Source organism: Microtus oregoni, unplaced genomic scaffold (genome assembly GCF_018167655.1).
Source record: "Microtus oregoni isolate MIOR12 unplaced genomic scaffold, Mior012 000024F_ref0000369, whole genome shotgun sequence".
NCBI lineage: Eukaryota > Metazoa > Chordata > Mammalia > Rodentia > Cricetidae > Microtus > Microtus oregoni.
The window spans coordinates 792,281-864,369 of NW_024543083.1; the positions used below are offsets into that span (position 1 = coordinate 792,281).

Below are 72,089 nucleotides of genomic sequence, written 5' to 3' on the forward strand. Positions count from 1 at the left end.
CAGACTCTTTCTCAGTGAGCTAAGTCAACCAGGAGAGAGAGAGAGAGAAGAGAGAGAGAGAGAGAGAGAGAGACAGAGAGAGACACAGAGAGAGAGAGACAGAGAGAGAGACAGAGAGAGAGAGACAGGGAGAGAGACAGAGAGAGAGAGACAGAGAGACAGAGAGAGAGAAAGAGAGAGAGAGAGAAGAGAGAGAGAACTAGAGAGGGCGTGCACAGAAAGAGAGGAGAGACGGAGAGAACACACAGAGAACAGAGAGAGAAGAGGGAGGAGGCAGCAGAGACAGACAGCGACCGAAAGAGAACAGAGCTTGGAGCACATTGCTTTATCCTCTAGGTGAGCTGAAATCAGATCCTGTACAATCTCATTTAGGTCCACACGACAAGAGATGCAAGCCTCTGCAAGAAGGCTGCATGCAATGACACCCTCTTCCAAGATGGAGCCCCCTTCTTCCTTCCCTATCTCCTGGTACCTGGGAACACCTGCAGTCAGGTCCACAAGGCAGAGCTTGCTCCCTGGAGAAAAGATCACTCCTAAACCGCATTGAAGCGGCTGTTAGATGAACTGACTGTGCTGAAGTTGGGGCTCTTAGGGGTGCAACTCGGGAGATTTCAAAGCAGAAATTGCTGGTAGGAATTTCTTGCCATAAATTCACAAGTCGAATCTGCTGTGAGCTATCTTAAGGATGGCAGTGGAGAAAGGACCCAGCAGAGAGGGAGAGGGGAGGAGGGAGATGGGGTGTGTTTGCAAGCTCCCAGGAAAGAGGGGAGAGGTGACATTGCAGGAGACAGAGAACATACAGAGAGGAAAAGACTGCTACTCACTTGTGGGAAAAGGTGTCCACGGCCATAGCCCCACTTCATGGGCTGCTACAGAAGGAGTGCTTGGGCCAGGCCCATCACCCACAGATACACAACTCTGACTTCCCGAAGCTGCCCACTAACCTGCTCTCTAGAAGTGTCAGCCATGTTCCTGTCAGCTGCCGATGAGGGCTAGAAATGACACTTGTTCTCTGCCCTTGGCCCTGTGATCCGAGGGTCACACTCAGGGCATCAGGACTTCGAGTGAGCACACAGTGTCCGACCGAGTTCACTACAAAACAGTCTTGGCCAGTGTTCACCTGACTGCACAGGACTGTTGGCAGGGGCCGTGCAGGATGTTGACAATCCCATTGTGCCAATCTCTCTGGGTTTCTGGTTTCTGCTGCAGACCATACCACACAAGGGGCCTAAAGAGTGTTGTTCTCACAGCACAGCTGAGAACACGGACGGTGAGGGGCGTGTCTATGAAGAATGGGGTTTGCTAGAAGTGAGCTCCAGGTGGGGCTTCTGACACTAAGTGGTTTGTGGATAGAACCAGATTTTCAGGGTTCTTGTGGCTTGGGGTCTGTGGGAAGGTGTCAGAGAAGTGGAAAAACTAGATCACTAAGCGGTGTTGAGTGGGGCTGTGGCAAGCTTGTAGAAAGTTTTATCCAAAACACGGGCTTTTATCTCTTCTGCCTGGGGGTGAGATACATGATACTGTATTAGACAGATGATCAAAGTCTGCCTTTCCCTCGGAATTAGCCAATAAAGTCTAGAAGCACTGAGCTGAGAGGCAAAGTTTTAGCTTGTGTTTTTAAGTCATACCCCAAGTCCAATGTATCTGTTCACGAACATATGCTGTTCATTATTGCACAATCGGTGTAAGACAATACAACGCGCGCCTCGGGTGTGGACTTGGTTGCTTTTGTCCTCCGCTTTCTGTAGTGCTGGCTCCCCGAGAAGACGAGCAGAGCCGTGTGTGGAACCTGGGTCTCTTTGACACGCTCTTTATGATAATGGGAGCAGTTATGTGCCAGGCTGGGGCACACAGCAGGAACAAAAGTCCTTGCCTTGAGGAATTCTGAGGCTAGCAGGGAACACGTTCAAGAAACGACACCCAATGCACAAGGTCGGGGCGTAGAAGGTCCTCTGGGAAGTACACCGTGGTGTGGACACCAAAGGAGCCCTCTGCTATAACCTGGCTGCCACCCTCCTGTAGCCAGCATAGAGTCTCTCAGAGCATGGAGTGTGTGTATCTCAAATCCTTCCTGTATCGGAAATGCCATCAATTCTACCCACCTTTGCTTCTTTCCCCTGCTTATTCTTTTAAAGATTTATTTATCTTATGTGTATATATGTGTATGCTGGAATATATGTATGTACGCTACACACATGTGGGTGCCCATAGAGGCCACAAGAGGGCGTTGGATTCTCTAGAATTGCAGTTGTACATGGCTGTGAGCTGTGTGATATGGGTGCTGGGAACTGAACTAGAGTCCTCTGTAAGTGGAGTCACTGCTTTTAACTGCCAGACCATTCACCACCCCCACATCCACCCCACCCCTTCCCACCCCTGACTCCACACGGCTGCTTTTCTGTTTATCTGCATATTGTTATTGATTCAGACCTCAACTCATCCTGCATCTGATTCTGATTTGGGCTGAAATTGCAGCCCTTTGGTTGCAGGTTTGTGAAAAGTGGCATCCCCTCTCGGTCTCGGTCTGGGTCTATTTTTATTTTATTGTGCTGCAGAAAAGGATGTTCCCAAAGGATGCTGCTTGCATCCCGAGGACTTGCAGTACTCTGAACTGAAGGACCCTGCAAGAGCCTCTTTCTGACTTTCTTCTGTTTCCCTTCTCTCCTAAGACGGCAACAGCAGCTCATTTCCCCCTTTTCCCAAGGTGGACAGGAGACACTAGAACTCAAAAGCAGCTGGGAAACCAAGAAGCATTGCTCTAACCTTCTCCTGCCTTTCTGCATAGTGACTAGCTAGAAACAAAACGAACAAACAAAAAAACCCCACCACAATAAAAAAAAAAAAAACAATCATTACCCTGCCTTGTCTAAGACTGGATCATAAAATAATCATTCCACAAATGTTCCTGCCATAGCTGGGGGAGAGCCAACGCCCTGTAGAGAGACCTGCATGGAGAGAGAAGCTGGACCCACAGTCTTGCTGTATCCCTTCTGTCCTCAACTGTTAGCTCACACCTTTTTGTCAAACGCATTTCTACAGGGCTGCCTGTTTTCCCAGCGGCTTTGGGTCTACATTTCTGAGGTTTCTCATGTCACATAAAACCTTAGAGAAATCCACTGTGCTGTTTGTTAGTTCAGTAACCTATCCCTTCTTTCCCCGGTGTTTGCCCTGACTTTTACAAAGTGCACCAGTGAGATTTTACCCCTTCGTGCTCCTGCAAAGTTATCCCTACCTTTGTTTAGTGGTTCAGCCCTGGATAGAATCTAGATGAAAATCATTTCCCGCTCAGTGCTTGGAAATATCCCATTGTCTTGCAGTGTTTTTGCTGAGCTAGAGCAGCTTTTTGTAATTGTTTTACGTGTGATTTATCTTTTGTTCCCCTCTCTGCTTCCTTTCTGCTGCCCTGTCTTCTGCTTTTTCTTTCTTTTTCTCCTTTGACTGCTTACATTTTTTTTACAATACTCTGTGTGTGTGTGTTGTGTTTGTGTGTTGTATGTTTGTGTGTTGTAGCTCAATAGGGGTATCTTAGCACCACTTAGGTTTTTACTCTCTCCTTCTGGGACCACTGTCTTCAAGTCTTTAAATATGGATTCTTATTCACACTCCCTAATCTCAAATTCCAATTGAACACTGACTTTGCTAGCTTCCATTTCTCTTAATACTGTTTAATTTTTTCTATCTCTTTATCTCTCTGGCTGGATAATGGGTAATCTGTGCATACATGTTCAGATACAGACCATAGCAGCTCATTGTGCAGTTCTCACAGCCACTCTGGGTTTCACTGATCTGTAGTCAAAGTGTGCGTCGCATTCTAATATCAATAATACCTTTGCTTTGGGGAATTAAATTCAAATCTTTTCTCCCAGCCACATAATGACTTGATCTTGTCTCATGATTCTTGCCGTTTTTCTCTTTTGGAGTGTGGCCTTAACTATTTATGTATTTAACCATGGGTTTAGTATTTTCAAATATATTTGCTCTTTTGCTCCTTCAGATTGCCATCTTGTCCTTTCAAGTCTAGCCCTGAAGATTCTGTCTGCTCATTCTTGGCAATAGTGAATTGTTCCTTAGATATGCGTAAGTGTTAATTGTTCTCTAACTGAGATTGTGAGTGTGTGTATGTATGCATATATATGTGTTATGTATGCACAAGTGTATGTGTGTAAGCATATGCATATATGTATAAGTATGTGTATGTGTGCATATGTGTGCTTCTGTGTGTATTGTGTTTGTATGTGTGCATATGTATGTGTTATGGATGCACAAGTGTATGTGTGTAAGCATGTATGTATATGTGTGTGTTGTATAAGTGAGTATATGTGTGTATGTATGCATATGTATGTTGTGTATTGTGTGTGTGCATATGCACAGCCTGTGAGAAAAGCTGCCTGCAGTGTAGATTGTCCAAAGTATTCTTCCAATGTTGCCACTGATTCTACCAAAGACTCCATGAGTATATTAGCTGAAAAGGCCAATTTTTAAAATACTAATTGTCAAATTAAGGGCTCCTAGACCACACAGGTAAAACTGAACCACCGTCTGTGCAAGACAGAGGCACAACATTAGACCTTATTCCTTCACCTCGAGTCTAACCCAAACTGGGAACTCTCTCGGTTTAGCACGGTCTGGTTGGGCAGACACCTGTAGCTTATTTACTGAACTGTAGAGACAGCTAATTGAGGGTCACGGCTGAGTCAGGGATCCTGCCTCCAGTTTGCCTCTCAGTCAGGCTCCAAGCCTTGTTCAGATCCACCTGCAATGTCTGGATACCAGGATCCTACAGGAAGCCCAGAGACTGGTCCCAGAATCAGCTGCTGAGTCTTGGGATTGTGGAGATACAGGTTCTCTTTTCCCGTCTCTCTCCAGACCTACAGAATCCACAGATGTGAACCCACTGAAGTTTCAGGAGCGTATATATGCTTATTCTTCCAGTTCCCACCGCCATCCCCCAACGCCGAGGAATTGATTTTTTTTTTCCTAGATGTTTTTGTCTTGTTTGGGTGTTTTGTTTTCTCTGTGTGTTTTAGGAGGATTTAAGAATGCAATTTTCATTCTTGGCAACTAATCTATGCGTTTAAAAACAGTTTGGTGTTTGTTGAGACTTTCTTTGTTGGCGTATTGCCAGGCTTGGAAGACCAGTCCTGCTCATTTTTCAAGCTGAGCTTTAAGCATTTAACCGTGTGCTCTGCCAGCCCCAGTTCCATGCTCTGCATATGTGGACGCTCATTAACTATTTCCAGCTCTCGCGATTAAAGGATGGAGTAGAAATGTTCCTTTGAAAGGTGCAGGGTTAAACAGAGCCATTTTTGCTCAGCTCATCCCCTTCTATGATGCCCTGTGATTGTTACCCCACAGCAGGCTGTGCTAATGCTACGTGCATTTCGTGGAAGACACCAGGACTGGCTCAAGGCTGGGCTTCCTCTCTTGCACCCTGTCATGAGATAGGGGAAATCAGCTGTATGCTCAGAATTACAGAGACCGCGCAACACAGCACGGCTCAGTTTATCAGGGCAGCCTCTTGTGGAGTTCCTGTCAAGAAGTTGGTTATCTCCACCCACGTCATGCTGCTACACATGGGGGCGGGGGTTGGAAGAGCTGCTGTGGGTTTGGCTCCCTCCAGATTCCATCAGCAGGCACTAACACGCACACCCGCCCCCTCGGTACATTGAAGTATCCTGACCTCGAGGGGCACCTGAAAGGGAAGAAGCAGCGCTCGACTTTAGGGAGCTTCTGATCTTGTAGTAACGAGGCACCATATCAACCCGAGTAAGAAGAAAACCCCCAAGGTCCTGGAAAGTCAGTGTAGGATGGAGAGGAAGAGACACCGTGAGAATGTCAAGGGAGCATCGGGCACAGAGCAAGGTGTCTTCAGAGAGGGGTGGCACCATCCTGAGAATACCAGTCTCTGTGCCCCGCCTGTCTCGGCGCTGAAGAGAAACAGCGTCTACATTCCAGAGAGAAGCAAAGCTCCTCTGCTCACCCCTGCCAAGGAAATCAATCCCGCAGCCCCAGAGAGTTCAGTTTTATACCATGATGCTCTGCTGGGTCTAGAAAACCTGTGTTTCCTGCGTGAAGTTCAGACGGGGCTTGTGCTTCCCTCCACCTCCTGTAGGGTAATCTGGCCCACAGTCCGGCCTCACTGTTTGCAAAGCTTGCACTCAGCGCGTCCTTTATATTTTGGATGGCGAAGGACAGGCCAACAAAAATTTCGGAGACTACTCTGCTCCACTCAGCTGGAGGGCAGGGTTAGTATCTGAAACTAGCCCCCACTCCTCACCCCTCAACCTCTCCAGCCAGCACGTTCTGGTTTTTGTTTCCTGGGAAGCCAACCTTTGCTCTCAACACACCCACTCCTGGAATCTTTCTCTTACCCAAATCCCTTTCAAATGTTTCTTTTCTTCCCTGCCCCTTTTCTTTTAAAATCATGATTACTATTATTATTTGTTTTTTGTTATTTTATAGGTATGACGTTTGGCCTGCATGTATGTATGTGTGTGCGCAATAATTGCAGGGCACCTGATGAGGTCGGAAGAGGGTATTAGAACCCCTGCAACTGCAGTTCCAGATGGTACTGAGCTGCTGTGTGGGTGCCCGCTTCTCAGCAAGTGCTCCTAACAGCTGAGCCAACTTTCCAGCCCCATCCTACCTGTCCTTAAATGCCTACTTTCCTTGGTGACGTATCTGCAGTAACTATTTGAAGCTCAGGTGTGTCCTGTTTTGGTCAAAATTGCTTCTTATGTCTTTCTGACTTAGCTTTCCAAATACATTTGAAACTTTGATGACAGAGCGCTTATGAGCCTCAGCACACAGATGGGCACATGGCCAGCTTTCATGGGTCTCAGAAAAGTCTGTTGAAACTGAATTCATATTATTCATGTAATATCTATCATCTACCTATCAATTATAATATATATGTTTGCATATGTATTTTTTCACCTGTTGCCATGAAGTAGTCTGTATGATATCTAGGATGTTACAGAAATCATATCAAAGAGTATCTAAGACAGCCGGGCAGTGATGGCACACACCTTGAATCCCAGCACTCGGGAGGTGAATCTGTGAGTTCAAGGCCAGCCTGGTCTACAGAGCGAGTGAGTTCCTGGACAACCAGGGCTACATAGAGAAACCCTGTCTCAAAAACAAAAGCAAAACAAAATGAAACAATCAATCAAATAAACAAAAAGCCAAACAAGAACAAATATACCCCCAAACCTAAAAACATTAGGACCTCTTGCCCATAAAGCTTATATACAATGAACCAAGCACCAAGCTTTCCCCTGTGTGGGGAAGCAACTTGTCTCTCATTTCCGCAGACAAAGTGCCCCTGTCCCCAACACCAACACTCTCTCCTACAGCATAATAAAATGACAAGACTACTTTACCTTTGTGCCTTTGGAAGCTCTGTGATTTGGTGTACACCGTGTGTGCTAGCTATGTTTTTCCAATGAGACATCGTTTCTCTGATTATGAAATGGCCCTTTTTCTTTTTAATAACACTTCCGGTCTTCAAGTCATTTTTATATTGAGTGAATTCATATAGATAAAGAGGATATGTTTTTGACTGGGATGTTGGCACATGCTTGTGCTCCTAAGCAATTGGGACATTGAGTCAGGAGAATTTTGGAAGTCCTTCATGCACTGTTCTTAGATCCCTGACTCCACCTCAGGTCCCCCACTTCTTGCCTTGAATCCACTATGTTTTGCTGAGTGCTACGGGGACATTGGTCATGCCTCAAGCGCCTCTCGTTCCTGGCTGGCTTGCTTTCTTTTTCTTGTAACACATCGATTTTCAGAAAATTCAAGAGTGTCGTTGCCATTCATCCTGGTGACCGATGACCTCAGGTTGGTAGCTGACAGAAAGAAATTTCCTCCCTTCTCTGCCACCAGGGTCAGTCACATAGTTGTTCCTTTTGGCTTCCTACAGAACCTAGCTTCACTTTCTGTGCTCAGCTGTCGGCCAAAAGCATGGCCGACTGGACACAAGGCCTTTGCTCTGAGGAACTCACCCATCTACAAGTTTTCATTAGGTAAATTAAATAATTAAAATTCTGACTAATGTCTTCCCTCATTTTAGAATCTTGTCATTTATGGAAACTCCAAAGTTTCCTGCTTGTCTCTTTTTCTGTCTTTCTTTTATTTGTTTAAAAAAAATTTTTTTTTTTTTAAAAAAACTATTTGTACTGAAAAAGTCATCCTGCATGAGTCAAAGAGAAAGTGGAACAGAGGAAGCATGGTGCTGATGTCTTACAGCAATCTTGTGGAGAATGACAGCTTGGGTCTCAGCCAGGTGAAGATTTCAGCCTCCCCATCTTCCCAGAAATAGCTTCAATATGAGGTTATGGGCATCAACCATACTCCCTTCTTGATGCCCAGTGTATCTCTGGGAAATGAATTTAACCTTTCAGCAATCCAAGTATGAATGATGATAGATGCCCAGGGGTTGCCCCCCATAATTCTGTGACAATGAGAACTGTTGAACTATTAAGGGAGTTTGGAAAAATAAAATGACCTTACAGAGGAGAGACTTCCAGCAACTGCTAAAACTATAAAGGTATTTGAAATGAAACTCCTGGGTCCCTTGTAAATTTATACCCTCAATTTCCTGAGATTGTACTCCTCAGTTTGTTCTGGAGAGTTCTAAATCAGACATTGGCATCTGACAGCCCATTTGTCAGTGGTGGTAGGTGGGGACCAGGCAGAGACTACTCGGTGGTACTCCTTCGCTTAAAACTCAAATTTCCTTCTCTCTCCCAGTGGTCCATTGTGCATAAGAACAGAACCACAGTTGCTTACATGAACCTTATAGGAGTCACCAAACAAGAAGAGGAGGCCTTTCGCTTGGCAAAATATTGGGAGATTTCCAAACATCTCGTCTAAAAGGGGAAAGTGTCCATGCTCTGAAATGAGGGCTCAAGTTTTCCCAGAATCACAAAAGTATCCAACGAACAGACAATAACATGTTGTCATAGTCTCAGAGTTTTCCTGAGGAGCAACAGTTCAGAGGAAGCCATTTAGCTTCGTGACCTGAGTCTTGGTTTTTCTCACCGGTAAAATGAGGCAGTAGGTATCACGGGTGGTCCAGGAAGACTTCCCCTTTCAACAATCTAATCATCTGTCTTGTCACTGCACCAAGTTATGACCCAGTGTTGCCTAGTGTTGTTTCTTTTATTGCTATTTTCCAAATAAAATAACCTCTGGGCCCCACTCCCCATCACCTTTCCAGGGCACCAGGCTTAGTAAAGTCCCGTGACTTTCTCCTGTGCCAATCAGACTCAGGCTTTTGTGCTCCTCCGTGGATGTAGTTGGGATATCATCAGAACATGAGTTTTTCATTAGCTGTAGATAGTCTCTGGGAAGGAATTTTATTCTCAACTAATATTATCTCCTCTGTGCTAAAGATTCCCTTGTATGTTTTACTTTTAATTTCTCAGCAAAATTCTGTTCTTCTCTTTTCAGCTAGGTCTGATTTTCACTTGGGAACAGACTCCTCACAGGCTAAGCAACAGATATTTCTAAACAGTCATTGATATCCCCATATCACGGGTAATCTAGAAGAAAAATGTATCGGGCACTGAGGGCCTCAAGTTGAAACCAGAGAGAAACAAAACTAACGGACATGAGCAAGCAAGCACTTGTTGAAGGGTATTTGTGAGAGATGGCTGGAAGCATAGTGGAAAATGTGACCATCCACACACCAAGTTTCTAGCAACTCATTCTGTTTGTATCTGTTATGTCAATCTAATTATTAGTATCACTCCCCAGGCTTTCCAAAATGTCCTATTTTGGATGATGGGTTATAAAGTTGCCTTAACGATGGCTCATCTATAGAAATGAATTCAACAGAGACTATAACCATAGCAACTAAGAACCACGATGATGGGCGCTTTGTTAGCACAGACAACATCACACCCTTGGTGTATTTCGGTTTGAATGAGGCAATTCTTTCTATTGCTGGTGAGATTTGTACAGGCTGCACCAGTCTTGTCGGTTAATCTAATGCAAAGGCTCTTAGCGTCCAGATTCTGGTCTCTGGCATAGACTGAGAGTATTGCTGAGACATGTCAGGTCTTCATCTATGGGAAACAGATCAAGTTCAGCTCGAAAGAGCTGGCCAAAAGTGAACGGCAGAGAACTGTGTGGTTCACGTAAAGGAAGGGGTCTGCTTGACAGCCTGGCCAGAGGAGCCACTCCATGCTGGATGCTGGGCCTTTTCTCAGCGACAAGAGAAGCATGGAATAGCATGGGGTGTGGGGCAATTTGGCATACGTGGAAGGGTACACTGCATCCGTTGGAGGCAAGGGCCATGGATGTTGGCAAAGGCTAGATGATGGAGAACCTATATCAGCATCCATCATGGGCTTCCTTTGAAACTGAAATGGTACGTCAGATGTCACCCCATCCCAAGGCCTCTACTTGTACTGACAGTTAAATTTGCCACAAGATGACCTGGCTTTCAGGTCTTGATGATCTCTGAGAACTCTCTGCTCCCATTAGGGCCCTGTCCTTGTGTTGAGCATATCATGGGATGGAGCAGATCTGGTGACACTGTTTCTGGGGATCCAGGACAAAGAGTGCTGGCTGGCACTGCCAGCCTTGGGCACGCGTCCTCATGTTTGTGGCCACCTCCAGATGTTCCAGAAGTAGTGCAGCCAGAACAATCGATTTACGGGGATTTCTGCAGCAATTGCTGACAGTGCTTGGCTGACAGAAGATGCTGCCCGCTCCTGTGGTTGACCTGGATGGGGTCAAAGGTCATGGAACCTGGTGTGGAGTTTTAGCCTAGAGCTGTGAATCTTGAACTCTCTGCAGCTCTGAAGGACAGACCATAAAGCATGTGATCCTGTTTACCATGGTAGCTTGCACTCTTGGCTGCAGCAGCAGAACAGGTTGGAATGAGCAAATAAAATCACCCCAAAAGGCAAACTGCAAAAACTCTGCAATCACACGAGGAGGGCATGCTAACCGAGATTCTTTTCAAAGAAGAGAGTTATGGGGAAAAAAAAAAGAGAGACGACTAAGAACTTTTAAAATGAAGTGCAGATGTTTGTTTTCCACTTTGCTAGACATGAGGGCTAAACATGATAGCTATAAGAAATGTCTCTTTTTAGGCCCGAGGGAGATTTTCATTAGTGTTGTGCAAAACGCTTCCCCTTCAATAACTCGCTAAAGCACAGTTCCTGAGTAGGGACTTTCCCCTTTCTTCCAACAATCAGCAGTGTAGATTTGCTGACAAGTCAGTGGTGCTCTGAGGGAGTGTGGCAAGCCCTTCTTCTCCCCTGGGGACTCTGGAGATGCCAACAGATGGAAGTCACTTTGACTAAAGTGATGGCCATGAGGTTAGTGGGCCGTTTGGTCCACCCTGGACCATGCGGATGCTCGGTCCATCTTGTCCATCCAATATGCTTTAGTGAGTGCTTGGTGATGCTCTTTTAATGGTGACTCTCTTTTAAGAGAACCCTCCTACTTAAAAGCCTTTGTTATGATGTGTCCATTCGTGTTTCATTGCCGTTTACCCCAGCACCACTCGAGTTGCTGTAGCCCGAATTCTAATTAGTCTTAATAATATAAACCCAGAGTCAGATATGGGGGTTGATGCTGAAGATCAGAGAAGCAGAATGACCAGCCACTAGAAAGTTCTTCCCTTTACCAATGACCAGACCAAAGGGGCGAGCTAGTCCTTAGACTACTCCTCAGACTGCCTGCTTCCTCAGAACTGCTTCAGGCTGACTGCACTGAGCTCCTGTCTCCTCCCGCCTTATGTTCCTCTCTCTGCCCAGTCACATCACTCCGGTCTCCACCTCCCTAGTCCTGGGATTAAAAGTGTGTGATCCCTAGTGCTGGGATCACCTTTGGGTGAGCACTGTTTCTCTTTTAGACTGGATCAATTTTGTGTAGCTCAGGGCGGCCTTGAACTAGCAGAGATCCATCTGCCTCTGTCTCCTGAGTGCTGGGATTAAAGGTGTGTACCACCACTGCCTGGCCTCTTTGGCTAACTAGTGTGGCTAGCTCTGCATTCTGATCCTCAGACAAGCTTTGTTTGTTAGATCATAAACAAAATATCCCCACAATTTGCCTCTGAGGCTTGGTCCAGAATATAAATCAAGAATCTATTCTCTTCATAGAGAAAGTCAGGCTCTGAGAAATCTATCATCCAAAAAAAAAAAAAAACCAATGTTCTTTTTTGTTTTGTTTTGTTTTTAAAGACAGGATTTCTCTGGAATTGGCTCTGTACAGCAGACTGGCCTCAAACTCAGAGATCCGCTTGCCTCTGCCTCCTGAGTGCTGGGATTAAAGGCGCGCACCACCACCACCAGTGACAATGTTCTTGACAGAGAGGCTGACACACACTGTGGTGTGAAACTCCCCTAGCTGACAGTTTGGTAGTCATTGCAATCCACCGTCCCTCTGCAGAACGCCCTTTGAGAAGCACTGATGTACCCACGACTGCCATCTATTCCATCTTCACAGTTCCGAAACAACCTCCGTTAGCAGTCTGTCTTAACATTCAGAAAGAACAGTTTGTTTGAAACAATTTGGGTCTGTGAAAAGATACAATGGTACAAAGAACTCTGTGTGTCTTCCATCTTGGTCCCTTTCGAGTTCTGCCTATGGTGTACTTGCTACTAACGGGTTGATTCATGACCGTATGACCTGGATCCCCCTCTGCTCCTTTCTCAGAGCACTGTGTCCCCAACCCTCACGAGGATCATCTCAGGATTTTCCCTGTGCTGCCTCATAATTTAACCTGAGTCATGCATTTTTTTTTTTTGGCAAAAAATGTCACAGAAGTGATGCTGTGATCTCCTTACTGCCCATTTACTACGTGACCCTTGATGTGCATTTGTCCCATTGCTTGTGGTAGTGACTTGACTGCACAGCGTTTGTCCCCGTTTTTAAAAGTTACTTAAAAAAATGTAATTAGTATTATGAAAATATTCCATTACACAGTCTGCACTCCCCTAGTGTGTGTGTGTGTGCATGTGTGCACATGCGTGTGTGTGCGCACGTATGTGTGAAAGCTGGAATTCCATGTTAAGAGTCTTTCTCAGTTACTGTCCCCTTTATTTCTTGAGACAGGGTCTCTCACTGAAGCTGGAACTTGCCAATGCAGCTAGACTGGTCTGTCAGTAAGCCCCTGGGGTCCTCTCATCTATACCCCCAGCTGTGGGATCAGAGGTGTCCACTGCCCCACTTGGCCTTTGATGCCGGTGCTGGGGCTCAGACTCAGGCCCTCGTGTTTTCACGGTGAGCACTTTGTTGACAGAGTCGTGCCCTCCAGTCCTCGTGTGTTTGTTTAACACCAGTGTGAGCTTCTTGATGGATTTTTTTGCTGAGATGTTTACCGAGCGGTAATTTTCTAATTGTATCACGACACTCCCTGCATATTTAGCAGTCAGCATTGCCATGGAAGGATGAACTGTCTCATCTCCCATCTTAAAACTCGTTTATAAGTCATTCATTATTCAATGGATTATAGTCCTTTATTGTCATTCATTATTTTGGTAGTCAAGTTGACCTAGATTTTGACAGAGTCCCAAGCATGTGACTGTGGTGCTCCTTTGATATGTGACTCTGTACGTGTGTGTAGTCTTTTGACATGTGACTGTGTGCGTGTGTGCACATACGCGCATGTGTGCTTGCATGAGGTGGTGTTAGGAATTGAGCCCAGGGCCTTTATGTAAACCAGTCAAGTATCATTCTACTGAACTGCCTTCTCAGCCCTTTCAGCGACTTCTCCACAGTTGTTTTAAGACACTTGACACCTTCCCTGCCCTAATTCTGGGGCAGCCAGTCTTCTCAGGGCTCTGATTTCTGTTCTTGGTGATAGATGGTTTAGAAGCCATGATCTGAGTGTTGGGATCTTCTTGCTACTAGAGTGTTGCTGCTTCTAGGCTCTCTCGGTGGACAGAGCTAGGAGCTATAGGTGCTTTCATTCTCTCTCTCTCTCTCTCTCTCTCTCACACACACACACACACACACACACACACACACATGCACGCACACACGCATGCACACACACACAAACACATACCCATATGTATATACACATGCCTTTTTAGCTACACGTTTGTCCCCATTTATCTGGGCCCTGTTATACTTTACTTATTTGCTCACTGCCCTGTAAACACCTCTTCTCTCGACTGCACGGTGCTGCCTCTTGCCCCCATCTGATACTGTCCTTAGCAGGGCTCATGGCCGGCTGATGCCTGCTGCCCTGGCTCCTGCTCTCTCTGCTCTGGCCACTCTCACACATGCGCTTGGTCTTCCCAGTGCCTGGGGGGCTGAATTGAGACAGAGAGGAAGTAAGCTAAGGTGCTGTTTCTTAATCTGAAGGAAAAGTAGGCGATGGCTAAACCAGGGTTGCTGGCAAGGCTCCCCTTTGGTTCAAGGCTTCACTTTAGCAGTGAAACTGGAAGGCAGATAGCCTGGCTACCTAGAACACACTAAGGTTGAAACAAAATGGTCTTATGTGCACCAAGTCTACCTCAGAACTGTGATGATGGCCAGGAGGGTGAGAGGAGGTGGGTGTTTATGCATTCTGCAGTGTATTTTGGCCCTGGCTCTAATAGCACGAATGGGGTTGTCAGCACTGGTTTTAACAATGCTAAGTCAGCAGAATGCCTGTCAACTGGTCTAGACACGCACAGGGCCTAATGAAATGAGAACAAGAAACAATTGATTTTTCAGCTGCACCGAGAGATTGCACTCACCCTTACAGGACAGTCTTGCGTGACAGCACTTCATCCCACTCAAATGCCAATGAAAGCCCTCTACCACACGCACACTAAGAAATATAAAGGGTACTCATACATAGGGGTCCGGCTTGGGAGGCATTAGTGTCAGCCTGTTCATCATGTTTATGGGCGACCGTGTTCTGTGAGCACCAATAGATCAGAACAAAATAACCATTAGGAAAAATGGTGGTTATGTGGCTGCTTCTTCATCTTCCAGGCACTCATCTAGAGTATATACATTCTACTTCCAGGCACCCATCTACTGTATATACTCCCATCTAGGGTACATACACCCATATAGGGTATATACACCCATCTACTGTATATATACCCATCTACGGTATATACATCCATCTACTGAATATACACCCATCTAGGGTATATACACCTATCCATGGTATATAGACCTATTTAGGGTATATACATCCATCTACTGTATATACACTCCTCTGCTGTATATACACCCATCTGCTGATATATACACACACATCTATGGCATATACACCCATCTAAGGTATATATACCCTACTGAAACCCACAGCCCAGATCCAAATGCTGGCAGGATGCACAATGCAGAAGAAAATAAGACATCAAGAGATCTGGTTTTGATATCAATGCTGGACAATTAAGTACTTCCCTATTTTTAGGCTTCATTGTTACTCAAAGGAGCTCCCTTTTCCTACCAAACCCTTCTGGATCAAGTGTAAGCTCTTTGAGGGTTAAGGACAGAATGGTGGATCTTTGGAGCCACACACAGCTAGTTACAGGTAGGAGCTGACTCATAGGATGACTCCAGACTTTCCCCGCTAGACTGTGACCTGTGACAGCGAGGAAGGGTTTGCACCTATTTCTCTACAGTGCTTCAGTCACTTTTACTCACTATGCATACGACTCACACTGAGAGCTACCACAGCCCTTCTGCTCATCACCTTTTTTCCTTCCACACTGCTTTGCCTCCTTGCCTAGCTCATAGGTTGATTGATGCTGTTGCAAGAATGATCCTCATCTATATGTGGAAACCATCTCGCTGTTCTTGGAACTGGATTACTTTCATCTCGGCACCTAGAAGCCAGACATTCCAGCTCAGGATACAGTCCGGGCATTCGTTCTGTACTGGCTTCCGCCGTGAATTTTTGGCTGAACTTTCAGCAGCTCTCCTAGCCTCTCTGGGACTTACGCTTTGCACTTGTGAGATGGAAGGTTGGTCTTCCTGATCTCTCAGCATCCACAGATGTTTGTGCATAATCGTGAGATCGTCACATCCTGATAGACAGAGCAAAGATTGACAAGGAAAACTGGAACCATGGCCTATAATACAGGCCATTATCTTCATACTGGAGTTCACCCTTCTTTTCCCCTGTTTTATTGTTTTCTGCTTTTGCAGTTCCCGAGACCGAGAGAACAGCAGAAGGCACCAAGGGCTGCTGCATCCCCAGCTCAGGGAACAGCTAGGAGAAGCCTGGCATCCACTACCTTCTGCTTCCCTTTGAGACCACAGAAGACCACAATCACCCAAGACATCCAGTCCCCAGTGATGGAGGACTGCAGTGGCCGGCAAGCCCAGTGTTCTCAGTGACCTTTTCATATTTTAGAGTTTGGATTTTTTTTTTTAAACAAAATGTCACAGCGCTTGTACCAAAGGATCAATAGCCAGACTCTCTTTCCGCACTTGTCTTTCTTTCCAAAATCATCTCCATTCCTGAAATATGGGCAAAGTAATTTTTCCTATTCTTCTTTGTTTTTCTTCCTCTCTCTGTGAAAATGGCTGCATTGGATATAAATGTAAATGATCTAAAATATAGTTTGGAAATTCATTTCAAAATACCCGGCATGCATGCCTAATAAGCCTTGTGCTGTATTTAAGAAGAAAAGCAATAATAATAGAGCCACAAAATTACATGCTGTCAAAGGTAGAAAAGACCAAAAAAAAAAAAAAGACAATAGGGAACACGAAAATCAATGTTTTCCCAATTGCTGTTGGAATACTTCAGTGGAACTTGAAATGACTGTTAATGTGACAACCGGTATTTTATGAAAGTAATGGAAGTATGCAAACAACAGTGCGTAGCAGACAAGCATATTCATCTATGTAAGCATGATTATTTATGATTGATTATTTTGATTTCCTGTTTAATTTAGAAATAGTCTATGGAAAATGAAAATTGACTAAAAAAACCTATTCAATATTTATTGACCATCTAAATGTGCAACCGTCTGTGCAAAAATAATTCATGGAAATAATGATTATTAGGTGCTGTGACTATTAAAGGTATTCAATTTGTAACTTTAAAGACCTAAGAAAGAAAATGTCTGGGTCCAGAAGATATTAATGGTGTACTCCAGGAAACATTTAAAAAAGAATAGCATTTTTTTTGCATGATTTCCCACCCCCCCCAAAAAAAAGTAAAGACAGAAAGACTTCTAATTTCATTTTACTATTATATACCTGATACCCAAATCAGAGCAATAGGACATTTAATTTTATACACAAAATCCTCAACAAAACATTAGTATTCTGGTTGATGTTTTATAGTCAACTTGACACAAGACAGCTAAGTGAGAAGAGGGAGCTGCAGTTGAGAAAATGCCCTGTGGGGCATCCTCTTACTTAGTGATTGGGATGGGAGGACCCAGCACAGGGTGAATAGCGCTGCCCCTGGACAGTTGGTCCTGGCTTGTATAAGAGATCAGACTGAGCGCACTATAGACAGCAAGCCAACAAGTAGCACTTCACCGTGGGTTCTGCTTCCACCCTTGAGCTTCTGGCTTGGCTTCCCTTTGCACTGACTGTGATCAGGACGTGTGCACTTAAACAGTTCCTTTCCTCCTCTAGTTGTCTTGGTCAGAGTGGGGTTTTGTTTTTGTTGTTGTTGTTTTGTTTCTTGAGACAGGATTTCTCTGTAGCTTTGGAGCCTTTCCTGAAACTCACTCTGTAGATGAGGCTGGTCTCGCACTCACATAGATCCGCCTGCCTCTGCCTCCCGAGTGCTGAGATTAAAGGTGTGTGCCACCACTGTCCGGCTCAGTCACAATGTTTTATCTTAGCAATATTAACTAAGACAATTGGCAATTCAGATCTATCATTATATAAAAATAGCAGGGATGTGGCTCACTGACAGAACACTTATGCCTAGTTAGCATGTGTGAGACCCTTGGCTTTGATTCCTACGGCCACAAAAGAAAAAAAAATTAAAAATGTGAAAATAATTATATGCCATGACCAAATAAGATCAATATTCAAAAATCAGTCTCATAATGTCAATTTGTATAGGATAAATATTTGAGAAAAATCCAATACTTTTATAATTAAAAAAAAACCAAAAACAAAATAACTTTCTCAAACTAGTGCTAAAGGAAACCTTCTTCAGCTCGACATTAAGAGCAGCTATGAAGAGCTTGTGATCAACATGTTTCAGAAACAGGCAAGATTACTTCCTCTCTAAGACCAAGAGCAAGGCAAAAGGAAGAGTGTCATCATTCTCATTCAATAGGGTACCAGACGCTCTAGGAATTGTCAGCAATCACAGCGAAGAAATAAACGTCACGCGGTTTGAAAAGGTAGACATTGAACTTCTGTATTTTCAGATGATATAGCTAGCTACACAGACAATCCAAGCTATCCAAGTGAATAAATTCATAAATAAGTAGATAGAGAAATAAAGTCCCTCCTAGACCTAATAAGTGAGTTCAGTATGTTTGTAGTGTATATAAGATCAGCACACACACACACACACACACACACACACACACCAATTACATTCTGAGTACTATATTTTCTATATATTATGTTTTATGTACATGTTTGTATAACTAACTGTAAACATCTGAAAATTATAATTAAAATGCAATTTAATTTAAAGTCACTAAAAATAAGCGCAAGAGATGAAATACAAAATTTGTATTCTGAAAAGAAAACAGCAAAATGCTGACCACAGAAATTCAGGAAGCCCAGACCAACAAGGAGCACTTTGTGCTTACGGACCAGAAGAATCGCCGTAGTAGATAAGTCACTCTTCCCAAACTGATTGGTAGATGTAGAGCAACTTTTATCAGAATCTCAGCGTGCTTTTGTAAAGATAAAATTATTATAGGGTTTATATTAAAAGGCACAGTAGGTCATAACAGACTACCCATAAATACTATCCTACCGTGTCTATTTTCTCTTTGGGGACATAGAGGCAGACGCAGTTCTATGGAGGAAAGACAGTCTTCTCAATAAACGTTTCTGAGGCACGTGGACATCCACAGTTAAAGAGACAACTATACCTCACAAAATTTCCCCACTAAAAATAAATTATAGATTAACATTTGTTTTAAACGTATTTTATGAACTTTGTGAAAATTTCCTGCATCCATACATGGTATTTTGATCCTAAGCACCATGTTCCCCCTTACTCCTCTCACGTCTCACCTTCCGTTCCCCATTCCCTCCCAACTTTAAGTTCTTTTTTCTTTTGAAACAACTCGCTGAGTCCAATTTGTGCTGTGCATATATTCACGTGTGGGAGGTCACCCACTGGCGTATGGTTGATCTACTCGAGGCCACAACCTTGGATCATATTTTTAAATTTAAAATATAAAAATGAAAACCTTTTTTCTATAAAAAATATTTATGAGTATGAGTGTACTGCCTGCATGAATGTCTGGTGCCCAAAGAGGCCAGGGGTGATCTTGGATCTTTGGCACTGGGGTTACATGTGAGCTGTCACGTGGGTGCTGAGCATTGGACCCACAGTCCACTGGAAGAACAGCCGGTGCTTTTAACTGTTGTGCCATCTCTCTAACTCCTAGAAAACTTTTATAAGAAAACATGGAAGAAAATCTTTAGACTCTAGGTCTAGACAAAGAGTCCTTACGCTAGCACCAAAAGCATGGATCCACAAATGAGAAAACTGGTACTGTAAACCTTCAACTCTCAGAGGGTCCATGGAAAGAGGATGAAGAAAAGGTACGGACTGGGGGAAAATATGCTAAAATATTGTATCTGTTAAAGGACTAGTATCTGCAATGCATAAAGAACTCCCATTGTCAACAATGAAAGGAAAGCAAAATAAAATATCCAATCAAAAATGGGTGAAATATGAAAAGGCTTTTCCTCAAAGATGTACAGATGGCGAAGAAGCCCGTGGCAAGATGCTCAGCATAGTTTTCCAGTCACGACACACGTGTCAGAATTCCTGCCGTAGAAACTGGTCCCAGTACCAGACACCGACAAGGATGCAGAGACAGAGTACATTACTTATAAAAAGATATATCCGCCCCAGAAAAGCTTGGCAGTTTCTTATAAAACTAAATACAGGCTACCATATGACCCAGAAAGTTTACTTTTGAGCGCTTGCCCACAGAAATAAGAAAGGGCATGTTTATAGAGCTAGATATGAAATTTCTATAACCTCTATTTATAATAGCATCAAACTAGAAGCAAATCTAATACTCTCCCACATATTAAAGGGTAAAATGGATATGGTACAGGCAGTGGGATGGTCCTCACCAAGGAGAGAAACCAAGGACTAACACATGGCAAGTGTGGAGAAATCTACAGGGCCACACACAGAGTACAAATCCCATGAGTTATACTCTGTGTAATTGCTATATATATGTATATATTTGAGCTTTATATTTTTCTCCACTCCACTCCCTTCCTCTCCCCTCTCCCTCTACCCTCTCTCAAGGTTCTGATGCACCCAATTTACTCAGGAGATCTTGTCTTTTTCTACTTCCCACGTACATTAGATCCATGTATGTCTCTCTTAGGGTCCTCTTTGTGGTCTAGGTTTTCTGGGATTGTGAATCGTAGGCTGGTTTTTATTTGCTTTATGTCCAAAGGCCACTTATGAGTGAGTATGTATTATATTTGTCTTTCTGGGTCTGGGTTACCTCACTCAGTATGATGTTTTCTAGATCCATCCATTTGCCCACAAATTTCAAAATGTCATTATGTTTTTTACTGCTGTGTAGTTCTCCATTATGTATTGTACCACATTTTCCTTATCCATTCTTCATTCGAGGGGCATTTAGGTTGCTTCCAGGTTCCGGCTATGACAAACAATGCTGCTGTGAACATAGTTGAGCACATGACTGAGCATCCTTTGGGTATATGCCCAAAGTAGTATTGCTGGGTCTTGAGGAAAATTGTTTCCTATTTTTTTTGAGAAATTGCCTTATTGATATCCAAAGTGGCTGTGCCAGTTTGACCCACCAGCAATGGAGGAGTGTTCCCTTTGCCCCACATCCTCTCCTGCATAAGTTATCATCAGTGATTTTGATCTTGGCCATTCTGACAGGTGTAAGATGAAATCTCAGAGTTGTTTTGATTTGCATTTCTCTGAAGGCTAAGGATTGAGCATTTCCTTAAGTGTCTTTCAGCACTCATTAACATCGATGCAAAAATACTCAATAAAATACTGGCAAACTGAATCCAAGAACACATCAGAAAAATCATCCACATGATCAAGTCGGCTTCATCCCAGATATGCAGTGATGGTTCAACATACGAAAATCTGTGAATGTAATCTACCATATAATCAAAACCACATGATCATCTTATCAGATGCTGTAAAAGCCTTCAACAAAATACAACATCCCTTCATGATAAAGGTCTTGGAGAGAGCAGGGATACAAGGAGCATACCTAAACATAATAAAGGCAATATACAGCAAGCCTACAGCCAACATCAAAATAAATGGAGAGAAACTCAAAGTGATCCCACTGAAATCAGGATCAAGACAAGGTTGTCCACTCTCTCCATATCTATGCAATTGCATTTATATTGCATCCTTGGAACGATGAAGAAGCAGTGAGTAGCTTGGTAGCAGCTAGGAATTAAGGACCATGGTTGGAAATGGATGAGAAAGGATAGGAGTGAAGGGGAAAATGTGAGGAGACTGTAGAAGACCAACATGAGAGATTATTTCGTATCTACCTGGATAAATGTCACCAGCTTGGTTATGACTTTACATTACGGTTTTGCCATATGTTGCTGGTGTGGAAAGTAAGGAAGTCATATATAAATGGAATCTTGCTACCTCATTTCCTCCAGATGCATGTGAACCAACAGTGATCTCAAAGTATTGATTTTATTTTTAAATCAGAAACACACTATCTTCAGCTGAATTTCGTACGAAGAAATGGAGTAAAGTATGCATAATTTGGGGTAAAATTAAAGTAACTGTCAGTAAATAGCTTCTTGACGCAATATGACTTTTTCTGTCTATTCTCCCCGGAACTTGTGGTCCTAATCACAACTTGGGTGCATAGAAACACCCAGGACTTTATTTTTATGCAATGTTTTAGTATGAAACAGAAATTGCCTTGCCAAACAATTTAATTTATGAATGTAAATGAAAGGCACGTATGTACGACTCCATGAAATCCAGCTGTGCTTCTGTGAAATGTTTGGGGAAAGGAGATGCTAACTCTCCTTGATGATATAGCCAAAACATAACCAGAGTCTGCTGGCGTGATCTAGATTTAAATCCAGCAGAGGTTTTGTTCAGCTTGCTTTTGCCTGCTTTTCCCGGCCCTTGCTCAGCTGCGTTAGGGAACCCAAGAGGCAGGACTGGTGCAGGTTCTCACACTTGTTTCTAGAGCACTGAAAACTTGGGAAGAGCCTACGGGAGGGAAATGCATATTGTCTCCTGTCTCCTGAAGTGCCCTGCTGGCACTCTTCTCTTTTAGGTGCCAGTGGATTGAATGCCACTGCCATTCCCTTAACCCCAAGTCTGGCAGTTCCTTTGCTATTTTGCCTAGTTTGGGGTGTATATGTGTCTTTGTGTTTCTTATACTTTTTTTTCATCCTAGGGATTTTTGTTATTGTTTGTTTTATTTTGCCTGTTACTTTTCTAAAGGAATAAAAAGGTATAGAGTTGGGGGCGGTGAGAGAATCTGGAAGGAGCTGGAGGAGGGGAAACCATGATCAAAATATATTATATGAAAACAATTATTTTTCAATAAAAAAGAAAATTGGTTTAAGAAAAGATTGTATTGTTCCATAGAGTTGGCGGAGTACCATTTACTCTGGGTTGCATTCCCTGAGGGACAGCATCTCTGCATTCTCTGTCTGGGAAGAAGGGTTGAGGTAGGAGAGGGCTCTGTCAGCAGACAGGAGTAGGAGTGTCTTTGTCACTTTCTCCCACCCCTGTCACAGGCAGCAGAGCGTCACCTTCCATGTTGTCCTCATGAGGACAGAATGCTTCCTGACTAAAGGACCTCTGAAGATATCACACCATCCCAGGGCAAAAAAGTCAACTCGTGCAGGTGTCTTTGCAAGAAAAGACACTTCTGCTGGGCAGTGGTGGCACACACCTTTGATCCCTAGCATTGGGGAGGCAGAGGCAGGTGGATCTCTGTGAGTTCGAGGCCAGACTAGTCTACAAGAGCTAGTTCCAGGATAGGCTTGATAGCTACAGTGAAACCCTGACTCAAAAAAAAAAAAAAACAAAAACAAAAAACAAAACAAAACAAAAAACATTTTCCTTGATTTTCATGTCAAAGTCTCTCTTCCCCTCCTCTCTCCTCCCCTTCTCTTCTCTTCTCTTCTCTTCTCTTCTCTTCTCTTCTCTTCTCTCCTATCCCCCTCCCTCCCTTCTCTTTTCCTCTCCTCTCCTCTCCTCTCTTTTCTCCATCTTCTCCCCATTCCTCTCCTCTCCTCCCCCCCTCTCCTCTCTTCTTCCCTTCCCTTTTCTCCTCCCTTTCCCTCCCTTTCCTCCTCAGCTCTCTTCTCCTCTCCTCTCCTTTCCCCTCCCCTTCTCTCTCTTTCTCTCTCCCCCCCCCACCTCTCTCTCATATAATGCATGAGTGTTATAAGATATGACGGTTCAATGCAGTAAAGTGATTGATCAATAGATAAGTAAAGCCCCTGCAGAATTCACATGAATAGGGGTTTGGTGCATGTGCAAATGTGCAGAGCTGGTTTCTAAAGTTGACACAAAGACACTTGGCTAGGAGTGTCAACACTGGGCTCAATAAATAAGTGACCAATGACGATAATTAGTTGATTTTAAAAATAGGGAAGGATGAGATTTTAAAAATAGTGGAGGAATAGAGTATTGAAAAGCACAGGATAAGCATCCAAAGAGAGCAGGGCTAACCTGAGGAAGGAAGATGTACAGGTTTGGTTTTGTTACCTTGACACAAATGAAAATCACCCAGGAAGAGGGAACTCAGTTGAGGAATTGCCTACATCAAATTGACCCAAGAGCAAATCTATGGGGTAGTTTTCTTATTTAATGAGTGCTGTGAGGGGGCTCTGCCCACTGGACACTGCCACCCTTAGGCAGGTGTCTCTGGATATATAAGAAAGCAAGCTGAGTAAGCCATAGATTTGCTTCCTCCTGGCACCTGGCTCCATTCTTGCTTGAGTTCCCACCTGATTTCTCCCGATTATGGACAGTGACTGGGACAGGTACACCAACCTCCACCGATGCTTCTGACCATGGTGTTTATCACAGCAACAGCAAGAAAAGTCGGAGAGAAGGGAACCAGCTGAAAGTGGGGAGCACAGGAAGGTCAGCAGGGGGGAGAATGAATGAGAACAAAGTCTAACGGCACACATGGATGAAGATGCCACAACATGCCTCTTAATATTTATGTCAACTTAAAATTAAAAGAATAATTTCTTGGCAGGGGCGTCATTGAGATAGAGTTTCTCTGTGTATCCCTGGCTATCCTGGAACTTGTTCTGTAGACCAGACTGCCCTCAAACTCAGAGGTCTACCTGCCTCTGCCTCGCAAATGCTGGGATTAAAGGTGTGTGCCACCACCTCTCAGCAATAAAATAATTTCTAATAAGATGATATACTAATTTTATTAATGGCTTAGTATTATGTCTAAAAAGGCCAGGATTTTTGATAAAGGTGACAGAATCAGGGGCTCTGGGAAGGAGCCCGATGGAGAGGGTGGCTTCTCACCCGCCCCAGCAATGCACTGCAATATCCCTGATGAAGATGGTATTCCTTTTGTTCCAAAGAAGTCTCAACCAGGAGCAGATACTGCAAATGCAAGCCGGCTTTGCTGGTGCACTGACTTTAGGATCTAGAAGGGACTCCTCAAGACCTAGCACTAATAAAGATCCTCCTAGCACGACAGATCACCTTCACGACTTGGTTAGTGGTCAGTACTTCCAGGAGAAGGCATTAGAAAGCAGAAGACAGAACATCCGTTCCCTCACCGCATGGTTGCCACCAGGAAGGAAGAGGGACCTTCAGGGCAATGTTTAGAGGCTTCAGAGATGGGATCACACCTTCCTGGTCTCTTGGGTACATAAGGCCTCTTGAACTTGTCCAGGCATAAGCTGAGCATCCATAGCTGACAAAATTCTCAGCAGCATGTTGGCCTTACTACCTGAGTCTTGGATCTGGAATACTGCAAGGCTCCAGAGTCTGTCCACAGCACTCCCCTGGGAGCTTTGGCATGCCCTTGAGGTTGGGCACAGGAGTGTGGTAGGGTGGGGAAAGGCCATAGTAGGGAATAAGCCCAAACCATTAATAACTCCTTTCTTTCTAAGCACGCTACTGTGAAGAGTAAATTGATTATAATTTCCAGAGGGCTTTTGGCTATCGGTATTACAATTAAGAAACAGAAAACCCAAGCTACAGAAACATACCAAAACCACAGGCTGAACCACAGCTGTTAGAATAATTCCTTGCCTGCCCCAAGCTCAGAAAAGCAGTATCCTGGCAGGACATGTTGCTGCACACTACAGTCACAGGCAGGCTGCCTTCTCCAAAGGCCCAGAAAGAGAACAACCTCCTGACCCATCTCTTCAGCAAGTCACCTCTCCTGTGTCTTCCCAGGATAGACCAGAAATAATAACCCTTTAATACAGTTCCTCATGCTGTGGTGACCCCAGCCATAAAATTATTCCATTGCTACAGCATAACTGTAATTTTGCTGCTGTTATGAACAGGCACGTAAATATCTGATATGCAGGGTATCTTATATACAACCCCCGAGGGCTTGCAACCCACAGGTTGGGAGCCGCTGTCTTAGAGCTTTATGTAGACAACCAACATTGGAGATCATTAATGATATCTAGGGCCCCTAGAAAGTCTGTCCAATCTAAGGTCCATGATGTGGGAGAGTTTTCTGTTTTGTGTTGATTTTATTGGTTAATAAAGAAACTGCCTTGCCCTTTAATAGGACAGAAAATTAGGTAGGCAGAGTAGACAGAACAGAATGCTGGGAGAAAGAAGCCGAGTCAGGCAGTCACCATGATTCTCCCACCCGACACAGATGCAGGTTAAGATCTTTCCTGGTAAGCCGCTACACCTTGTGGTGCTACACAGATTATTAAATATGGGTAAAAGCAAGATGTGAGAATTAGCCAATAAGAGGCTGGAACTAATGGGCCAGGCAGTGTTTAAAAGAATACAATTTGTGTGTTGTTATTTCAGGTATAAAGCTAGCCATGTGGGAGCTGGGTGGTGGGAAGCGGCCCGCTGCTCCTATTTCAACAGGTCCAGCCTGAGAGAGGCATATCGGTATTTGTAGAATGACTTCAACTCAAGCATAGAGCTTGCCAGATGATTCCCTTAGGATAGCCTGAGCTATATGTTGAGCCTCCTTTGCTCTCCTGCTCTGAGGATGGTGACAGAGAAGAATGGAATTTGCCCAAGGCTTTCCTGTCTTATATTAGTGTGGTGGTTTGAATGAAAATGGCCCCCAGGGAGTGGCACTATCAGGAGGTGTGGCCTTGTTGGATTAGGAAGTGTGCCACTGGGGGTGGGCTTTGAGGTCTCAGAAGCCCAAGCCAGGCCCTGAGTCACTTCCTCTTCCTGCCAACCAGATGTAGAATTCTTAGCTCCCTCTCTAGCAATATGTCCTCCTGTACCCTTCCGTGCTTCCTGCTGTGATGACAACAGACTAAACCTCTGAACCGTAAACCAGCCCCAATTAAATGCTTTCCTTTATAAGATTTGCTGTGGCCATGGTGTCTCTTCACAGCTGTAGAAACCTTAACTAAGACAACTTATACAATTTTAACAACAATAACAATTTTAGGGTGGGGAAAAGAAAAGCCAAGACTCTCACTTCTCTCCCACTTCCAACCTTGGTAACCGCAGGTCCAGTGGATGTTTCTGTCCATCAGTCACATCCTGATGTCCCAGAAGATGGTGACAGGCATAGACATTTCCTTGTCCCTCTTATGCTTACTACTCTGTGGTTCTAGCACAAACAGAGGAAGTCCTTGGGAGAGATGACCCTGCTTATTGCCATCTTGGGCAGGGAGCGGTTCTTCTGTGAAAACCTGCTTCCTATCTCCAATTTCCTCTCCGTTCTGCACAATGGACCTGCTCAAGCGGATGGGAGAGAACAAAAACAAACAAACGTGTCTTCTTCCTAATGGACCCTGAGAGGTGAGGGAATGTTATAACAGCCCTCATCTTTATCCGTATAGACCAGGTTCTCAACCTGTGGGTTGCACTCCCTTTGGGGGGACGTCACATATCAGATATCCTGCATATCAGATATTTACATTACAATTCACAACAGCAGCAAACTAGTGTGATGAAGTAGCCAATATGAAATACAATATGAAATATGAAAATAATTCTAGGGTGGGGGCACCACAACATGAGAAACGGATGTATTAAAGGGTCACAGCAGTAGGAAGGTTGAGAACCCCTGCTCTAGACTGTGTTCTCTGCTCTTCTTTGCAGCTTAAACAATGATGATTTTCCTAAATCCAATAATGTCCAAGAGTACTGTGGACCCCAAGATTCACGGTCCTTCTCACAGGACTCCATATTAGAAGTCTTTGAGAAAGACTAATCGGCTAATCTAAAATACTCAGTCCACCACTCTGGCTGCTAATTCCTTTATTCTCATTCAGTTATCTGTATTCACTTCAGTGGGGGCCCTTGACCAGGTCTAAGGAGTCTGGCAGGTCAATTGCTGAAATTAGAATAGAACTCCGAGCTAAGTGTGGTGGCCCACACCTTTAATCACAGTGCTTGGGAGGCAGAGGTGGCAGATCTCTAAATTCCACACCAGCATGGTCTATGTAGCGAGCCCCAGGCCCCCCGGGACCACATAGAGAGACTGTCTAGAAACAAAACAGAAAGCAATAGGACTCAGACTCTGGCTTATAAGGTCCTCTGGATTCACCAGCATACTCTTGAGCACAGCACACACTGAGGAGTGCTGGAAAAAAGTGCTTTGCTTTACATATGGTTGCTGAGCAACCAGTGGCCAGGTGAGGGTTCAGAGTTGGGCATTTGCGATTCTGGAGACATTGTTTCTCTTTTACTTCCTGTTTTTACTCCGGTCATCTTAGAGATGAGGTGACCGATTCTCGACTATGACTATAAAGCTCTATTGAATTTCACATTAGCAAAAAGCAATGTCGCCTTTCTTTCCATCTCTGCACCGGCAACTGTGCGCAGTGTGTAATGGTTTGGGAAAGGGAGCTAGTGTGTCAGTTCACACAGCTGTGGCGAATGTCCTGGAGAGCAACTGGAAAAACAGGAAAGATCTCTTCTGGTTGGTGGTCCCTTTACTAGACTGCCATCCGCGGTCCTTTAGTGAGTCAGAACACCATGGTGGAGAAGTGGTGGGGGTCCCAAGTAGCTCCTTTCACGGCGGCCAGGAGAGGGTGGGGGAAGGAGTGCCCAAAGGCACTCACCGAGTGATTTATTTCCTCCAACCAAGCTCCACCGTTTTCAACTTCCTACCACTTCCCCAGATAGCACCACCTGCTCGGGACCAGTCTGGAAGACATTTCACATTCAAGCCGCGCAGCTGTAGATGGAGCCCGCGGCTGTATCTGCGCATTAGGTGCGGGGCTCAAGGCGGCATCTGCACACTTTTTGTCCGCCCAGTCGTTCGTCCCACAGCTGTGCTGCTGTGAGCTTTCCCAGGGAGGCTGAGGGCTGCAGACACTTCACCCTTCCTCCTTTCTCCCCCATCCTTTCTATAGAACTTCCTGAAAAATCTCACTTAGGGTGCCGGTCTGCTAGCCAATGGGAGAGGGAGGCCACACCAGAAGGTGGCTTATTTCCCTGGACACCGAGGCTGTGCGATCAAAGCGGTTCAAAGTTGTGACAGCCACAGGTAGTTTATCCACGATCGTCCAAACCACACATTTGTCCGCTCTTCCTTCAAGAACTGTGAGAGGGGAGAAAGAACCATGACCTTGGGGGACTAGGATGGGTAGAGGACAACAGTCACCCCTGTTCCTTTTCCCATCTGTGGGTGGCGAAGGCTATCACCTGCCTTCACTGCCAGACAGCCGGAAGCAATGAGCCTCTTCCCCTCTGCAAGCCTTTTGCTTCCCCAAATCCACTGAATACAACCTAAACCTTAAAAAAAAAAAAAAAAAGCAAGATGTGTACAGAAAACAAAACAAAACAAAAAACCCCACTAACTGAAAATGCGGCTCCCCTTCCTCAGACGCTAAAAATAGAAGGATAGTTTCAGGTGTTTTTTTTTTTCAGTATTTATTACATTTTTGTTTTTGAGACATATACAAACAATCCATTCTCTTCCACCACACACACACAAAACAGCCATTCTTGTGATTTTATAAAGTGCATTTCCCCTCTACCATTGTGTACAAAAATATTTCTTAAAACCATGCAGGAGGTTTTGGACAAGGCACTTTTAGGCATAGGGTGAGGAGGACAAGCCATCTGCTGAATATTCACATTTAAGCAAAAGTGCCATATCCTGTCATGGATAGTCTAGAAGTCCTCGTGGCCCGGGGGTCTCTGGGACCGAGCAGCAAAACTGTGGAAACACTCACAGCTTTGTGGGTTGAGCTGGGGGTACCTTACAGCCTGCAGCAGGAGGAACTACTGCTCCTGACTTCCTGTCCTCTGCTTCAGGACCGCTGCAAGACTGTCTCATAGGGAAGATCCCGCTATAGGGAAGATTCCATGATTTCTGGAACAACTTATCTCCAGGTACGCGAAGACCTTCCTGGAACAAACAGCCAGCATGCAGCTTACATCTCAGGGATAAAACAACTCGAACCATTGATTCAAGTTGCTTCCGTTTCTGGAGAGCTACAGACTTCCACTATTTCTTACTAGCTTTCCTATAAAGAGCTCACACAGCACTCAAATGCTTCTTGTAAGAAGCACGGAAAACTTGTTTACCAGATGAAATTTCGTAGCCCAGCTTATTTACTGTAGCCATTCTGCAAAAGCATCCCAGAGGATTTGGGGAAATAAATATGAAACAGAAATAGAGTTGCCCTTCCCTTCCTGGATTATAGTGTCTGGGATGGACACTGGGGTCAGGGTCCATTCATCGCTGTAACCAAGGGTTGCACAAAGGCAGATCTCCAGGCCAAGTTTGCCAAGGGATCTTCAAGCAAGGGGCCTGTCACCCTCTGAGGCGTGTAGGTTTGTCTACGATGATGAGCTAGGAGTAAAGCGTAGTCTCTCAAGGCAGCTCCCGGGGCTATCTCAGAGTCACGGGACAGACTGGGTCAGAAGGAGGAGGGTTGTACAGAGAGTCTTCAGAGTCTCAGTGAGTGGCAGCAATGAGGAGGGAAGTGGAGAAGAGTCTTGGCAAGCAGGTGAAGACATGTCCTCTGGGCTGAGCGCTGGGGTGCCTATCCCAGGTGTGCTGGCTAGGGGCTTTCAATCAGCGCCCCTAGCAAGAAAGCTGGGACAAATCTGGGTAAAAAGGGGCAGGGATTTATATCTGCTTCAGAGGGGATAAATAATGTGGAATTACCATATCTCATGTTATGACATGGAATGTCTGAACACCATTCCACACCACTGAACAGACTTCATGCTGTAGTTAGTGGGGGCCCTTTTCTTCTGAAAATGATCTCTAGTCTGCTACTCTTGAGTAACCGTGCAGCTGGCTGCCTTACTGCACCAGGAAAAGAAAACTTAGCCCAAGATGAACCATATGACCCATAAGAGCTCAGTTTTGCTTGCATCCAATTTAAATCTAGCAGCTCCAATCACCATAACTGGAACATTTAAAGTATATCCATCTAGCAGAGATATGGCATGCTTACACAACACACAACCCCACCCGACTTCAACCCGACTTACGAATGTGATTTTCCCACAGACATCAGCATGCAACCCCAGAGCGCTACCCATCTGGGAGGGCCACAAAGCACATGGTACAGACCAATACCAGATATAGGGATAAGAAAATCAGACAAAATAGCACTTAAAAAGTTAAAACACTTTAAACTTCAAAAGTGGAAAAAAAAAGATAAAAAAATCACACATGCTAAGATCAAAAACATTTGCTACCTGCCTGATGCTAACTTCCAAAGCCAGAGGGCCCAGGATGTCATGTTCAGCGCCTCCCCGCGCACCCCTGAATCCATGATACCCTGCGCCTCTTTCCCTCTAGCCTCAGGGAAACTTTGCTTCAGCAAGAAAAAAATTAAACAGACATTTTACCAATTTTCCAAAACAAAACAACGCCCCTAGAGTTCTACAAATATGCATGTAAAAATAGTTTTCCAACTTCCCTGTAATTTTAATTTGCCCAAGAGAAAATCACAGGTTGTGGGGGTCCATCCGATAGTAACAGTTCCAGGAGTCTCGAAATACCACTTGATAATACACTGCAGTCCAATATGGTTCAGAAAAAAATTCATCTCTGATACCTCAGAGTTGACAAACATTTAAAATAGCATAGAAAAACTCGGTGAGGTTTTTCTTCCCTCCCCTTTACAATACACACCATAAATAAAAGCTCCCAATCAAGGTCCTTGGGGGCTTGTGAAGCATTCCGAATGTAACTATATACTGCGACAAATTGAAGCATTTTCTGGAGGCTTCGAGGATATCCCAAACATGCTGTTTGAAAGTCTCAGATGCAGCATTGAAGTGGACGCTCCAGGAGAGGAGAGCTACAATTCTCCCGTGACCAAAGCAGCTCACGCACCAGCTTGGCAAAGAGCTAGTCACTGAGCCTTCCTGTAATTTGGGGGTGAAACTGAGTGCTTAGAAAGCGCCCCCAAAAGCCAAGGGGAAAAGCTAGAACTTTCGACTGTCCCACCTGGTCACAAAGCTGACTCCAAAAGGAGATCAGTGACTTTCTAGTAACTGGTGTGTGCCCCCTATTGGAATATAAAGGAGGGGTCAGGAAGAGGGGAGAGGAAATGCCTATCCCAGCCACAAGCTACTTATTTGCTTTGATTATCTTGTCTGGATCACTGGCTGGGCTGTGGAGGAGAAGAAAGGAACCGTGGAGCAGGAGCTTGCACAGAACGGGGCAGCCTCCGTCTCTCTTCTGCAGTTGCAGGCTATCAGGCTAGTGTGTCACAGAGCCAACATAAAGGCCACTCTGAGGATGTGTGGAATGAAGGCAACGTGAAGAAACGTAAGGGTGGGCAGGGCCCCCCCCCCCCCCCCAGGTCAATGGTCAGGCTGGAGAAGGCTGGAGACTGGTGGCCTCTGGGTGACTGACTTCGTACGTCCAATGGTAGAGGAGAGGCCAGCTTCCTCCACTCTTGCCCGCTTGGCTCCTCTCCAGACCACCCTGGACCATCCTATGCCTTCCTTTGTGGCCAACCTGGATGCCACAGAGGACCAGCACACTGCTCTCCTCTGAGCAAGGAACCAGCCGTGACGGAAGCGTGCCGGAATTGCTGGTTTACAAAAGATGTGAACAGGATCCTGTCTTTTCAAAGACCCTGCCCAGTGGCAGTTCAGCTTCACTCTTGTCTTGAGGTCTCTACCCCATCTGGGTCAGAGGCAGACTGTCCAGGGCACTCACTAGTAGTAGGGTCCCAACTTTTCATAGCCCAGGTAGCTAGGCCACTCTGGAAACAGGCCGTAGGAACACCGGGGGCTTCCGAACTGGTCAAAGGATATTCCAAAATCTGGTCCATTGTATGGCTCAATCACTCTCTGAGGGGATCGGAGTTCAGCCCGGATGATCCTGTAGTTTTTGCCTTTGTTGCTGTCCCAGTAGGCCTGGCCATTACACTCATAGCACACAGCAAACTCCATCCTTTCGTAAGACTGAATTTTCTCAGGTAAGCTGATGTCAAAGGAGAACGTGTCCCTGTCTGAACCAGCATAAGTGTCCTTCACATACCGACAAGGGAAGTCTGTGAAGCTTTTCCAGGTGTCAAATGTCATTCTGATCTTCACAACCTTCTCGAATGCCAGGTTCTGGACCTTCACGGTGCCCGCAATGGCTTTCTCCTTCAGCACGCAGTTCTCCAGGCAGACATGGTTGGTCTGAAGCCGATTTCTGAAGTCTAAGTAGTCTGCGGAAGGCTGCGGGAAATCCAAGACAAAGCTCTCGCTCTCCGCTGTCGTCAGACTCACGATGTTGTCGAGGAGCTCGGTGATGTTAAACGGAATATCTAGCGGGTCATCGAATTCCGAGAACACTTTGACCATTGTCAGGGCCAGCCCCTGATTGTCAGCAAAGGACACCCGCTTCTTCACCTTCTTCTCCTGCACCGTGGGGGCCACCATGCCGCTGCCTTCGTCCTTACTGCCCAGCTGAATACAGGGTCTCAGGGGCTTGCTCAGCTTTGGGGAGATCTTGAAGGTAAAGCGTTCCCGGCGCAGAGAAGGGGCCATGCTGCTGTAGCTGTATTCTATGTCCACAGCCATCACGGGACTAGATGAGCGGGCTAGAAATCTGGCCAAAGGGAGATGAGAGAAAACAGTAAAGAGGTCAGAGAGGTGTTTAAACCGTCTCTCTGGCAGAGACTGAAACAATGCCGCCTTTCTGCTGGAGTAGCACGCACTCCCCTGAGGTCTCAACAGGACACAGGTTTCAGAGAAGGTGGGGAGGGGAGCAGGCAGCTAGAAAGAGAAGCTAAGATTAAAACCAACAAAGAGAAGAGCACGTAACTCAATAGTTTCAAGGCTAATTCATGAGTTTTCTGCTAGGATATCTTGGGCCCTCCTGTATGCTAATATACCACAGAAGGAAATAAAAAGGGCATTAAGAATTATGGTTTTCTATTGTTTGCAGAATTACTCATTTATTTGACTGAAAGAATCCCCCCCCCCGCCCGTTATGTGGAGTATATGCCCCACAAGGAGCTGATCTGATGATTGTGTTTGGTAAACACTGAAGTCTATTATTATTTGACAAACACAAATTGTTTCTGTTTCAAAGTTGAAGAAATGACCCAGCAAGCAAAGGTGTTTGCCACCAGGCCTCACAGGGTCACTTCAATCCCTGGGACCCACAGAGGATGGAGGGAACCATTCCCACAATTGTCCTTTGACTTTTACACATGCGACAGGCACACACTAAATAAATAAGTACAACAGAAACCGTATGCACACCTTGTGGAGCGGCTGACACACTTAACACACATTGCCTCATATTTGGGAGGTGAGGGGAGTATATTTAAAATCTACTCTAAGCAGTTTTCAAATCTATATTCTCATTGGCTATTGTAGCCACCGTTCTATTACATATTCAATGTCTTGCCTAATTTTTAGAGTCTACTTGACTATGTGTATTTGCCTTTCTGTGATTGGCTTATTGCACTTAACACAGTGACCTCTAGGCTCAATCTCCATGGTTCTACAATGACACCATTCCATTTTTGTCTCTAGGAACAGCACTCCACTGGGCATACATAAGGCATGTTCTTTGTCCATTCACCCACTGAGAGACACTTAGCTAGATTTCATATCTTGGCGTTGTGTGGTGTTACATGAATATGGAAGTATGGATGTCACCTCAATGCACTGATTTCCTGCCCTTTGAATAACCACCCTGTAGCAGAATCGCTGGGTCACATAGTCACTTAATTTTTAATTTTTTTGAGAAAACACCAGTATTTTTGTAGTAGTTGTATTAATTTGCATTTCTACAACTTTCTTCTTTTTGAAAGATAACCATTTTAGCAGGTATAAAGTATGAGCTCCTTATGGCTTTAATAGCAAATCCTGGCTTAATAATACAAAAGCATCATATTTTTAAGACAAATATTGACTTGGTGTTTGCCATGCATCAGGTATTATGCTGTTATACACTGGGATTCAATGATGAGAATGGACACAGATTTATTTTCACTGAACTTTTGGGGAGGTTTTTATGGTCTAGTTATCTTTCTTTAGAAAAAGACTGAGTAGTTTATTCCTTTATACTTGGACATACAAGGAGGTATTTGCTTTGCAGACAGGTGACAACAGTTGCCATAAAAATTAGAACCAGCTGGATGGTGGTGGTGTGGTGGCACATGCCTTTGAGTTCCAGACTTAGGAGGCAGAGGCAGGTGGATCTCTGAGTTCGAGGATAGCCTAGGCTACAGAGTTCCAGGATAGCCAGGGATATGCAAAGAAACTCTCTCTCTCTCTCTCTCTATATATATATATATATAGAGAGAGAGAGAGAGAATATATATATATAGCAAATGTATATATACATATATATATATAGCAAATGCAATCACATTAAATATTAGCTTAGTTAAAACTTTGAAAGAAATGTAAAAGTGGCTCGCAGCCATGCAAACTATCCAGCCGTAAAAGTAATTTAAGAAAGTCAAAAGGAAGTTGAATGTGGTGGTGTAAGCTTGTAACCTCAGCTATTAAGAAGGCTGACTGGGGGGGACTGCAGGTTCAATGATGGCCGGGTTAAATAGTGAAATTTCGTCTATAATTAATTAGCTAAATTAAAAAAAAAAGACATTTTATATCGGAAATGTTTGTTTTACCTGTTGGATTAGGAAAGAACTAGAAAAGACTATATTTTTTCGGGGGGGGGTGGTCAAGACAGGGTTTCTCTTGTGTAGCTTTGGAGCCTGTCCTGGAACGCACTCTGTAGACCAGGTTGGCCTTGAACTTGGAGAGCCACCTGCCTCTACCTCCCGAGTGCTGGGATTAAAGGCATGGACCACTGTGCCTAGCTAAAATGTTATCATGTATTGTTAATGTGAAAAGGAGACAAAACTGTACACAAATAGATAAGAAAGAAAATATTATGTATACAGAGATATAGTATATACCCATTGGTTGTTTCCCATGGTTTCAGCTCTTTGCAGTCCATTGTGTTTCAAAAATATTAAAATAAAAATTCCATAAGTAATTATTTAAATTGTGCACCATTTATTCTAAGCTATTGGAGACCATCCCATCTGGAGGAGACCTGCTTCTTCCAGGAAGCCAATTGTCTCCTGGTCGATAGATCCATGATACATTTGCCACCAGCCCGTTAGGGACTTAGAGCCATCTCGGGTATCAGACAGTTGCAGGATTACAATGTTGTTGTTCAAGGAATCTTTGTTTTCCTTCATAATGACCCAAAAGTAGAAGAGCAGCGATGTAAATGAGGTCCTTGGGCATATAACACGGAAAGACAGACGACCCGTGGGACTGTCGAGCAGGGAGTGTAGAAAATGCAGACAGACCCCCAGGGCTGCCTGGGAACCCTGTTGCGCACCGCCTGTAGATAGCAGGGACCATTTTATGGTTAAAAATGTCAGACTAGGTATGTGACATATTTCCTTAAAGTTGTTTCCTGCTTTGTGTTTCCTTATATCATCTCAAACAATACTGCGTCTATAATCAGAAGAAAAAAAAGAGAGAGAGCTTTAAGACAGTCAAAGCTACCCTGACACATCATTAGAGCCCTTCACCCTTTTACTGTTCTTATAATGGCAGGTTTATAACAATGGTCTGAGCTAAAGAAGCGAGTAAGGAAACCTGGGCTGAAACCTCAAATCTGAGACAGCAGGTTCCAAACATCTGCCTTGTTCTGGCTAAAGTGAAGGGATCAGGTGGGTAAAGGTGTGATGGCAGGGAGGGGCCTTGTGCAGAGGCTACCATGGCTGCCTGAAAAAATATGGCATCTTTTGACAAGCTGCTCATCTTTTGGCAAGTGCTGGAGGACTGGTGCATTTGACTCAATAAATACTCTTCCTTTTAACTTCTGAAGCTGGATAACCCAATGTAGTGAGAAAAAAAAAGTCGGTGCTGGCCTATGCTTTTGGTTCCAGCACTTGGGAGGCAGAGGCAGGCAGATCGCTGAGTTTGGAGCCAGCCTGGTCTACAGAGCTAGTTCCAGGATAGCCCAGGCTACAGAGAGAGAAAGAAAGGGGTGGGGGTAGGGAGAAAGGGAGAGAGGGAGAAAGGGAGAGGGAGAGAGAGAGAGAACAAAGACATATCAGGTTCCCTCTGTACTTTTTTTGTTTTAATAGTTACATTGGTTTTGTGGTACAAGAAGCCTGGTTACCCTGTTTTGCCTCTGAATCTGGGCACTTTCCCAAGTGGCCATGGCTAAGGGCTTCTTGCACCCACAAACCAAGGCCTCACTACTTCCCATCTTGTGAAGGAAGTCCTCCAGGGAAAAGTTTCAGAGTGAATTTGCTAAGTCTGTTCTCATGTCCCTGCACAAGACTGTTGTTCCTGGAAAGCGAAATTGTGACCAAACTGTCTTTACAAATGATCAGAGAGCTGACTAACTTTATTTTACAAGACTCACTACTTAACAAATTGGGTATAATTTCTCCCTGGCCCACTACGAAAATTTGTTAGAGACAGTCCTTCTGGTTCAACTTTAGCGTAGGTATTTTTTTCTACCATTTAAATATGCATGAAAACTGAACACCAGGCATATAACAGCACGGCTCCACATTCCAGTGCCTCCCCACAGCCCACCCTTGAGAAGCTGAGAGTGGGTCGGGTGGGGGAGTCGGAGTTCCTTCTCTGCCAGGCACTTCCTCCTGGTCTGAGTCAGCAGCACAAGGCCAAGTGTCCCCCTCTTCAGTTCCTGCAAACTCTAGGAGCAGCCTCAGCCACGCTTTCCCGAAAATCTTTGAAGCACCCTGTTGGAAAATGGAGCGAAATGGTCCTGCTACTGTGGAGGCGGACGCTAAAGCACAGAGAGCGCTGAAGACTCCCCTCCCTGGAGACCCCGGAAGGACTCCCCGGGTTCTAGTCCCGAGTGGAGCTGACGCCGTTGGTGAGGTTGTAGTGTTGGACCCCAGGATGTAAATGTGTACCAAACTGTAAGAGCAGGAAGAACTGAAGGTGGAGAGACATTTCTAACCAGAGCCAAGGCTAAGAAGACTATCCAAGTAGTATTTTCAAGTATAAAATATGCTTTCTTCGCAAGACTCTTCCATGAAAGGCGAACGTGAGGTTATAATGGGCCAGGAGTTACCACTGGGACTCCTGCCCTGTGAAATTGCATAAGCAGGCCTGGCTCAGAACCCCTTCATTTTTTTTTCTGGGTGTCGCCATCACTACAACTTAAGGACATTTACCCTTGTGGCCCCTATCAAGGGTATGATGTGACGGTCGTCCTCACAGAACATTCCAGCTTTTATTAACCTGACTCTCGTCCAAGAATCGGTATACCAAAGTGCTTGTTTGAATTTAGCTTTCCTGACGTTCTGCCCAGGATGTCACGGCAGACTGTGTCAGGGATAATGGACACTTAGAAGTACTCCCAGCCGCTGAGACAGTCGGGCAGTAGGTAAGTCCCCGAAGGCAGGCAGCTGGACAGGTGCTTCAGGAAACACATCCATACCCACACAAGCTTGGAAGTACCTCAGCCATCTATCCCCCCACTCCTCCCCCCCACTACTCCAGTCTTTTCCTCTACTGAGGAAACAAGCAGAAACAGAGAACATGGATGTTCATTTGAGCCGGTAGAGTGTGACATAGGATCTGGTACAGTAGTTGCAGGACAGGATCCTTGGAGTAGGAGCTGTTTCCCAAGGACAGTCAAACATTTTAACGTGGATGCCTCAGAGGTTGACCTCTGACGAGGGACTGGACCATGTTTGGGACCCTTGTAGAAATACCTTCCCTGTTCTCGGAAAATAATGGGGTCTCTCAAGATACTGGGCAGTCTTAGAAGTCCAGCGATAGTTCTTTTTATTATCTTTGACGAACCTGAACAGAAAATAACCCCATGACCTTCCTAGTTGCAGGCATTTGAGCCACTGCTTTTGGGTTGTGCCTTTCTTTCAGCACCCCTTCCTCTCCGACATGAAAACCAGACTAACAATAACCCACCAGCAACACTACATTACATAAAAATCCACAGCCAGGTTGTACGTGGACACCACCGTCTACTCCTCCCCCCTCCAGCAATCCTCTGTTCTCTCTGCAAATGTTTTGCTGGTAATTTTACATATAAAAAGTTGACATTGCCTCCCTTTTGTGCAAAGACCCTAATTATTACAGCCTTACTGTGTACGTCGCAATCCTTGGAGATGTTTGTGAATAGAACTGAGTAAGGAGGGTTCAGATAATTCGAGACAGTCCTCACCACCTAATAACGTCCAAAGGCACCGTGGGGCGCGGGCCTAAGAAAGCCCCTGTCCAGCCGAGCTTTAATAAACAATCTCCCTGGCCTTGAGGTTTCTCCTCTGAGATCCCTCCCAGCTCTGACCTCCTGGGTAGCTAACAGGGCTCTGAAGGTTCTCTTTCCACTAACTTTCCCCTAAATGGCCCCCATCTACTTCTGTGGTCCTTCAGCTGTTTCCACTTTCTCCCTGGCTCCTGGACGTCTTTGCTGAATGAACCATTTCCTTTCCTGCCTAGGCTGAAGAAACCCTTTTTTCTCCTGGACCCTCGCGCAGCGACAGGGCCCACTCACGTCGTCTTTTTTTTTTTTTTTTAAGTTTTTTCTTCTCTGTTTCGCTCTGGGCCTACCATCCACTGTTCTGAAACTAAGGTTCGGTTCACAGACTTTTCTCCGAGTTTAAAAAGGTGTCTGCGAACAGATCCCTGGGTGCAGGTCAGCGAGTCACTCTCCCACCAGTCACTCTCCGACGGTGATGTGCCTGCACCCCGCCCCCAAATCTCCCCACGTCGCCTCGGTCTGCACCTACCTCTCCCGCGGCGCGGCAGCCCGGGCCCCTGCTCGCTGGCCTCATGGGAGAGCCTGAGAGAAGTGGCAGGGGTGACTGTTGCCCCTGAACTACGTGAGCCTCGTGAGCCTCGGAGTGTCCCGGAGGTAGGGCCTGGGCTTAGTTCCCGGAGACGACTAAGGAGGAGGAGCCCAAGTTATCACCCCAGGGCGGGACCTGGAGACGGGACGGCCCAGGCTGGAGCAACGCCTCGCGAGCACCCCCGCGCGTTCCCGGGTAGAGCTCACCCCTACTCTGTCGCCCTAAAAGACCCAAGACTACCTTGTTCGTGTGCAGCAAAGGTTGACCTGAACCAAAGTAGGGACAAGTCCACTCAACTTGGAGTCAGGGCTTGGACACAGTTTTCTCATACCTATCTCGTAACGGGAAACTGAGGCCCCGCCGACTTGTATTTGGACTCCAGATTCCGCCGCAAAAACCTGGAATTACTCTCCAGAAGTATCAAATCTCAGGTTGGGAATGTGCCATGTTGGGACTTGCCACATTTTTTTGTTGAGGACAATTTCCCTGGCCACGTTCCGCGGGGCTAATCCCGTGCGGGGATCTCGGGGAACCCCTCTAGACTCCATCCCAGCTCGGGTCCCCGAGATGTTTCACCACGTGGAAGCCACAAGCTACCCGAACTCAGTTAGGGTGTCCTGCCACCTGCGTGTCTCTGTAAGTGGGACGACAAATGGCAGGGAACAGAGGGGGGGGGGCTCCCCCGAGCGCCCCTCACCGCAGATTTCCTAGCCCTGCACCTTGAGCTCGAGGCTTGGGGAGGTACGTACCGAGTACAGCTCTTGAGAACCGAGGGCAGACCCTCCAGCCCACCCCACCATCTGCCCCGGGTGACAGTGACAGCGACCACGACGGCAAAAGTGGGGCAGGGGCTCGGCTTGGTCCGTGCGACAGCAGCCCGCTCACCTGCTCCCTGGATTGCAGCACTCTGGACTCCGGCTCCCACAGGCGGAGGCACACTAACTTTCTAGCCACCTTTCCCAACGAAGGGTGCCATCCTAGCCCTTCCCCCTCCTTAACCGTGAATACCGAACGCAGCCAGTGAGCACTCCCAGGACGGACCAATAGCCACACTTGGGACACTCCGCCACGTGATCTGCAGCCGTGCGGTGAGTGACAGGGCTCGATTCCAGGATCTGGGAAGGGGACGGCGGGTCACAGTTTCATCAGGAGCCGGGGACCCAAGCCAAGGGGAGGAAGCGATTTCCTACACTGGAACGTCCAGCTGTAGAAACTGACTGAGGAGCGTGGGCTGCGTGTAAAGTTCCCCCTTGCTACCCAGGTTCTAACCGGTCGTGTCCCAGGTGTAGAAGGCGCTGTTGTCCTTCCATTGGCCCCGCCTTCGCCTTAGAAGGACAATAGCCCCAGGGTTCACAGATGACTGTGACCTTCTCAGAGCGCGGGGCGGGACAGAGTTCTACATTCCCTCCACAACCCGTATCCGATTTTATTGGCATCTTTTGCAATAGCGTCCCTAAGCACTCTCTGAATCTTGCTTTGCGGCCATCGCTCCAGCCTAAGCTTTCCAGTAGCTGTGGTATTGGGCAGAACATGGCTTGCAAACTCACAGTTCTGCAGACGTGGTTGAGGATTAGTAAGGTGGACATATTTAGAAGAATGCCTGGTTTGGATTTGTTTTAGCAACTGTCTGCCGATTCATGGCCTCTGTATAGTTTCTGATGCCCTTGGGGCTCTGTGACTTTAAGGACACTTCAGGAGGTGACTTTAGAGACTCCTCCCCTGAAAAACCTCCCCTGAGAAATCTTCAGACCTGAGCTGCTTGCTGCTAGAGGGAGGGGTTCTCTGCCTTTAATGACTAGTATAATTTGGGAAGTTGCTAATTGATACAGGGTTGCCAACTTTAAAAAGTACTAAATCAACACATTTAAACAAACAAATCCTACCATTTTTTAAGACACCCCCCCCCCCTTTCTGTTTTGAAACAGCTTTTACTATGTAGCTCAGACTGGTCTCCAACTTAACTCTAGCCAGTAAACTCATGGTTCTTCTGGGATTATAGGCTTGTGGCACCATTACCAACTTTTGTTTCCTTTTTGTTTTTGATCTCTAGTGTAGCCGTGGCTGTCCTAGAACTCACCCTGTAGATCAGGCTGGCCTTGAACTCAGTGAAAGGAGAAGTGGGTGTGTGGTGCGGACAGGGATGGACAGACACACAACCATCCCTAGGTTTGGAGGGAGAGCATAGCCAAAGGCAAAGACATCTGGGAGAGGCGAGAGTGAACGCAAACCTGAGCCAGGCCACGTGAGGAGAAAGAGGAGAGAGAAGGGGAGAGGAGCCACTGACCAAGAGACGGACCAGGAGGGCAAAGGGTAGACCGAAAGGGGCTGGTAAACAAAAAGTCTGGATTACATAGGAAAGGGGAGCCTAGTCCTTGGGCTGGAGAAGTTTAGGGTAGGGGGCAGGGTATGCCAGCTATATACCCTTAACAGGTAGGGACTGAGCAATGCTGGGAGAACCTGGTGACCAGGTCAGTTTTGATATGTTAAATAGGTATCTTAGGTTGGCATTTATCCTGGGTTTGAGACCTTACACTCAGAGACCTGCCTGCCTCTGCCTCTTGAGTTCTGGAATTAAAGGCGTGTGCCGCCACTCCCAGATTCCACGAGTTTTTAAAAGTATTCTAACCAGGAGAACAACAGGATACAAGGTCATTATGTCCATTAACTCACATTGGGTGCATTTAGACATGTGGAAATTCATAGTTTAATATGGTTGGGGGGCTCTACACTTAGGGAAATAGGAACATCTTTCAATATAAGTAGGTATCCAAGACTAAAACACTCATGGGTTACAATAATCTGATACAAGACTAAGGCTGTAATGGGGAGCCTCCCCAGCCCAAGTCTCGGGGCTCACTTCCTTCTTTTCTGATGGGCAAATGTGATACAAGACCACCTATGAATCTGCTATTGCCAATTCTAAATCCCTTTTCATTAGCTGGAAGTCAAAGGTGAGTTAAGCCAAGTGCTGGCTACGATTCCAAATGTAGCGAGCATGCTGACATGCTGACGGAGTGAGGAAAGCCCAGAAGTATTGCAAAATGCATGCCGGCAAAGGGTGATGGGACCCTAGCTGGGAAGGAGCCAGGACAAGCAAATATCATTTTATAGCACCCAGGTTGGGAAGCATCTTTCCTGCACAGATCTAGGAAACCGTGGGTAATAATTTCCCCTGTGGTTCAGATGACTATTTAAAAATCAGGAACGCGGGCTAAACTTAGTTGTGGGGCACCACAGGCTTGGTAGGTAAGAGTGTGGCGTCTGTGGGTTGGAAAAGAGCAGTCCTTTTCTACAGCTGGACTAGAGCTCACTGGGAGGCAGTACCTAGAGGACCTTTGGGCAGCCCAGAGCCTGAGAGCGGGCCTGGCCCTTAGGAAGGATTGTGCACTTTCTTTCATCGTATAACAATGAAGAAAGGAAATGAACATGAAAAATTTCAACCCCTTACTCAAGGCACACCGAGTTCCTTCTTATAAAATCTGGCATTGAATTGGCCTGAGTTTCACTTATTAAAAGCCACCCCCTCCCAGAAAAATAAACCAAAGGACATAGCAGTGGCTAAGCATAGAACTGACTGTCTCTGCAGCTTTTCCCCAAGGCTGTCAGCTGAAGCACTGTCTTCTTGTCAATGCCCTGGGCAGCTTCAGTTCTTTTTTTTTCTTTTTTAAATTTATTTATTTATTAAGGATTTCTGCCTCGTCCCCACAACCGCTTCCCATTTCCCTCCCCCTCCCCCGATCAAGTCCCCCTCCCTCATCTGCTCAAAGAGCAATCAGGGTTCCCTGACCTGTGGGAAGCCCAAGGACTGCCCACCTCTATCCAGGTCTCGTAAGGTGAGCATCCAAACTGCCTAGGCTCCCACAAAGCCAGTACGTGCAGTAGGATCAAAAACCCACTGCAATTGTTCTTGAATTCTCAGTATTCCTCATTGTCCACTATGTTCAGCTAGCACGAGCAAGGAACTCAGGACCACGAGAGGTGCACCCACACACTAAGACAATGGGGATGTTCTATTGGGAACTCACCAAGGCCAGCTGGCCTAGGTCTGAAAAAGCATGGGATAAATCCGGACTAGCAGCTTCAGTTCTTATTCATCCAACAGAACACGGAGTAGCTGCCATGCAAACCTTCCCTATGATATGCTTGCAAACTGAATTCAAGCACATGTCAAAAAGATCATTCGCCATGATCAAATTCACCCCATTCAAAGATTCCGGGATGATTAGACATTTGCAAATCAATAAATGCAATTCATTACCGAATAGACTCAAGGGCCAGTATCCAACCGACCATCTCAAGAGACAAAGAAAAAGCTTTTAACCAAGTCCAAACATACCTGATGCTAAAAGTCTTGCAGAAACTAGAAATAGAAGGGATATGACAAAGGCTGTAGATGGCAGGCCTGTCACCAACCAAATGGAGAAAAATTCAAATTGTTTTCACAGAAATCAGAAATGAGGCAGGTGTGTCCACTTTCCCCTTTCCTATTCACTCCATGCCTATTCAATGTAGCACTTATGATCCCAGCCAGAGCAGTAGGACAAGAGAAGGAAATAACGGTGCACACAAGAAAGGAAACAGTCTAACTATCCCCATTAAGCGAATCCATAAAGGCTCCACCTGAAAACTCCTACAAAGATAAACACAGCCAGCAAAGTAGTAGGGCACAAAATTAAAACTTAAGAAAACCAGTAGCATTTCTCTATACCAACAACCGACACGTTAAAAAATAAATCAAACAAATAATCCCACTCATAGTTATGTCAAAAGAAAAGAAATAAAAGTGCCTCATAATAAACCTACTTAAGGAAGCAAAGGCTTTACAATAAAAACCTTAAATTGCTTAAGAAAAGAACTGAAGAAAATACAAGATGAAAACCTCTCATACTCATGGATTGGAAGCATAAATATGGACATAGTTATCCAGCCAAAAGTCTTCTATATATTCAGTGTAATTCCCATCAAAATGCCAATGTCATCTTTACAGAAACTGAAACAAATGAACAAAATCCTAAAATTCATTTGGAAGCACAGATCCCAGATAGCGAAAGCAACCTGAGGAGGGAAAGACAAATGCTGTTCTTTTCTTATTTGTAGATCTTAGATTTTATATAGAGCCATAAATCAAGTGTCTATACTTGGTGTGAAAGTGAAAATTGAAGTTGTCTATGGAAACAAATAGGACTTCAAGAGATGGGAGGGGGAGGAAGAAGGGGAAGGGGTAAGGAGGAGAATGTGCTCAAAGTACTCTAAATATTTACAGGAACATGGCCTGGAGAAACAGTACTATGCACAGTGAATATAGGCCAATTACAAATATTTTTAACACAATTTTATTCTCAAGTAGTGCATAAGCTACTAAATGGCATTGCCCAGCAAATGCATGTATGGTGAGTCTCTGAGTTTGTGATATTGTTTTACTTTTCCTGGGGAGATAGGAACAAATGTGGAGTTACTCGAAAGAGAGTGCCAGTGCCAGACAAAAGAAAGGATGCTGTCTTAGTTCGGCTTAGTGAACCAAGGAGTTTGTTGCTTACTCCCAGGAACATGGATGATAAAAACAGCTACACTCTACCCAACATGGTAGACCTCTTGGAAGGCATGTAGATAAAATCCCACCCTTGACTAGCTGATGTGAGATTCCCTTCTGTATGCTGTGAATACCATTGGTTAATAAAGAAACTGCTTTGGGTCTATAGCAGAGCTCTAGGGGAACAGAGCTAGGTGGGGAAAACTAAACTGAATGCTGGGAGAAAGGAGGCAGAGTCTGAGAGGAGCCATGGAGCTGCTGGAGATAGATACTGTGAACTTTACCCAGTAAGCCACAGCCTTGTGGCAATACACAGATTAATGGAGATGGGTTAAATTAATATATAAGAGTTAGCCAATAAGAAGCTAGAGCTAATGGGCCAAGCAGTGATTTAATTAATATGGTTTCTGTGAGATTATTTTGGGGCTAAGCCGCCAGGAACTAACTAATGGCCTCCCTCCTATAGCTATCCTTCCACTTCTTTAATGCTATAATATTCCCTCAAGACCATGTGCAGCTGGGAGGAGGGGAAGGCATCACGAGAGAGTAATGGTTAGACTCTCCTCGACTCCCAGCCTCTTTCTACTAGGAAGTATCAACAGTCCCATTATCATTAGCGAAGACCTGGCTGTCTCTGTATGTTCTGTGTATGCTGTGACTTAGGGCCATGGTTATTCTGTGGATTGGCAGGGCAGTCTCTCTGCAGGATGGAGCTGGAGATGGTGGTGCCATGACCAGAGGGAACAGCCATTCCCTAACATGAGAGACAAGAGGTCTCCTCGGGATATGTGTGTCAACAAGGGTGATGAAGAATAGCAAGTTGGAAGATGACTTTTTCCTGAGCATTGGCCACTTAGCAGATTAAATTATGATGGAAGAATGCAAGGCAGGACTTGGCAAAGATAAAGAATCCTAGAATCTGTTGTAGAATTGCCTTTCTGTCAGTTAAAATTAGGGCCTGTAGCTCTTACCTCTCATTGGAGATGCTTCTTATTCCAGTGAAGGGTGTTTGGTGCAGAGACTTACAACTAGTCAAAATGCACAGAAAAGGTCTCTGGAATTCTCAGCCCAAACAGGACAACTAACTATATCACCACCTCCCTCAGGGGACAGGGCAATGCCAGAAGAGGAGACAGAAAGATGTAAGAGTCGAAAGTCAGGGAAGATGACTGTAAAATAGTTTCCTCTTCTTCCTCTTCTCCTCTTCTTCCTCCTCCCACTCCGTTCTCTTCCACCTCCTCCTCCTTTGATTTTAAAGGCAGGTTTTCTCTGTGTAACTCTGGCTGTTCTGGAAGTCACCCTGTAGGCCAGGCCAAGCTCAAACTGATATCTGACTGCCTTGTCTCCTGAGTGCTAGGATTTAAGGTGTACATCACCACACCTGGGTGAAATTGTGTCCTCTTGATAGGAAGGAGCTCTTGCACTCACAATATCACAGCATCCGTAGTTCACCTCAAGGGTGTGGCAGCTCCCCCAGCAGACGGCTCTATACTGACGTGTGGGCAGTCTTATTGGACTCAGTGGGTTATTAGAAAAAATGGAGGTTATGAAACTGGAAGGGAGGGGGGACAAGGATATCTGAAAAACAGTTTTGGGGAATGGAGATAGATATGATCAAAATATGTTTCGTCTATGTATGACATTTTCTAAGAATAGAGAAGTAAAATCAAAAATTTTAAGAACAAGTCATTTTCTGGTTTCCATGTAAAACCATCTTTTTACTCATGTGTTAGAACTGACTTTCTGCTCATTCAGAAAATTTGAAGAGATAATGTTAGTGTTTTATCACTTGGATGCTTTTCAACTTTTTTTTTTTTTTAAATAATCCCATCTAAGAACTGGAAGAGAAACCTTTAAAAATATTCTAATATTATTCCTCTCCAAATGAAGGTTATTGAAGAAATTAATCTAAATAAGAATAAAGGGAATGTCATTCTGTTTGGTCAGAATGGAAAGTAAGAAGAGCTGTTTCCCTGCCCCCAAGTTGATTTATAGCTCGTCAGTGGTGTTGCTTGCACCTGTCAGAGCTGCAGGTGTGTTCTGGGTGCCCTGTGTTATCTGGGGGCCCTTTCCTCACTCACATTCCACTGACATGGACTTGCAAGGGTGTGCTTTACAGGGACAGAAGGATGAGGACAAATAGAGCAACCTACAAGCCGATGACTTGTTCAGACCTTGAGTAACAGACAGATCAAAGGTCCCAGAGGCAGTCTGACCATTTCCCTCACTGCTGAGGGTTTTTGAGTTCCTGGGGGAAAGCTGGTTGGGAATCCACTCTTTAGAAACCTTCGGGAATGGGCTAAAACCAGCTTAAAGGTAGCAAGTTGTCTTGTGTACACGAAGGCCTGGGTTTGAGCCCAGGTTAAATAAACCAATAAACATAGATAAAAATCGACTTGACTCACACCATGGGCCACTGCTTTGTAAAAGTAGATGATTTCTTTAGTTTGTATTATTTATTATTTTTGTGATTATAAACCTAGTACAAGGTTATAGTAAACACTGTGGAAAGTACAGAGAAATGTCAACCAAAAGCAGAATTGTCATCATTCAGTAATAACTACAAACATAATCCATGCAAAGATATACTTTCATAGTATTCATTCATGACTCTCATTTTGACTGTATTACTATTGAAATTTTTCTGACAAATGTTTCTCTCTCTCTCTCTCTCTCTCTCTCTCCCTCTCCCTCTCTCTCTCTCTGAGGCAGGGTCTCACAATGTAGTTCTGACGGACTTGGAACTCACTTTGTAGACCAGGCTGAACTTGAACTCAGAGATCCACTTTCCTCTGCCTCTCAAGTGCTGGGATTAAAGGGATGTGCCACCATACTGGCTCTGACAAATGTTTCTTAATGCCTCTATGGTGTTCTTTCTTACACAGAGACCACACCTTAACTCCTTTCTTCCTATGCCAGCTTATTCTATTTAAATTTTTGTAGTGTTGAGGATAGAACATGGCTTTGTGTATGCCAGGCAAGTGTTCCCTCACTGAGCTGTATTCCTAGACCCTTCTTGTGAGAAAACAAGTTTATTTTTCTTCTTTATGTTTTCTCTGTTGTAAATATTACATTTGATAAAGTGTTTTCATATTCGACAAGAATCTTCATATTTAAGTCTTTGCCCATATTCCTGTCGATTTTATACAGCCTGATTTCCAGAGATAAGACATTCTTCTGACCTGCTTCATACTGCCATTTTTTATTTATTTTTATTTTTTAGAGATGTTAGTATTGATTTTTTTTTCTTCATTCCGCCCTTGGGAGGAAAGTAAGTTAAATGATTGTAATAAGGTCTTGGTTTGTAGACTTTGGGCAAATTGCACTCATTTTGCAAAAAGGTCGTATGGGATTTTTTTAAAGAATGAATTCTGTACTCTGTGCCGGACTGAAAATAGCCACACACCTCATCCTTTGCCTCAGCCTGGATGCTCGGAGTCCACAGCCAGCTTGTGCTATGAATGGAGACTTTACAGCCTGTATTATTGGCTGAAATGGGAGTAAGTGGTGGCTGGCTAGAGAGAAGGTGGAGAGGATGGGAATTAAAGTAGGGACTTGCACTTTGCCAAGTTTACAAAGCGCTGGGCAGAGCCCAGTATGTATTCATACTCTCTGCTCATTCATCAAGCTCATGACTGGTGTGATCATAAATTATATTCGAACATGTAACTCAATATACATACAACACAGCGTATAAAGAACTTCCAATCAGAATTTCGTGGCACGTGGCATGAGTTTTTGTGAGAATTGTCTATTAAGATGCTTTTAGGATTGCGGCAGGCCGGTTGGCTATTGTCAGGTGGTGTCTGTGTGTGTTTCTCATGCATGCCATCTGTATTCAAATGACTGGGGTGTGGGCAAGCACGTCCTACTGTGTTTAAGTGACTGTGCTTCAGCTAATGTGATTCTTCCTGGACCTCGCTCTTAGCAACACACAGTAAGATGTACTCAGTTTAGGGAAGTAAAGACTCACTTGAGGAATGAGGGGAAAGAAATAAGTACTAATGTACAGTGATTCCTAAGTGTGTCTTCTCTATTTCTCAAAAGGCTTTGTGACTTCTTACCCCTTTGTTCTGCGGCATAAGAGTCAGAGGTGCGTTGACTTCCTGGCTGTCTTCATGATCAGGTGACAGCCGCTAGAGAATTCTGACTTAAAGGCTACATTTTTCCTGCTTGGATCTTGGTGCAGGACTATATTCTGTCAATTATGTTTTAAATAAATGCTGATTGGCCAGTAGCCAGGCAGGAAGTATAAGCGGGACAACCAGACAGAAAGTAGAGGTGGGGCAAGGAGAATTCTGGAAAGGAGGAAGCCCATTCCTCCCCAGTCCTGTCCAGACACAGATGAAGGAAGATGTGACCTGCCCCGCTGAAAAAGGTACCCAGCCAGGTGGCTAACATATTCAAGAATAGTGGGCTAATATAAGTTATGAGTCAACAAGAAGCCTGAGCTAATGGGCCAATCAGTTTATGTAGACCTCTGTGTGATTTCTTTGGGGGCTAAAACAGCTGTGGGACCTGGTGGGTGGACAGAAACCAGGCAGGACAGAAAACCCCGACAACAGAATCTCATGTTAAAGATTTCTCCACAATGTACACAGGCTATTCTAGAGCTAGAGATGAAATAGTTGAAACTAGGCTTGCACAATGTTGCACCCCCCACCTACCCACTGCCCACCACGCACACTCAGGGGGCCATCACCTAATGAGTTTATTTTCCCTACTGTATAATAAAACTGAGGACAATAGTGCATTTGTTATAGAAGCCAATCAAGTTTCTTATAAAATTGCGATTCACCAAAGAACAACCCGGTAAGGATTAGCGTGAGTCTTCCTTGGTGAGCAGCCAGGACTATAAACTACGGAAAACCAAACTTCACCGACTTCGTTTCCATCTAAACCTTGGAGATTGCTACAACAATATATTAAGCTTTAACAAAGGCGCTTGGCTTCAATCCCACTTTCCTTCTGTTAACAACTCCTTGGTCAATTTCAAACGCATGGCCTTTTGTGTCCTGTTGATTTTCTCAGGCTCTGCTGCTCTCATGCAAGTCATTTGTCTTTTCTAGCCTGCCTTTGACTTTTTCCTTTCTCTCTTCTCTCCTCTCCTCTCCTCTCCTCTCCTCTCCTCTCCTCTCCTCTCCTCTCCTCTCCCTCCCTCCCTCCCTCCCTCCCTCCCTCCCTCTCTCCTTCCTTCCTTTCTTTTCTTCCTCCTTTTCTTTGCACTGATCTTTGGTTTACAAAACAGAAATTACTCTCTCCTGAGATTAGAAAGTAAATAATTTTCTGTCACGTTCTCCCTTATTAAATCATCCAAGAAAACTTAGGCTCAACCTCTAGACACACTGATGAGGAGAAACCTATCATAAAAATATATGAGGAAGTTTTTGGTTTAACTTTTAATTCCCATAATTAAAAAGAGGTGAAGACTCACAGAACTCCTGTAGTCTAAACAATAAGATGTAGAGGTAAGGGCTTGGTCGGAACACCTTGAATGGCAACTCTGCCGTGACTGTCTCTAGACTTCGGGAAAGTGATGTTAACATCTTTGGTGTTCGTTTCCTGTGCTGGCCTCGCAAGGATTATTCTGAGGATTTTTCAAGATTGGTTTATTTACAACCAGTTCAAACTTTGAAAAAACCCAAATGCAACAGCATTCACATTTCTTTATTATTCTAAATACAGTAAATCCTAGAAGTGAACCCTCCGTGTGACAAAGTGAACAAGAAACTGATAGCAATTGGCTTAGGCTTATGAAAACTAAGAAGGGCCTTTTGGCCTTACGCTTTGGGGCCTCTGCTATGCTCGTCCTCTGTGAGGTCCTTGCCATCTTCAGGGCTACTACTCAAAGTAGGCTCTAGTGATGTCTACTTAGTAGGCGTAATATAAAACTTCCATGGCCTCAGGTCCAAGCCCCTTCTAAAATGCTGTACTCAGGCACTGTCATTATCCATCTTTTTCCTGAGAAAAGCTTAATCCAAACATCATAGACTTTCCGGACTTCACTTCTTTTTAGGATGGGCCTCTCTGAAAACCCACAGAAGCCACCAGTCTTGATCTTTCATTTATGTGAAGCTCTGGATCCTTCCCTGGGAAGGTTCAGGGTCTCCAGACAAAGGCTGAGAGGGAAGCAAATTCTTCAGAGGCTGCTCAAACATGAAGGAGTTGTTAGCACCTCAAAGAGCCAAGATTTTTAGAAAACGAAGAGCTACCTATCCTATCAGAATGAGGTATGGAAATGCATGAGAACCAAGCACAAGTTTCTATGCCAACACGTCTGCGCTGCCATGCTCATGATGACTATCCCAGGCCTCACTAATTAACCAAACACTCCTTCAGTTGAGGATCAGGGGACAGAAGCACCTAAGACGTAGCTTATTTAAAAAGGAGAATGGTGCTTTCTCAAGATTGGAAAGGAACAGCCTTCTGAAGGAGGCTTGCTAGAAGAAACAAAAGAAAAACTTTGAAATATCTTGATTACCTTTGTATATAGAGAAAGGGCTCGGACAAAAAGTTAGAAGGGTATGGCAGAGATGAGATGAGATGAGATGAGTGACAGGGGCTGGTGAGATGTCTCAGCAGTTAAGGGCCTTGGCTGTTCTTTCCAAGGACCCAAGTTTGATTCCCAGCACCCACATGGCTTCTAGCAATTCTGGAACTCCAGTTCCAGGGGATCTGACACCCTCTTTTGACTTCCATGGGCAATGCACACATGCAATGCACAGGCTCTATATGCAGGGAAAACACCCATACCCATAAAATAAAAATAAATACATTTTTAAATCAAAATTATGGATGGCAAAAGTCTTGACACCATGGCACAAGCCTATAATCCCAGCACTCAAGAAGCTGAGGCAGGAAGGTTGAGAGTGCAGTACCAGCCTGGGCTACACACGTGAGGAGACCTGGTCTCAAAATTAGCTGAAAAACACAACTTTCAACAGTGGGGGAAAATATATGGCCAGAAATGCAATCGAAGAATCAAAACCCACTTTGGAGGTGGAAACACAGGGAACTGACAGCGTAGAATGTGGCATCGCTGATCTGGATGATATTTCTCGAGAAATACAATAAAGAACATGCCGTGAGAACTGGAAAGGGAGAGCGGTCATTGAGAAAACAGAGAGACGCCAGTGGGTAAAGAGAGTGGGAGTCATACATGGGAGTTGGAGCATTGCTAAGAAACAGAAATAACTGATGATAACTTTAGAGAATCAGGTATGTCTCAGCTGCTTAAAAGAGAGAATGGTGATTGGCAGGTTCCTAACTTCTAGGTATAATCCCTGAAAGCAGTGGTTCTCAACCTTGGGGTTCCAACAGCCCTTTCACGTATATCAGATATTTATATAGCAGATACCCTACATATCAGATATTTACATTATGACTCATAACAGTAGAAAAATTACAGTTAGGAAGTAGCAATGAAAATAATTCTATAGTTGGGGGGATCAACACAACATGAGGAACAGGTTGCAGCATCAGGAAGGTTGAGGACCCCTGGCTTAAAAACACCCAAATCTAGACACATACTAGTAACATTCATTTGTGTTACAAACACACATACAGACACAAAGTGCTGCAAAGTACTCCCACCCCACACAAGTCACTGATAGAAGAGCAAACGGCAGACTGACTTCTGACCTGTGCCGGAGAGTCCCAAGCATCCAAACTTTATATTCAGCTGAGTTGATTTTCTTGTTTACATGATCTTGCTTTCCTGACATTCCCCAGTTTTCTTAGCATATCTCCCCTGTGTTATGAAATACAAGATTGAAAAAAGTGATTATATCTTATCCACGTGGTGATTTCCTCCCTCCATGAGGTTCTAAAGTTGCATGCCCAAGCCTATCTTGTACCCCCTCATTTCTCTGGGTTGTGCACTTTGCCTTTTAACAATCCTCTAATCTGGCAGCAGGAAGGCTGTTTGCTGCTGAGAAGAGAGGCCTCCCTCCCTATGGCTCCTTTAACCTCATCTCTCCCACTCCTAGGGTGGTCCTCCTGTTTACCTTACCAAGGGGAATGTCTACTTTGTGGGAGCAGTGTTTGCTCAGGTGGAGAAACTCAAGATGCCAAGTCTTTGCGTTTGACTTCAAACCATGTGCCAAGTCTGTAGTTTATAAAGTATATTGGAGAATCATAGTGGTTAGTGTTTAAAAGGATTCTGTCTTTTTGTGGGTCATTCTCTACTTACCAGGAAGGAAACTGAGGCCAACAAAGATATCACTTGTTCGTAGTCATAGATTTAGAGGGTCTGCCCAGCTCAATCTTTGGTTTTATTTTCCAGCATTTCTGTTACTCATGCTCAACCAGAAGAAGGGAGAATTCAGTACATTCACACATACACAGGTATATATGTGTGTGTATTGTACACATATACATCTATATGCTAATATATGCTAATATATTTATATATAATGCATATAAGTGTAAAAGTATATATGTACAGAGGACACATTTACATGGACTTTATCAAAGCGTATCACTATAATTTTTTTATTGTTGTTAATTTGTTACTGTACCTAATTTATAAATTAAACTTTATTATGGATATGCATTATAGGAAAAATACAGTAAGACTTGTTCTAGTTAGAGCTCTTTAGAGTGTGGCATTCTGGGGTCTTAGGTAACAAAATATTCTCTTCTAAGCAAGCCAACTTGGCTGTGGATTCTTGACATTTCCAGTAGAAACTGGTTCAAATTCAAGGGAATGAGCCCCTTCCCTCCACTTGGTGTCCTGTAGTGTTTCTGTATGATACCGAGTGCGTCAAGAACTCTTAAGTTTGGAAAAGAGAGAAGCCCCATTCTAACTACCTCCATCAAACAAAAATAACGAACACCTAAGAAGGCAATGGTGGCCAGCTCACTTCTGGAGGCCAACGCCAACTTCACTTAGAGTAGAAACAAACACGTGCAATTCCTATCTGTTGTAGCTGTGGCCATGGGAGTGACTCGAGTTGACTCCATGCTTACCTGTGTTGGACTTCCATCAGAAGTGGCAAAGGCCGATATAAGCAAACACTGTTCAATTCTCCATACGGGGTTTCGGTTAACATGCACTTTGCTTTTTGCCTTCTGCAACCGCATGTTTCCAGGAAGGAGGGAAGAAATGAACAATATAGCTACTTGGCCTCCGACCTTGGTTATCACCAAGGCCACTTCTGCAAGAGGTATGGTTCTTGCTACCTACCACACAGAACTCACACTCGGGAGCCTGAAGGGTAACCGTATGCCCACTGTCCTTGGTGGAGGGTGTCCATCTCCTCCTGTATTGTGGTCTCTTCCATAGAAAGGTGGGAAAAGACAGTGCATATTTACTTAACGCTAAGCTCAAGTCCCCAAGATGTTGGCCTCCTGCTTGAATTAGCCTTGTATTGTGTGACACTCTCCTGATTAGAAATTGGTCCCATCATCGTCCAACTGGTACTGCTGAGGAACTCCCAGAGAAATTAGCACGTTATCTAAGATCACACAGCAATCAGCAAATGGCTGGGCTCTGAGTTAAAATCAAATCTGTCTGACCGGTAAGCATAGGCTCTGTCCACCAGATGTAGTCAGAAGCTCAAGGCAACCAGATGCGAAAGACTGATAGCCTCATCTTGAGAACTCTTTATCTTGCCTCTGTGGGCTGCTGAATTGAATTTGAGGGCCTTTTGGGGGCCTCCAGCAGAATAAACGCTGGGTTTTGCAAACACAGGTCTTAATTGGATTTGACTGCCAGGACAACCGCCTCATTCACAGGTGGGCGGCCGTGCAGGGAGATTAAGTTATAGGGCTGCTGGCTTTGGCACAAAGAGGGGTCAAGCAGCCTCTGGTGGTGGCTGGCGCAAAAGCACTGGGAAGGAAGTGTGGGCAGGTGGAGGAGAAACCCTAGGGCTAAAGACAGGAGAAAAATGCAGCTGGTAAGGGGGCAGGGCCCTGAGGTCTGGGCTAGGCCAAAGGAAAAGACCTCACAATAGGTGGGCAGATGCCAAACAACACTGATTTTTCGGAGGAAGCCAGGCTTGGAAACACGTTTTCCTACCCCAAACAATTCGCAAATATCTCAGGCATCCTGACTGTTTAAAAAACAAAACAAAACACCTTGCCCTACATGCAGTCCGTAGGGAATTGGTTCCAAGCTGCCTTGGGACAGTTGTCCAGGGTATAGGATAGCCTCGAGGTCCATGGGTTGCTGGTGTCTGGCTCTGTGGGAAAGTGAAGGCTGAGGATGTATCACACTGGCTGTGTAGGGTGTGGCTGGGGAGGAGAGACCCTTGGATAACTGCATCCCAGTTTATCACCTCAGAGCCTCTTTCCACAACACCCAGTCAAAGCTGGCGTTTATCTCATGGTGTGACCACTGCATGGTGACAGAGATGGCATGACAGCCAGTCAGAAGACAGCTTATGGGAATCCCTCCCACAGTGTGGCTACCAGTCTGTCAGGCTTGGCAGCAAGCACCTTTGGCCACTGAGTCCTCTCAGGTGAATGTGTGTCCCTCTGACCTTCACACCTTGAGAATGGGAGCAAATTTGAGCACAGAGCGCATTTCTTCCAGCATCCGCGCCATGCGCAGATTCCCACCAAATCAAACATTAGTGCCCATTTCATCCCAATTCGAATCTGAATCGAGCAAACCATCTGGCAGTTTTTTGAAGAAGAAGTTGTTCCAGAAACAAGTAATATAATATTCAAGGCTCCCAAATTTACCAGAGAGTAACAGGTGTGGGCAGAGAGGGATCTGGGAAGAAATTGGTTTTGTTTGTTTGTTTGTTTTGCGTGTGTGTGTGGTTTTGGGAGACAGGATTTCTCTGTGTAATCCTGGCTGTCCTGAACCTCGCTTTGTAGACTAGGCTAGTATCACAAAGGCTAGAACTCACAAAGATCCATCTGCTCTTGTCTCCAGAGTGCTGGGATTAAATGTGTAAGCCACCACGCCCAGCTGTTTTATTTAGTTATTTTTTTTAAAGGGATCAGGGAAGGATGTTAAGACAGAATCTCAGAATCTTGAAATGTAGTGAAGGTTGGCCTTGAACCCTCAACCCTCGTGCCTTCCTCTCTCCTGAGTGTTGGGATTACAGGTGTGTATCACCATGCCTTGCCTTTCTGAAAAATTCCTTAAGTTTTTTTAGAAAAATTACATTTATTTATTTATTTATTTATTTATTTATGTATTTGAGTGAGAGAGAGCCTATCAGCAGACAACTTGTGAGAGCTCCTTCTACCATGTGGATCTCAGACAGGCAAATTTGGTAGCAGGTATTTACTCAGGGAGTCTTCTGGGAATGGGGAATCTTTTGGAAAACGCCACCCCTTCTTGTTCCTGATATCCGGCATACGGTCTGTGACTGACCTTATCATTGAACTATATACTCACTATATGAGGTATTATGCCTAGCTCAGAAGTATAAGAGAGGTTTAGAGCATTCAGGGTAGTTAGCCGGGAAATGGTTTCATGGGGAAAGTGCTTGCCACACATGCACGAAGGCCTCCATTCAGATCTGCAGCACCATGTAGCAAGCCCTGTACGGTGGCAAGCTCCTGTAATCTGTGGCCGGCCAATCTAGCAGAAAGGCTGTTTTAAGGTTTAGTGAGGGATGCAGTCTCCAAACATAAGGTCTGAGCAATGGAGGACAGTGCCCCAGTGCTGACCTCTAGCCTCCACACACTTGTGTATAGGAATGCACACGCATGTCTACTGCTTTAGTTGGCAGCATGAACATGGCAGAGTGGGCCCTAAAAATGAGGCGGGCAAAGGCCTCCTGCAGTACCCAACCTTTTTCAGAGAGTCAGGCAGTTTATACTCTGACGGTCAAGAAGAGTCGCCTGAGTAAAGTGTACTATCACAAAGACTAGCCACACGTGGCAAAAAGCGTGATTTTCCACAGAGGAGCACGAATAACGACAGCTGAGACAAAGCTTCCTTCTATCTGCTACACCTGGGAGGGGCATGAAAGCACAATCCAGGAACAATCCCGTGTTTTGGAGAGATCTCAAGACTTTTGCCTTGTTTTCCTGGCGTTTTCTTACAAGCCCCCAGAATTCTCACAGGACTCCGTTCTTGGAGTGAGTTCCAACACATGTGTACAACATACACAGACATTTACTGGAAGCTGTGCACAAGTTGTGTGTGAGTCCTATGTCATTCTGTGTAAAGAATTTCAGTATCTGCAGATGCTGGTACAAGAACCAATCCCCCCACAATGCCAACGGTGACTGTACCTGCTAACACCCCAAATAAAAAAGGTCATCGTAAGAACGACATCGGAGACCGTTTGGGAAGAGGGAAAATGTTTACCTACCAGCTTTGTTCCTAGAATCTCACCAGTGTGTATCCTCTCCTGTCAGTCAAATGTTAGGTCATTAACTTCTGGCTAACCCTACCAAAATATTGGGGCAATCACCCGCAGAGACACCTACCAAGGTTTTGAGTGTTAACCCCAGCCAGATGGGTACACTCATCCTAAATGGCATTTTCTTCCTTGTCACCACAAACTGGGAACTAACAGAGATCAGTAAGCAGGATGGCGCAGAGTTTAAAAAGCCCAGCTGTGAGGCAATCAGGCAAGAGCTAGGGAGTCTGTGAGAAATGAAGGTCGGGTAGCAGGAGACAGAATGCCACACAATTGTAAAGACTCCTGCTCCCCCAAAACAGTCCAGAGCCCGAGTGATGGGAACCCACTTCAACCGAGACAGTTGTGGCAGCCAGCTTTCTGTTACTATCACACAACGCCTGAGATAACCCGCTTACAAAGAGAAAGGGTGTGTGTGTCTTTTCTCACAGTTTGGAGGTTTCAGGCAATGGTCAGTTGTCTTCATTGCTTTGGGACAATAGAGCAGAGGGTTTTGCATTAAGAGACTAATTATATAGACCAGAAAATTATGGAGAGTTTCAAGAAGTGATCAAAGATGCAAGTCTGCCATCCCAGTACAAGGGAGGCTGGACTCAGCAAGATTTCAAGTTTAAGGCGAGCCCGGGCTACATACTGAGACTGTCTCAAAAGGAAAAAAAAATCAAAGAACAACAAAAAGAACACAGGCTTGCAAGTAAATACTGACCCTCTGCTGCCTGCTCAAGTGGGCACTGTGCCAGCTGGGGGCCTCAGGAAGGCACTGCCGAGTTCCTAATAGCACATAGTGATACAATAACCGGCACCTTAAGAATTAATTTTTTTTTCAATTTCAATAAAGTGGTTCACGTTACATTCTCTCTGTGGATAAAATTTCACTTCATTTTCCTCATCTCACTAAGGATTATAACAGGCACCTGATTGCCAACGCACATCAGAATGACCCATTTATAGTATGATTTTTTCCTTTTCTATTTTTTTTTTGCATGTGGTATATTTATGTGTGTGGGAGAGTGCTAGTCCACGCATGTGCATGTGGGGCCCAGAGGCAAACATCAGATCTCTTTCCGGGGTCACTTCTCCACTTTATTTTTGGAGACAGTGTCTTGCACTAAGCCAGAAGCTCACGTTCAGATGAACTGACAAGCCAGCAAACTTGTGGGAGCAGCCTGTCTCCGGTTCCCCAGCACTGGGGGATAGTCATACTTGTCCATGCCTGGCTGTTAGTGGAGTCTGGAAATTGACTTCAGATCCTTACTGTCCATGGAGTCGTCTCTCTAGGCCCTGTAGCCTGAGTTGTGTTTGCATAGCCAAGTCTATTTGGTAAACACTAGAAAAACAATCCCTACATTTAAGTGGCTGCACAGGTTGGAAAATCATTTGTCAACATAGAACAAAATGCTCTGCCTTCAATATTTATGGCAGTTGACTTAAGACACAGGAGATAAAGTTAGCGATGGCCTGGAGGTAGTTGGACAGACCTCACTTACGTCACTAAGGTCACTAACGTTCAAGAGTTCCCAGGAGGCATCCCAATTCTGACTTTGACCCTGAGCCAGTTGTCCAACCATTATGGTCCTTTGTTTTCTTAACTGAAAAAGGAGAATCCTGGCCACAGGAACTCTAGCTGAGAGAAAGCCTGTGATTCATCTATAACCAATCCACCTTTATCCCCATATTTATTTGGCTGAATCAATAATTTATATGCCCCTGCAGGCTGGTTCTTCATCAAAAATTTCTTTACTTGCTCTGGCTCCTGCAGAAATAATCCCGCTCATGGCTGCCTTTTAATGACACCGTCTGAAGTCTCAAGGTTTGGAGGTCAGAGTTGATGACATCTGTGTTTTCAAAGCCCACAATTCCTAGGAAGGGACCATCAATATTCATTACATTCTGCAGCTGTCGAGATTCTTTAGTATTCTAAAAACTCCGAGCTCTCCTCCGTGCTGGGTGCCCCAAAGGAATTTGGATATACCTGCAGGTTTGGTTACTGTGTTAATTGGACCATATCCAAGGGCTGCAGCACTCTCTTCCTGCATCTTAAGTGTGCTCTGACTGAAAACTCTGATAAATGCCTAAAGAACGGACTGAACTTTTGCCCCCAATTGTTGAAGTCGACCAGCATATTTGAAAACTATAACAGTTATTAGTGTTCCTCAGTGCTCAAGCAGAGATTGGTGTTTGGACTTGGGCTGTGCATTTCTGAAGATGCCATGCTCTGGACAACTGTGGGAGGACAGACATTAAGTCAAGGGGACCTGTCTGGATGCCACCCGTACACAAGCATCCTTTGGCACCGGTTCCCTAGCTCTGAGTGGCAGCATGATTAGCTCTTGACTCCCTGACTTGCCTTTTGCTCAGTTCTCTCTGCTGTCGTTGCCCAGCTTAGCACCTCTATCTCTTTTCCCTTCACTCTTTCAAGGCTCATCCATCTCTTGGACCAAAAAACCAATCCTTTGCTGCTGATAAGACCTCTGCATCCCCTGAAATCCTACCACCCCATGGGAGCAGCATATAGGCTGAGGAAATAGGAGCCTGCTTTTTCCCACCAGATATGCCTTGCCGGGTCCCTCGGGAGTTCACGTCTCCATTGTCTCCTCTACTGCTGCAGCCTCACACCTCTCTCTCACCATAACAGGCATTGTCATTGTCAGGCCATTTCCTTCCCAGGCCTACCTTCCTTCCCTCTCGGCTCCTGCTGCCTTAATTTGAATTGGTTTTCCACTCCATTCTTTCCACCTTGTTGCTGATCTTGCTACCTCCACTCCGCTCTTTCTACTACCATTATGATGAGCTTCTTCTCAAAAGACAGCCAGACCCTGTCTCCTTTGCCTGTGTCCTTCTTTGTGAAATAAAGTCTTTCATTTCCTGCCCAAGCAACTACAGCGCTCCTGTCACCTTCCATATTGACACTGGGCCCAGACAGGCTTTTTATCTGGCGGTCAGTTGTTTCCCTTTCAGGACCTATCCCCCCTCCATGGCTCTTCTGGGAAGACTTCTTTAGCCCTGAAGCACATCCTTCTCCCAAAGCCAGAGTGGGTCTCGCTCCCACTTTCAACACTCCCTTTCGAGGTTTCCTGCAAGTCACCTTATGAACTCCCAGTCAGTGGCTAGGGCTGGAATTATCTGAAGGCTGACCCACTCAGAAATCTGGCACCTCGACTAGGAACGAGCACTTGACTGGTCTGGTAGAAGACGCATCTCTGTGTCTGTTTTATCCCTGTCGCCACATCATCGGAGTACTGGAAACATCCGGCTTCTTATATGGTAGCTCAGAGAGCCAGAGAGAGAGAAAATAAGAAACAGAAGGAGACAGGGAGAGGGGGGAGAAAGACAGGGAGAGAGAGGAAGCCTATTTCCCCTCTGCCCACGCCCACAGCCATGTGTGTTAGTTCGGCTGCACTCCTCCAGACCCGGTTGTCACAGAAACCAGCCCAGGGAAAGAGAGATGACACACCCTACCTTTTGGTGGTGAGTGTCACAATAGCACCAGACTCTGGAAATACCACGAGCATTTTGGAAAATATCTGCTACATCCTTCGTCGGGAACCTGCAGCGAGCTCTTGGTTATCAGCATGCTTCATGAACACACAACAAACCAAGAGACTCCTGCCCATCTCGGGCAGATTGATTCCCCAGAGGCTGGGGAAGGCCATCTAGAGTCACTGAGCGACGCCTGAGCATACACTGAGCAAATACAGAAGGTTGGCGGTTTTCCTGAGTTCTCCAGTGTTAATATCGGGTTACTGGCTACTGAGAATAGAAGGGATGCTTTCGAGCTCCGTGTCAAAGCTGCCATAAATAGCTCTGTGGTCTTGGCAACCTGTGGACTGCAGGTTCTACCTAGGAACCAAGACACTCTCTTCTGGCCAGGCTAATTTGTGCATTGTGCTTCAGGCAAGATTCCACCATGCCGAAGGAATTACAAGAGAGAGAGAGCTATTGTGAACTGTGTGGCTATTAACTGGCTTTTTTTTTATTGTCTAGTTTTGTTTTTACTATGTAGATTAGACTGGCCTCTAACTCCCAGAGATCCACCTGCCTGTGCCTCCCAAGTGCTGGAATTAAAGGCGTGCGTGACACCACGCCCAGCTCTTAACTGGTATTGCTTGCAGCTGTCTCTGGAAGAGTCCTATTGCTACCATCTTCAGCCTTGGCCCCAAAGCAAAGGAAGAAGAGGTGAGGAGAGAGAAAGCAGGGGTCAGACAGAGAGAGATGAACTGACCAAGAGCTCGCTGAGTCCTGTTGTGGTCCTGTCCCTCCAGCATGGGGTCTCCTGAGCAAAATAAGGCAGATTTAATAAGCCTGTCAGCATGTGACCCCGCCATGCACCCCAGAACAGATGCTTGCTCTTTTCCAGGCTACAGTATTTAACTCAGGCTTACCAGGCCATAGCTTCCCACCCCAGGCAAAGAACTCCAGGGAGGTCACAATTAAATCACAATTTTTATGTTATTGCTTTGTCCTAAGTTGATATTGCCCCATCTGGTTGAAATCAAAGACGCATTTCTCCTGTTGTATAGCAGCCTAATAATAACAACCAAAAAAATGCTGAAAGAATTAAAAAAATCCACTTTGCATATAGATCTCAGTGGTTTCATCCCCCGGGGGTAGTAGGGGCAAAATGAATTCCCTTTTGAATATTAAAGTTAAACTAAATTAAGTTTAAAATTAATTTTAGGCAAATTAATATTCATTTTTAGGAGCAAATTTCCATTTTAAATTGCATTGTGGCTTGTCTCCAGATTTTAATCTTTGGCCCGAACTCATGCCGACAGGCAGGGAAGGCATTGTGGCACAGAGGAATGATAGCATGCTATACGGACACCTGCCTGCCATGGAGCAGACCTCCAGCATCTGGTTCCACTACTGCTGGCGGGAAGCCCTGTCGTCTCACTCTGGCTTATGGATTATTCAGTTCAGGCTGCTTTCCAGCAGGCCGTGCTGGAGAGGACACCGCTAATCAAATGCCAGTCCAGTGTGTGATGGCCCTTTTGTCTTATGATGCAATACATGGGGTTGGGGGCAGCTCAGGCAGAGCAGGAGCTTACAGTGTGTGAGACCCTCCCTGGCTTTGATCTCAGCACTGAAAGCAAGCAGGCAAGCAAGCAAGCAAGCAAACAAACCAGTATCTCCACACTGAAGACTACTTGGAGGTGAAAAAATAAAAACCCTCACAATTCTAATACAACTTCTGCAAGCATTTGTATAATTGGAACCTGTTAGTATTTGTAATAATCTTCTTCTTGGAGCACACAAAAAGAGCAATTATAGTATTATACTAAAAATATGAATTTTTGCCATACTTTTTCTGAATAAGCTTCCGTGTTTGTGCAAGCAGCTAAGAGGTTAAAGACACTGCTAGAGGCTCCTGGGAGTGCTGCAGAGGCAGAAGCAGAGGTAGAGAGATGGAGGCGGAGGAATTGTAGGCTGAGCTTGTGTTTGTTAAAGTAAGATGTCTGCCAGCCTATTGTATCCGCTAAGACACACAGGCACAGCGGTGTCATCCAGAGGGTGACAGGTAATGACCTGAACAGCTCACCACCACTGCAACCCCACGTTTACAGAGTCTCAGGATGGCCTTGCAGCTTCTGGACAAGATGGTCGGCCATGCCATCCTGTGTTCATTTTTTCTGCTCTTCAGGGTTCTCCTTCAGTGATACCCAAGATGGTGCTGTTTCTTCTTCACCACTGTTGCTGACCCCCTGATTTATTTTATTTTATTTTTTCAGTTCTGGGACTTGAACCTGGGACTTGAACGTGTTCACCACCTCAAAGCTGAGCTTCTAGCCCCAGGCTGTTTCACAGAGCTCCATTTCGGTCGGTACATCTTTCAGCTTGGCTGGGTAAAATAAATTGTATTACTCTAACTGATATCATCACTGTTAATCCAATTGAGCTTTTTAATAGCAGTACTGCCTATTTGGAATCATATTACTATATTTTGTTTCTTTCTGCTTTTGTCTACATGATGTGGTCCACAGATATTTAACACGTGCTTGAGCATGCACACGGCTAAAGATCATCTGTCACCATGGTGATTAGTATCGGCTCAACGTGTATCAAAGGAGCATACACATAATCTGGGTCGTAGGCTTATGTGATTCCAGAGGACTGTGTGAGTTTTGAACATCTGAGAGACATGACTGTAACACTGAGCAGATACCACACTCAAGTCAGAGCCAGTGCCGGCTGGGACAGTAGATCATCACAGTGCTGTAGCGTAGCGTCCTCTCTTGAGGATGGGAATGCAGGATTATAAAGGAGAAAACTGGGGACACCTGCACTGATTCCTTTTAGATTGATAATTAAAATGGCATCCATTTTGGAAATATTTCTGTTGCTGCCTTCGCCACTGGAAATTCGTAGGACTGTGAAGTACATGATACATTTTGCATGCCCCTGAGTTTCAGGTGGTGTGCCGACTGCCTCATTAGAATAACCATTTACATGATATAAATCTGTTCTGGGCACAGCTGGGAGATCGGGCGCCCCCGGTTTGCTGACTGGCTTCCCTTGTATCCAGAGAAGCCTCCGTGGGGCTGCCGCTGAGAGCCGTGAACCTCCATCTTGGTGCAGGGAGACTGCAGATATACGTGCTGGTGCTCCTTGCTTGCCCAGGGCTAGACTTTTACTTTTCAACCAGGGGCTACCAGGGAAGCTGAGATGAACTGTAACTCTAAAGAAAGGCTAAGAATGCAAACACTTCGGGGTGGGCTAGGGTGGTGATAGTGTCTGCCTCCCCCACTGAGGGGCAGAACACCGATATTAGTCGTCTGTGATACAGGTGGAATTCAGAGAGTGCTTCAAAGCCCCTCACTCCCCTGGGGGATTGCGGGCCACTGGCTTAGCTCTAGGTTTGATGAGAGACTGGTTTAAGGGAATAAGGCAAAGAGTGATAGAGTAGGAGGCTCAGTGTCCTCCTCTGGACTCCCTGCAAGTGTAGACACAGGTGGACACTTCTGCACATATACATATGCCCATAACACAATACACATATAATACATACATGTGCATATACATATAACACATATATACACTTAACACATACGTATGCATATAGCACATGTGTGCATATAGTACACATATACATACAGCACACACATGCATATAATACACACATGCACATATGATGGAGGAAGGTCATTGGTTAAATAAAAAGAAACTGCTTGGCCCTCATTGGTTAGAAGATAGGTGGGAGGAGTAAACAGAACAGAACGCTGGGAGGAAGAGGAAGTGAGCTCAGACTCGACAGCTCTCCTCTCGGGAGCAGATGCCTCAGAGAGACGCCATGCTCCCAGCTCCCAGGCAGACGCACACGATGAAGCTCCGACCCAGGATGGACATAGGCTAGAATCTTCCCGGTAAGCGCACCTAGGGGCGCTACACAGATGATTAGAAATGGGCTAAATTAATATGTGAGAATTAGCCTAGAAGAGGCTAGATAGAAATGGGCCAAGCAGTGATTAAATGAATACAGTTTGTATGTTGTTATTTTGGGCATAAGCTAGCCGAGCAGGTGGCGGGGGGGGGGGGGGGTTGGAAACGCAGCCCCGCCGCCCCTATTACTACACACATATACATATAACACATATTAATAAAGCACATACACATGCATATAACACATATATACACATGTAATGCACACATCTATGTGTATGACATGCATGTACATGTAACACACACATACACATGTATATAACACACACACATGCACATCCCAAAGCAAAACCAGAACAAAGCTATTTCAATCTAAGACTTACCCTAGGAATTAGCACTGGTTTCGCAGTGAGAGTTGCTGGAAGACAGGGCATTCATTCTCTCAAGCTGTTTTCTAGGGAAGTGGGAATGAGTGTGTGGTGGGCTGGGCAAGCGCAGCTTTGTGAGGGTGTACCTATCCTCGCTGAGAAGAAACCTATACCTTTTCAGATGCACAGGACATTCTGCTGGTCTCTGTTTTGTCTTTTTAAATCTCTATGAGGTTGGTGTGTCTCTGAGGCCAGTGGGCCAGGGCTTTGAGCACAGTTTTGGAATCATGAGCTCAGCAGAACAGGGAACAATGGAATGAGGTTTAAGTCACGTCTGAGTGAGGTGCCTTTGGTCTGTCATTTTAACTCTTGGAGCCTCAGTTTCCACAGCTGTGATTATGGGTGCAGGCTTGGCAGGACCGAAAGGTGAGAGCATTATAACCTTGCTAGTGGCTTTCAACTCAAGAGCAGGTTGGTCATTAATCGTAACATAAGAACAGGGCATTTGTCCCACAGCCATGGCAGGGCAAGTCTGGCTGTCACTTCTTGACTCTCGGCTCTCGGTCCTCACTGTGCTGTGCCTTATCCACGACTCATCCAGAAAGCCTGAGTTCTGTTTAGTTCCATGGAAACCCAGGCTTACCTGGAGCACAGTGTTCTCAGGAATAGAATGACCAGGAGGACCTGTGCAGGTTCCTTTGGGGACCTTGGGGATATGTACAAACAGCTGACCAATGCGATTCCACTTCCTCACCTTGAGGAATCTAAAGAGGATATGCTCTACTGAAGACCAGCTTCAGCTGGGCTGCCCCCCCCCGCCCCCTCCAACGTGTTTCCTCCCCTCTGTGCCTCTGACCTCGGGATTTGGAGCTGCCAGGAAGCTGATCAATGGTGTATTTTGGAGGGCTCATTTAATCAATATTAGGAGCCAAGGGAAACCACTCTTTCTTTTCCTGTAAATACACACTTGCTTATGGGCCCAGAGGTAATTGAACGATCGTTTATTTCAGCCTACATGAGCTTGTGTGCCAGATACACACACATACGCACACGTACATACACATACACACACACACATGCACCTGCACATGTTTGTAATTGATTAAACTTTATGAATTATGAATGCTCTGCCTTAGCTTAAGCTTGTCCTGTGAGCTCTTTTAACTTAATTTAACCTGTTTCTATTCATCTATACTTTACCTCTAGACTTTTTAAACTTTTTTTAATTCTGTATGTCCTACTTTCCTGCTTCCTCCCTGTCTGTCTGTCTGGCCTCTGGAGTCTCCCTGTCATCTCCTTTCTTTCTTCCTTAATCTTAAATTCCTCCTCCTGCTCTGCTCTCCCTGCCCAGAGGCTCCACATATACCTCCTCCCTCACTATTGGTCATTCAGTTTCTTATTAGACAAATCAGGTGTCTTAGGCAGGCAAGGTAAAACAGCAGCAGGTCTTTACATAATTAAACAAAGGCAACACATCTTTACACATTAAACAACTATTCCACAACATAAACAAATGCAACACATCTTTGCATAGTTAAACAAATATTCCACCACACCTAGTCTTCCTAGAGATGCCAGGCACATTGTTTTAAGAGGTAAGGGAAGGTGAGTGGACTTACATGCTATATAAACTCATATGTTGGAAATTTAACCACCAAGCTGGAGGTTTGACTCTTTTTGGCAATGGGGCCTTTGGGAGGGAATCATATTAGATATGGCCATGAGGGCGGAGCCCCGTGAGGGCGCTAGTAGCTTTGAGAGAAGAACCACCAGGTATCTTGGTGATGTCTGTGATCCCAGCACACAGAAAGTAGAAGTGAGTTCCAGGCCAGGCTGGGCTACAGAATAAGAATCTGTGTCACGAAGCTAAAACCAAAGCAAAACAGGAAGAAGAGAAGGGGGATGAGGAGGAAGAAGAGGGGAAGAAATGAGATGGAGGGGAGAAAAAGTGAACAAACATTTCTGTTCTTTTTCACTGAAAGATGCCTCTGCCATGTTGTGGTGTACCACGAGATCCTCACAAGTCAGAAACTCTATGCTCAGACTTCCCATCTCCCAGCACTATCAACCTTACAGCTTTATTCCTTCGAAAGTACCCAGACTCTAATACTTTGTTATAGCTACAGAAAACAGGTTATGACACTGCGTTTTCAGTCACAGAAAAAAAGAAGACTAAGTACTCACCTAGATTCGGTTTAAATTGAAGGTCCTTTACTAAGATTTCAGGAACAGCGCAGAATCTTCTGTTTATTTTGCTTGTCTGATGCCAAGGTGGTCAGTGGCCATTACACTGGTGTTGCTATGCAAATAGCTTTCTCTCAAGCCTTGTCCCATCCGCTGGGTAGCGGCTAGGCGGGGCTGTGGTGTGTGTGTATGGGTGTGGGTGTGTGTGTGGAGGCGTGGTGATGCACATGAATGGAGCCACCCAGTCCAGCGCCTCACTTTGCAGTCACATGAGTTCTGTCTTCTCTGGAGCCGCCATGATCAAAAGGTCACAATCTTTCCTTGTCACTTGCTCAGTCTAGAAGGAAAACTTGCACTTTTGAAGTAAAGTTTGGAAGAAAACATGATTTTTTTCCCCACTATATCAAAAGTGTGCCAGAGGCTCTTCTAGAGTGTGCAAAGCAACACGAGCGAATGTGAGTGTAAATGTGTCTTTAAAGAAGTCAGAGTGATAAAAGGTAGTTGAGTCTTCCTATGTCACCATCGTTTTTAAAAATTTATTTATTTATTCTATATGTATGAATGCTCTATCTGCCTGCATGCCAGAAGAGGGAATTGGATCCCATTATGGATGGTTATGAGGTACCATGTGGTTACTAGAAATGGAACTCAGAACCTTTGGAAGAGCAGCCAGTGCTCTTAACCACTGAGCCATCCCTCCAGCCCCTGTCATCATCATTTTTAAGGACCGAAGGCTGTTAGAAAAATCGTGTAGAGAAGGTGAATCAACAGCCCAACTTCCAGCTAAGACCGAATCTGGAAAATTAATAGTCAGCGTTCCCAGGAACTGTGCCCTTCTCCCTTGTAATAAAACCTTTAAGCCCAGATGGCCCCTGTACCCAGCAGTAGCATTTACAATAAGGCTTTTTATTATGATTGTGAGCATAGGATACTGGAAAGTACCTTATATTTGGCAGGCTGTTCTGTAGTTCTTAGCTCAGGAATTCTCTTATTAAAATGCGCACTTGCTCTCACTGGAGATTTATTGCTGCTTTGTTTTGTTGTTAAGTTCCTAAGCTGATTTTTGATATCACTCCTGTGGCATTTTGAAGCCTTTTGTGCTTAAACTGCACATTCTTCTGCAGGCATAGATTTTTCAAGATGAAGTAGGCAGCATTTTAGAGAATTTCAAAGAGAAAGGAAAGCTAAGTGATGAATGAATGTATTTACCATGGAGCTGAGAAGTAAAAATGGACCAAGGTTTGTTTTTCCTGAAACAAAGTTTTTTAAAGACCTCAAGAGTATGCTTTTGTGTTTTCCCCTTGTGGGGTATGAGTGTGTGTGTGTGTGTGTGTGTGTGTGTGTGTGTGTGTGTGAACTGTGCCTTCCCCTTATTTCTCTTGACTTAGGATCAGAGTAACATTGGGGTACTGAGTCACATAACTCGGGTACTCAGTCTCTGCTCTTCTTCTTGTCTGAGGGTTGTCATCTCTGCGCTCCTCCAAAAGCCTAGGTGGTAACAACTTGGTTCCCAGAGTGACACAGCTGGGAGGTGGTAGAACCTTCAGGAAGCAGGCATCAGGTCTTTAGGTCATTGTTGGAAGTGCCCTTGAAGGGAATGGCGGGACTCTGTTCCTCTGCTTAGGCCTGCCAGGTACACAGAAGTAGTTCTACCTCCCCACCGTGGGACTTGTGAGAGGAACAGGAAACTTCCACTCTCACTTTATTTCTCAGGGCATTTCTATCGCTTTCTGGTGGCCCCTCCCCTTAATCTTTTCTGTTCGGTCTTTCCTTCAACCAGTCAGCTATGGTTGGAAACCTTATTGTCACTTCTCCTCCTCCCTTGGCAACTATTTGGTGTTTCTAGAGGTAATCTAATGCATTGCTTAGAGAGCTCGATTTGGAAAGGAGATCATCGGCCCAGAAAGCGATTGGTATGGACAGTAGAGATGGTTGGGTGTCTTAATTAGGTCAATACACACCAAGAATGATATACTAGGAGCCATGAGCCCCCAGGATTAGGACTTCTTGACGTGATGTACTGGTGTTCTTACAACTGTGGCAAGGATGAAGAAGGGAATCCATTTTGCCTTTCCCTACAGTCTTGAGGGTGGGGAACTAATGGTTTACTATTTGATTGTGGTACTCTGTAAAGGATAGTCTGTACTGCACAGTGCTCCAAAATCAAGCGAACATCAACCAGAGTCCCCGCTGTAGACTACAGAGTAAAGCGCACACATTGAGGTGGACGCCTCAGCAAGGGAGGGAAGTAGAGGTGATTTGAAAGACAACTGGAAGCAACAGTGAATGCATTGCAGCCCCTGTGATCGGTTAGTCACCCGATGAATGCCTTATAAGGATCATGAATGTGTTCACGGAGGTCAGTGTCAGGAGGGGGCACAGAGAATGAGGAGGTGAAGATGGGGAGTGAAGGGGACAATTGGGACATTTGCCCATGGAGGTCAGTGTCAGGAGGGGGCACAGAGAATGAAAAGATGCAGATGGTGAGTGAGGGGGGGGGGGATTGGGACATTTTAAGCAAGAGAGTCATGAGAGCAAAGTTGGGGAAGCCCTACCCAGGGGTTCAGATACAGAATTTTTGTTCTCTGCTAAGCTTTCTGGGTGACATTAGTAGCTTCATACCTTCCTCCACTCTCATTTCCCTAGCAGTAAAGGAAGACCTACACAGCCCACTCATTCAAGAAATATTTTGACTTTCTGTGCCCTGGACCTCTGTGCTGTGTACACAGTGGTTAGTAGGGTAGAGGAGATCTACATACTTATAAAGAAGGAAGAGGGAAATTGGGCTTCCCTTTGGGAAACCTGTCTCTATTCATCTCTTTGCTGCTGTGTGGCTTGATTACCTCTCCACTGTACCATATGTCTGATTTCTTCAGTGTCTTCCTGACATCTCCTGCATGCATAGATTTATCCCCAGTTCCTCTCTCTGCCCGGAAGTCCCACCTATTCTCTCTTAGCTACTGGCCATTCTGCTCTTCATTAAACCAATCACAGTGACACATCTTCACACAGTCTAAACAAGTATTCCACAACAGAAGTGTCTCTGGGATGTTTGTAAGTCACCGTGTACCCACAGTGTTCAGTTCTGGGGGATGAAGTGTCAGAGTCATGGCAATAGCAAGGAGCCCCCCTCCCCTGCCCCAGGAGAAAGCCATCGTTTGAGATGGGAAAAGAGTGGATTGGCTTGGTAAAATGAGCAAGGTTTTGCCCAACAGGGTCGGAGCAGAGACTCTGGTTTGAATGAAACATAAGGATCACAATGATAGCTGACATACTCTCTTCAAGATCCAGCAAGTTCTGGGGTGAGCAGTCACACTTGTGACTTGCTCTGTCACCTTGAATAAAACCTATCTTCTTAATTGTTAAAATGGGAAGATAGAGGCTGGGGGAACACACAGCTCAGTGGGTAAAGTGCTTACCAAGCAAGCATGAGGACCAGAGTTCGAATACCCAGCACCCATGTAAAACCGGACATGGGAGGACACACATCTGTTAGCCCAGTGTTCCCACGGGGAGATGAGAGGGAGAGAGAGATGAAAGCCTGGGTGCACGGGGCCAGTTAGCCTGGTATTTGCAGAAATAATAAAAAACAAATAAACAAAGTAAACAACAAAAACCCAGAAGCAAGCAAGCAACCAAAGCGAATTCTGCCCCCTCCAAACCCTTCACAACAAGAAATTGTGTCTCAATCAAAATGAAGGCAGAGACTGACACTTGAGGTTGTCATCTGACTTCCCTGTTCACACTGTGGCACTATGTGTCTACATCACAACCACACTCTCTCACACACATACACAGAAGAGAGAGAGAATTGGAAATAATAAAGAATATCATAATAAGTAAAAAGGACTTGAAAAGCAATAAGAAAAAGAGAGAAAAATGGAATGTGCTCTGTTCCTACACCGGCAGTGTGGATTAGATGAGATCACATATTCTGAACCCTTTAGCTCTGGGCCCACGACACAGTAACCCTGAGTATTAATAAACCCCAACAACTGCATCGTTCTTATTCTAGTACCTTCTGTGTTCCAGGGCTACTGTGAGACAGGGCACACCTTCCTCCATAAAAGGCTCAGTTTAGAGAGCTGAAGGTCCCCATGAACTGAACTTTCTAGGAAATGGCCATGGGGTTGACATGAGGGTGGTCACTTCCTGTGGTTCAGTTCTCTTTCCGGTTTGCGGGGGGGGGGGGGTGCGGTGCTAGTGGGTTCGTTTCTCCTCAGTGCTTTCTTCTTTATCATCACACCCCCACATTTTCTATGTGGAAGAAAGAGAAAATGTGCGCGTGTGTGGTACTGGCGGTAGTGACAACATAGCTTTATATTCTGCTATTTTGACAAAACATCCAGTGAACAATCAGGATGACGAGGAAGCCTTGAAAACAGCAACATGCTTTCTGTTGTTTAAAGAAAAGTGTTTGAAACCAGGTGAGGTGACTCAGATTTGGAATACACTGTGAGTTCTTGACCAGCCTGAAGCAAGGACGGAGACACCGTCTAAAACAAAACAAAGAGGAAAAAAAAGGGAAGAAAGAAAGAAAAAATAAAATATTTTGGCTATCATGTTTCTCTTTGACATTAAGGGCAAAGTGATGACATCCTCTATGACTTGGGAAAGGTTAATTCATTATTAAATGTGGTCTTCTATTAAAATTTATTAGTTACATTGTAAATTCCTTTTCAAATCATCTTATGGGAAAAGGCCATGTGGCAATACCCTAAGATTCTAGTTTGTTCTTTCTGACATTTC

General features: G+C 45.1%; 1 protein-coding gene across 3 annotated transcripts; it reads right to left on the reverse strand.

Annotated features, from left to right (window-relative positions):
• Positions 1–29,159: 29,159 nt before the first annotated feature.
• Positions 29,160–40,328, reverse strand: Ppp1r3b (protein phosphatase 1 regulatory subunit 3B). Of its 3 annotated transcripts, none has more exons than XM_041674012.1 (2): positions 40,299–40,328; positions 29,160–33,320 (listed from the first exon to the last, which is right to left on the reverse strand). In XM_041674012.1, exon 2 carries the CDS (start codon positions 33,290–33,292, stop codon positions 32,438–32,440), a length of 855 nt encoding a protein of 284 aa, XP_041529946.1. In that variant the 5' UTR covers positions 33,293–33,320; positions 40,299–40,328; the 3' UTR covers positions 29,160–32,437. The 3 variants fall into 3 exon arrangements, 2 of the variants coding, with proteins under 2 accessions (XP_041529946.1, XP_041529945.1); XM_041674011.1 differs by lacking the exon at positions 40,299–40,328 and adding an exon at positions 39,490–39,614; XR_005976314.1 differs by lacking the exons at positions 29,160–33,320; positions 40,299–40,328 and adding exons at positions 35,683–36,205; positions 39,490–39,603.
• Between the last annotated feature and the right edge of the window lie 31,761 nt (positions 40,329–72,089).

Bases quoted from the DNA above. Each gene is read 5' to 3' on its own strand.
- Ppp1r3b (XM_041674012.1), bottom strand. From the start codon at position 33,292: ATGGCTGTGGACATAGAATACAGCTACAGCAGCATGGCCCCTTCTCTG.